General features: G+C 42.7%; 1 protein-coding gene and 1 long non-coding RNA gene across 4 annotated transcripts in view; one reads left to right on the top strand and one right to left on the bottom strand.

Moving 5' to 3' along the window:
- The first annotated feature begins 23168 nt into the window (after positions 1 to 23168).
- Positions 23169 to 44211, top strand: Gm33365. Its single transcript, XR_387544.2, has 4 exons — positions 23169 to 23550; positions 24183 to 24320; positions 29569 to 29729; positions 43904 to 44211. It is a non-coding gene; the product is annotated as a predicted gene, 33365 (long non-coding RNA).
- Positions 44212 to 70893: 26682 nt separating this feature from the next.
- Fabp5 (fatty acid binding protein 5, epidermal) overlaps positions 70894 to 72089 on the bottom strand; it is a 4026-nt gene continuing 2830 nt past the window's right edge. For 2 of the 3 annotated variants that reach the window (NM_010634.3, NM_001272098.1), the window contains 2 exons: positions 71931 to 72032; positions 70894 to 71437 (listed from right to left, as the gene is read on the bottom strand). In NM_010634.3, coding sequence (NP_034764.1) covers positions 71384 to 71437; positions 71931 to 72032 — 156 coding nt within the window. In that variant the 3' untranslated portion in view covers positions 70894 to 71383. The remainder of the gene's footprint in view (positions 71438 to 71930; positions 72033 to 72089) is intronic. The other variant, NM_001272097.1, reaches the window with a different exon arrangement.

Below are 72089 nucleotides of genomic sequence, written 5' to 3'. Positions count from 1 at the left end.
TGGGAATTGATTAAAAAGTCCCTTATATTTAGATACTCTGGGAAACATGGACCAAATTAAACTTTGCTCAAACTTTTTCCTTCCTTGTTTTTACAATTTTAAAAGTCCAACTTGCATTGCAAACATACTCACTGGGCATAGCCAAACTCCCTGGCCCAGCCCCTTAAAGAAAACTGAGTGTTGTCCCCAGCCTCCAGTATCCCCCAAGCCATCCACTGTGGAGAGCTACACTTTAACATCCTTATCACAGGGTTTAAAAGTTCCCTCTGATGGATTCCTGTCTAGCTGTAGCTGTGTCTGTGTGTGTGTGTGTGTGGGGGGGGGGGCCTGTCACCAGAAGCCTTCTATGTCCCTATTTCTCAACTGTGAAATTTCAGTCACCAATACCATGGTGAAAGTAGCTTCTTTGCCCTTTACAGTCAGCAAGAACATGGACCATGGACTTGAGACATCTGTGTGCTCCCTGGTATCAGCATGCTGCTGACCTCACCATGGTCTCCTGTGGCAACGCAGAACATGGACATCAACATGGCTTCAGGTGACAGTCGAGACCACACGGGCCACGGACATAAGCACAAGCTCTAACTACAGTAGGACCACACACCCAGACATGGCTCTTGGCAGCAGCACGCACCTGGACATCACCATGGTCACAGGAAGCTGCCAAGGCCACTTACAACAACGTGGTCCTTGGCTATCACAGAATAGCCTCAGGTGTTGATGGAGACCAAGGATATTCATATGGCCTTCTCGGGACAGAGACATAAGCAAGGTTCATGGCTGCTGTAGGACCATGGATATCCACTTGAACCTGGGGCTTCAACATGGTCTGGGCAGCTGACTACAGATACCAAAGTGGCCGCCAGAGGCAGCACTGACCATAGAGACCTTTGGAGGTAGTCTAATCCAGAAAACGAACTGCTCTTCATCTCAGACATCCTATTATTGCTCAGAACAGGGGGATCACGAGGCTGGGCTGCATGCTCCAGGCTGCTGCACACTACCCCTACAGCCCTGCTCAGCAATGACATTTTCCTGGTCCACCATAGCCTTCTCTCACACCTATTGTTGCCCTGATGCTCAGGTGAGAGTCTGACATAACTGGAAAGCCCTGAGCTCAGTACAAAACTCAGACTCCCTTTGTCAGCGAGGCTTCCTTTTCTCAGCCTGGGGGATTCCAGACACCACACCCTGTATTTGCAGAATATCACATAGCTTCGGTTAAGATTACAGGTTCAGCTTCCTTTCTTCCAATAAGAACGCATTCAGCTAGAACCTAAGATTCCTGAAATATCTCCCCATGTTAATGAGATACCTCCAGCCTTCAATTCAGCCAACGACCTTTGCCTACCCTGGATATTCCTACCGCTTCACTAGGCAGAGGCAGGTGGATTTCTGAATTTGAGGCCAGCCTGGACTACAAAGTGAGTTCCAGGACAGCCAGGGCTATACAGAGAAACCTTGAGAAAACAGAAAAAAAAAATATAACCCTTGATTGACCCCAAGTAAAGTTGGTGTGTCTCCCCAAAGCTGGTCCTGGGGTGTCCTGGGGTGTTGCTGTACTCACAGGACTTCTGAACCTCCTGTCTGTGCATTTGCCCTTGTGGACCGATGTTGCCTGACAGTGCCTGGGAGCACGGAGGGTCACAGCCTAGCCTCTGTTGCATTTTCAGTGCTAACTTACTGCACCATTCATCTACCTCAACTCTGCATTGAGTATTCATTTGTTGTGTAGCATTGGAAAATTAGACAGCTTTGCATGCAAATATTCATTGCAGCTAGTCAGAGTTCAGGGTTGCTGGATCTGAAACACCATGAGTCCTGGACCATTGCCAAGATGCTGCTGCCCAGATGTCGCAAGACGGCAGGGCTTCCAGAGGCAGGTTCTGTGTGAGCTCCTGGCTGCCACTCACCTCCCTGCCTGTCCTTCATGTCTGCCACACCGAGGCCCACTAGGCTTTGCCTTTGGCCTTGTTGCATGATACACTGAACTCTTTGTCTCGTAGCAAGGCAAGCAGCACTGGAGGTGCAGGGCTCCATGCTGGGTGCCAGGGCCGCTAAGGCTGACCCTAGTCAACAGTGACCTGCTTCTGTGTGCACTCCAGGAGCCAGATCGTCTCCCTGTGGTTGGTGTTGGCAGCCCCATTACTCATAGGAGTGACTTTTGTGCTTGCGGGTGGCTGAGATTCAGCAGCTAAGGGTACAGGGATTCATCACTGCCCAAGCAGGGCTCTGTTTTGCTATCTTTCTTACCAATTTTGTGCTTTTAAAATCATCTTCCCATAAAACTTGCCTTTGGTTGGTTGGTTGGTTGGTTGGTTGGTTGGCTGGCTGTTTGGTTATTTGGTTTGGTTTGGTTTGGTTTGGTTTGGTTTGGTTTGGTTTGGTTTGGAGCTATTGTGGGCCTTACACTTGCATTTTCTACCAATATGTCACCCAGGACTGGTGATGGCCACAACCTTTCTCCTCAGGTTCCTGGATGCTGGGATTATAGGTGTGTGTGAGCATACTACTGCCACTTCTAACATCTCACCCAATTTCCCAAATAGCTAATCTAAATAAATGTTCAGTATCCATGAGTTCAGGGCTTATATGGCATCTTATAAAAATATAATTTATTCTGATTTTTTGTACAGATATGTTGGTTCACCAACCCGGGTGGAATACTAAGAACTGCATCAAGTGCACCTCCTGGGAGCAAGCTCCAGGAAGGCCCCCGGTCTCTGCCCACTGCCTAGGCTCACGGCCACTCTGTTGTGGCAGGACAGCCATCTGCAGCAGGGCATACTTCTAGAGGCTCTTCTCAGAGGAGAGAGTGGAGTTGGGGATGGGCAAAGGGGCTCAGGAAGCAGGGGAGGGATGAAGAGGAAGCACAAAGGCAAACTCTTACCTTTGACAGGACGCTTAAAAACTAGCCCCCGAGTGCCCTGCCAGGGAAGGGGGCTCAACTTCACAATGACAACATTATGAATTTCTCAGCTAGCTCTGCAGGAGTTTCAAAAGAACACTCTGGAAACACTCTTATGGTTATTCCCATGTGTCTTTCTACCTTTTAATGAGGTACTTACCTCTGATCCCCTGAGTGAGAAAGTACATGGGTCCCTATTTTATCTGTGTGGCATTTTTCCAAGCCATTATCAATATTCCTGTCCCCAGTGTGCCCAAGGCACACTGTGTTAAGTAATGTGTACCAAAGGCTGTGGCATAAGATTGCTCACTGGTGCTGCACATACCCTCTGGAAGCAATTTCCCAATAACCAGGAAGTACCTCCATGCAAAGAGGCCAGAAACCGGCGAGATCATTAGAAACCCTTGCTTAGAGAATGAAAGATCAGAGTGCCTGTTCTCTGATACTTACACAAAGAATTTGAATACGCTTGTGTCTAAGATGCCACATGTAAATTGTTATGGCAGAAACACTTTGTGGGGCAGATAGAAAAAGTGGTCTAATTGCTTTACATGTTTTTAAAGTATTTATTTATTTGTGTGTGTGTGTGTGTGTGTGTGTGTGTGTGTGTGTGTGTACATGTGTATGTATGTACGTGTGTACAGAGGCCTGTAAAGGCCAAAAGAAGGCTTCAGATCCCTGAAACTAGAGTTTCAGGCTGTTGTGAGCTGCCCAGCATGAGAACCAAGCTTGGTCTTCTGAAGAGCAGCAAGAAGCACTATTAACCAGTGAGCCATCTTTTTTATTTAACTTTTAAAAGAAAGGAGAGAGAGAGAGTGAGAGAGAGAGAGAGAGACAGAGACAGAGAGACAGAGAGACAGAGAGACAGAGAGACAGAGAGACAGAGAGACAGAGAGACAGAGAGACAGAGAGACAGAGAGACAGAGAGAGACAGAGACTCTGGGAGCCCTGTGGCTTTGCAACCTGAGTAGAAACTTAGGTAAAGCCGAGAGGGAACAGTAGAAGAGCTGCCTCTCTGAGATGTTCAAAGTATTCTCATTTCCCAGAGAAAGGGAACTTGGTCGTGTACATTCTAATCTGTGAAGATCATTTCTGTCTGACTGGTTTCCAGAATGACTTCAGTGTATCTCTGACCTGTGTGGTCTAAATGTCCCTTTCCAAGTGACGGTCCACTGAGGATGACCTTGTCTAGCTAACACAATTCACAGCACAGGTCATTGCTCCGATACAACAGTGACTTGATTGTTTGGAGGTTTGTCTTTGTCTTTTCTTTATTGTTCTTTCTGGAATTGAGATCAATTCATAAAATAAAATTAGCAAAAAGCAATTCATTGAAAAAGTTAATAGACATTGTTGAATATAAGTTTGTGACACCTTTGACTCCAAAGCTCCAAAATACTTCCTTTTGGCTGCCACAACATAAATGTATAACAAACACTGCTCTGCTAACCTAACAGAATAGGAATTTACGACTAAAAAAAAAAAATGACAATTTGTAAGAAATACTCTGCTCTACAGAGATATGTGCCTATATACCCAGCATCCCTGAGTGAGGCTGAGGCAGGAGGATTGTGAGCTTCATTCCAGCTTGAGCTACATAGTGAGATCCTATCCAAAATCAAGCAAGATGCAGGGGGTGGGGAGCCAGAAATGCTCCCTTGGTCGATTATCTTGGGTTACACTGTGATGTAACTTGCCCTGCAGACTTGCAACAGGCCAGTGGCTGGTCATGAGTGGGGCATGCCATTCCAGCATGTGAATGTTCATCCATCACACATCCATCCCCAGCATGTCTATTGCTCCCATCCCCGTTCTCTTCAATACTGTAATGGATGCTTCCTGCTAACCGGGTTAGTAGATAAGTATGACTCATGTAAATACATGGAGCTATTTCAACAAACACTGCAGAAGAGCAGAGAATGTTTCCTGCTATGACATTTACCTTACATGAAACAGAGTGGACAAAGATGAGGATGTAGGCAGAGGAGCACATTTACATTCCCATCTCTTCCTCTGTTGTTCCCAAGGCCCATTAAACTCATTTTATCCGTGGGGGCAGAGTGCCCGGTGTCCAGGGATAACAAGCAGTGCTTTGTGAGAAGTGTTAGCTCTACAGCTTCAGCAAGGAGAACGCCTGCCTCCTGCCTAAGAGGCCAGGCAGAGCAGAGCAGAGCAGAGCAGAGCAGAGCAGAGCAGAGCAGAGCAGAGCAGAGCAGAGCAGAGCAGGGGCATGGTCAAAACTGACTCTGCATCAGATCATTTCTCAGCCTTGCTATTGGCTCACAGAGCAACCATCTGCTACCATGGAACAAACCAGTGCCTTGTTGGCTGGCCAGTACCTAGGGTCCAGCATCCTCCCTTCACCATGCAGTGAGACCACATCGCACCACTTTTACAGTCTGACACTGCATGTAGCTGTGGACCAGTCAGCACATTCCTGGAAGAAGTGACTGGGCTTCAAAGGTGATGGATCTGTTTTTATAGCTCTCAAGCCATACAAAACATTGCTAACAGCAACAGTGTTTGCAGAACTGCAGACGGATCATATTAGCTCCCCTCACAGACAGGATGGGAATTAGCCAGTCCTTGCCAGCTCCCAAATGTTCCTTGCTTGCAGCCATTTCTTCCCGTTTGCATCGGTAGCCAAATACCATGCAGTGCAGAAACAGGTGGAGACAAATTTGTCACTTAGCACCGAGTGTCTTGTAGGAAATTACACAGAAGACACCAGCCTGCTCCAAGGAAATGTGATTCTATAATAAAAAGGTGGTGGCTTCACACACACACACACACACACACACACACACACACACACACACACACACACACACACACTGATAGGTTTCTCTAGAAGACACACAGCACAGTTGTATGCAGTGATGCTGTTATCCCCAGAAAACATTTTAGCCAAGTTATAGTCACGTATTTTGAAAGGTCCTGGATTGGAAGCCAGGTGCCAAGAGATAAATTTTTAGCCCAAATCTCGGTGTGCTGGAGCTGTTTGCCAAGCTGTTCTGCGCATTCAGCCCCTGATTCCAACTTTAGCCTAACTGAAATGGCCAGTGGGTGGGAACTGGCCTATGTGCAGCCAGGTTCTTGTCTTACCCTCCCCCACACGAGTGGGGAAGTGCACCATGTATACAATGGGGAGACACTTTCATTCCAGGGTGGGCTTAACAACGTTTTGCTGATCAAGTCAGCCCAGATTACTTCTGGTGTCCTGGAGGAGCCCAGAGCTTTTCTAGTTTTCCTCTACTAATTGTGGCACCTTCTAGGATGGTCAGGCTCCTGCTGACCATGTGACTTCTCCGAGGAGTCTAGGAAACATTTCCGTCCCAGCTGACTTTCTTCTAAGCTAGGTGTACACTAGTTGGGGTTCTGTGGTCAACACGGCAGGGAAAACTTACTAGAGGAGTAGATGTCCTTCAGAGGAGTCTCAGTAGCCATTGGGTACATGTTGCCTGATCTTTCTGTCCCTCTGACCTCATTGGTATAAGTCTCCAAGCTTTGATGCTTGAACATCCAAAAGGGTGATTTCTTTTCTTTCTTTCTTTTTTTTTTTTTTTTATACATTGAGCATAAACTTTATTTTCTAGACTTTGGGGAAGATAGTATATCTCGAGGTAATTTTTTAAAATTAGGTGTTTTCTTATTTTACATTTCAAATTCTATCCCAAAAGTCCCCCATACCCACCCCCTACTCCCCTACCCACCTGCTCCCACTTCTTGACCCTGGTGTTCCCCTGTACTGAGCCATATAAAGTTTGCAAGACAAAGGGGCCTCTCCTCCCAATGATGGCCAACTAGGCCATCTTCTGCTACATATGCAGATAGAGACATGAGCTATGGGGGTACTGGTTAGTTCATATTGTTGTTCCTCCTATAGGGTTGAAGACCCCTTTAGCTCCTTGGGTACTTTCTCTAGCTCCTCCATTGCAGGCCCTGTGTTCCATTCAATAGATGACTGTGAGCATCCACTTCTGTGTTTGCCAGGCACTGGCATAGCCAAACAAGAGACAACTATATCAGGGTCCTTTCAGCAAAATCTTGCTGGTGTATGCAATGGTGTCTGCGTTTGGAGGCTGATTATGGGATGGATCCCCCTGGTGCGGCAGTCTTTGATCCTTTCGTCTCAGCTCCAAACTTTGTCTCTGTAACTCCTTCCATGGGTATTTTGTTCCCAGTTCTAAGAAGGGGCGAAGTGTCCACACTTTGGTATTCATTCTTCTTGAGTTTTATGTGTTTTGCAACTTGTATCTTGGTTATTCTAAGTTTCTGGGCTAATATCCACTTATCAGTGAGTACATATCATGTGAGTTTATTCGTGATTGGGTTACCTCACTCAGGGTGATACCCTCCAGATCCATCCATTTGCCTAGGAATTTCATAAATTCATTCTTTTTAATAGCTGAGTAGTACTCCATTGTGTAAATGTACCACATTTTCTGTATCCATTCTTCTGTTGAGGGGCATTTGGCTTCTTTCCAGCTTCTGGCTATTATAAATAAGGCTGCTATAAACATAGTGGAGCATGTGTCTTTCTTACCAGTTGGAACATCTTCTGGATATATGCCCAGGAGAGGTATTGCAGGATCCTCCAGTAGTACTATATCCAATTTTCTAAGGAACCGCCAGACTGATTTCCAGAGTGGTTGTACAAGCTTTGCAATCCCACCAACAATGGAGGAGTGTTCCTCTTTCTCCACATCCTCACCAGCATCTGCTGTCACCTGAATTTTTGATCTTATCCATTCTGACTGGTGTGAGGTGGAATCTCAGGGTTGTTTTGATTTGCATTTCCCTGATGATTAAGGATGCTGAACATTTTTTCAGGTGCTTCTCAGCCATTCAGTATTCCTCAGGTGAGAATTCTTTGTTTAGCTCTGTACCCCATTTTTAATGGGGTTATTTGATTTTCTGGAGTCCACCTTCTTGAGTTCTTTATATATATTGGATATTAGTCCCCTATCTGATTTAGGATAGGTAAAGATCCTTTCCCAATCTGTTGGTGGCCTTTTTGTCTTATTGACAGTGTCTTTTGCCTTACAGAAGCTTTGCAATTTTATGAGGTCCCATTTGTCGATTCTTGATCTTTCAGCACAAGCCATTGCTGTTCTATTCAGGAATTTTTCCCTTGTGCCCATATCTTCGAGGCTTTACCCCACTTTCTCCTCTATAAGTTTCAGTGTCTCTGGTTTTATGTGGAGTTCCTTGATCCACTTAGATTTGACCTTAGTACAAGGAGATAGGAATGGATCAATTCGAAATCTTCTACATGATAACCACCAGTTGTACCAGCACCATTTGTTGAAAATGCTGCCAAAAGGGCAATTTCAATAGTCTTCCATATTTCACTTCTCAAAACATTTAACAGAGTGTATAAAAAAATAAATAATGAAATATGATTTTCCTAAAACTTGGTTTGCCATATACATGAAAGCTGACAACTTTTTATCACATGAGAATTGAATTTAAATTGTGCTCACAACATAACAGTGACAATTAGCTTACCTGTCCACCTGTCTTCAAACCCAAGCCCTCATCTGCTGCAGCTGCCGTTACTGCTGCTCAGCTTCCCTCAATGTCAGTTCAGTTGGGAGAGTTTTAGTTCTTTTATTACGTGTTTGACTTCTTCATACACGTCTGGGAGAAAATTCCAAGAGCAATTTTAAAACATCAAACATATAAGCCTTAAACTAGAACTTGGGATAAATGGTCGGATCACTTTAAAGCCATGGAATCTTCTACAGACTAAGCTTTCTCAGACATAAAATGAGAATTTTGAGAATTAAGGCAGAGATTCTGTATAAACATCGTGTTCCTGGCACAAAATAATTGCCCTTTTAGTGTTAGTTATTGCTAAATTCTAAACCTATCTCATGCCCCTACTAGCAATGGCCTATATACGAGTAAAAATTCATTATTACAGCAAAATCTTGACAAATTTTAAAAACCTAAGTTTTAAGAGAAGAAATGAAAACTAAAGAAAAATACCAAGTTGAGAAGCACATGGAACAACCAATATTCTCCTAAGGAAGGGGCTTATATCTGACATGGACAAGAAATTAGGGTTTATCAGAAAGGAAGCTAGACATTGGGACAAAATATCTATAGCCTTGTTATTGGCCTACTAAAACTATTGACAGTCTCATAAGCCAATTGGGGCAGGGCATGCAGATAAAGACACGCTTGGTAAAGTATGACCCTTGTCTAGTAAGTTCACTTTTCTTTATAGGTGGAAGTGCATAATTTGGTTGAAATCTACTCTCCAGTACTGGCAATTATGTCGTCCTTTGGAAACAGGGCCTTGGCAGAGATAGCTAAAATGCAATCATCCTGTTGGGCCCTAATCATGTATGACTTTTGCTCTTACACAGAGAGAACAGTGTGTGAGCATGAAGGCAGGAGTCAGGGTCATAAATCTGCAAACCAAGGACAACCAAAATTACCACCAAGGGTAGGCATGGTACCAGAAGCAAGGAGGGGGATACCAGAACAGATTCCCCCAAAGTATTTAGACTAGAAACCAATCCTGTTGACCCTCTGATTTTAAACTTACCAACTTCCAGGGTTTCAGAAGAATAAGGTCTTTGCCATGACCACCTAAGCAATTTAATGGTCTTAGAAAAGGTGCTTGCCACCAAGGCTGACAATCTGTGTTCAATTCCAGCGTCCTACATGGCAGAAAATGATTCCACACTGCTGTTCTCTCTCTCTTGCCCTCTCCCTCTCCCTCTCTCTTCCTCTCTCTCCCTCTTTCTTCCTTTTCTCCCTCTCCCTCTCCCTCTCCCTCTCCTTCCCCCTCACATGCACAGAGTGCAAACAAACATTTTAAAGATCTTCCTGTTTTTCTAACCTATTCCCACAGCCTCGCTGTAGCTTCTGACCTCTCTGGTCACTACCCTTGCCAGTAAGATAGTCTTCTAGATGCACAGTCTGCTTTGTTTGGAAAGCAAGTATGGGGCCTGCTTCCAAACAGCACAGCTGCCAACATCCAGGAGAGTTGCCAGAGCATCAGGAACACCAGGTTTCTGAGCCTTGAGTGGAACTCAGAGGCCAAGCTCATGAGCAGGTTAGAGAGGAGAGGCCGCAGACTCACCATGTGCAGCCCTCCAGCAGCTAACAAGAGAGCTCTCTGCAGTGAGGGGGGCTGCATTTGAGAAGTTACTAGGTTATAGGGCTTCAATATTCAACAATTCACTCAAAATGGTGCCATAACTGCTCTTTGAGGAAGTCCCTGATTCTACTATACCTTTGGGGGAATTTCCCTAATCTACCACGTTAGTTGAGCAATGAAAAGATCTTCTTAAGTAACTGGAGACATGGCTCGGCAGCTAAGAGAACTTCCTGCTCTTGTAAGCACCCACATTGGGCAGCTTGCAACTGCCTATAACTCCAGTTCCAGGTAATCAACCACTTCTTCTGGTCTCCAAGGTACCCTGGGGTATACATAGTGCACGTACAGACAAGCAGGCATACACGTATACACATAAATACAATTTAAAAATTAAAGACCCTCACACTCTACGTTCCTTGGTACAGCCAGGGAGTGGGAAGCCACTCCGATTCCAGCCATCAGGCTTCCTCCCAGGCCTTGTAATTCCGAGTCAGGAAAACATCCTTGTTTCACTTAGGGAGTGATCCCGAAGGAGCCTCTGCGACTGACTACAGCAGCTCGTTGTCTAAGATGTGTGTGCCAACTCCTTGTCAATGCCGAGCTGCTACTGCGCTTTCAATGGCTCTGCTCTGCTCTCATCTCACACTTCCTTGCATCCTTCCAGACCTTAGGACGGACAACTCATTTTCTGAGACTTGCAACCAAGAAGCCTGGAAAGGACACTGCAAATAGTGTAAGACTAAGATGCAAGCCTGCTTCACGTGAACTGTGAGGCTGAGGAAAACGGTTTGTTCATTCAGGATGTGAGGCTGCTATTTCCTGTTCAGGAGAAAGCAAGTGTCTTAGTCAGGATTTCTATTCCTGCACAAACATCATAACTAAGAAACAAGTTGGGGAGGAAAGGGTTTATTCAGCTTACACTTCCATACTGCTGTTCATCACCAAGGAAGTCAGGACTGGAACTCAAGCAGGTCAGGAAGCAGGAGCTGATGCAGAGGCCATGGAGGGATGTTTCTTACTGGCTTGCTTCCCCTGGCTTGCTCAGCCTGCTCTCTTATAGAACCAAGACTACCAGCCCAGAGATGGTCCTACCCACAAGGGGCCCTTCCCCCTTGATCACTAATTGAGAAAATGCCCCACAGCTGGATCTCATGGAGGCATTTCCCCCACTGAAGCTCCTTTCTTTGTGATAACTTCAGCCTGTGTCAAGTTGACACAAAACTAGCCAGTACAGCAAGAAGGGGGAGGGGACTTAGCAGAGTAGTTGAACAAGGAAAAAAGATTCTAAAATCAAACAGTATTTCAGCCAAAAGGTGTTCAAGATGACAGCCACATCCAGAAGTGCCCTACTCCATAGCCAGAGAAAAGAGATGATAACAGAAATAACCTGACTTGCTACAACTGGAATTTGTCCCTTGTGGTCATGTTTTGGCAGCTGCTATGATTGACTGAGACACAGTTACAAAGGTCTAATCTTAGGATAGGTTACAACTTACTTACACATCAAGCCAGGTTACAGTTCACAATGTACAGAGGCTGCATGGGACCAAACCAACAAGGAGACATATTTAAACCAAATGTAGCTTAATGGTTCACCTTTAAAAAGAAAACTACTTTATTTATGTGGATATGGGAAGTGTGCTCATGAGTTCACTGCCTGTAGAGATCATAAGAGAGTGTTAAAGCAGGAGCAACTGGCTGTGGTGACCCACTGGAGTGAGGTCTAGAAGCTCAATTCAGGTCCAACACTCTTCCTCTTTATTCCTAAGAATTTTAGTTTAGTCACTTAGAAAGCTCTCTCTGTTGCTGTCAACCCACTACAAAGCCCAATGCAAGAAAAATATTCAGGGAATGGGATACAGAGAGAGGCGGAGGTAGAACAGTTACCTGCTTTAAAATCACAAAGGATATTTCTTCATGAGTATTGCAATAAAATGTTTGAAAGGCATATACTATAATGCAGAAAGACAACTATAGGATGCACCTAGTGGTATATGAAGAGACCCTGCCTTATAAATACCAATGGTACCAAGAAACTGAACATCACCAGGAAGCAGCAGCCAACATTTCTGTGTCCTCTCTCTCTTCTCTAAGATAACAATTGACCTGAATGTGTGCAAGCACTCGTGTGTGTGTGTGTGTGTGTGTGTGTGCTCGAGCATGTGCACTCACATGCATGCCTGTATGTGTGCTCATGAAAGCCAAAGGCCTATAAATAGACAAGTAGGCTAGAAAGGTTGGCCAGTGGGATCCCCTCATCTCCACCTTCCCAGAGCTGGGATGACAATCACACACCACCATACCTGACGGCTTTTATCTGTGGGTTCTAGGGAGCAAAAGCAGGTCCATGTGTTTCCAAGGTACTTACTTACTGAGTACCCAGTACCAAATATCGTACATGTGTCTGTGTTCATGTGTGTGTGCATGTCCACATGTGTGTATGTGGAGACCCAATAATCTAATAATGTAAGATGTGGTCTTCAGTCAGCATGGAACTCCCAGATGGGCTAGGCCGGCTAACCAGCAAGCTCCGGGCATTCTCCTGTCTCTCCCCAGTCAGCACTGGAATCGTGGGGGCCTGTCACTTTTTTATGTGGTATTAATGACTTCAGATTGTTGTGCTTGTTCAGCATGAACTTTACAAACTGAGCAATCGTCTCGTCCAAGAAAACTGCAACCTACGCTCACATCACACTCACAATCCTCCTGTGCCTACTGGCAGCCCCTCCACAACTGAAGTGTTTGTTTGTTTGCTTGCTTGCTTGCTTATTCATTTATTTAGAGACATGTTCTTTCTGTGTAGCCCACATATTAGCACAGAACTCATAATCCTCCTGCCTCGACCTCCTGAGTTCTCATCAGCTGTGCTATTTTACTCAGCTAATTTATTTTTCCTATATTTGAATTTTACACAAGTGTGACTATATACTATGCAAATGATTTCTATAGCCCCCCTTGTGATTCCCTTGGCTCCATTGCCATGGTAGTTCACTTTATATGCACCACAATTTGTCTATTTACTCAACTGTGTGCTCCATAAAAGCTACATACATTCCCTATTATTTTTCAACCAACTATATATTTTTGAAGATGTTGGGAGTTGCAAATTAAATTTATTTTGTAAGACCAACATATAGATGTTATGTTTAATGAACCAGAATTAGAAATTAAAGTTTACCCTACAGTGTGGTAGCACTTATAGCCCCAACTTAGCACTGAGGCAAGAGGATCTCAAATTTAAGGCCAGCCTCAGAAACAAAAGAAGGACCTTGGCTCTGGGGTTAGGGAGAGAGCTCAGTGAAAGACCATTAGCTGTGTGTACTGGCTGGTTTTGTGTCAACTTGACACAGCTGGAATTATCACAGAGAAAGGAGCTTCAGTTGAGGAAATGCCTCCATGAGATCCAACTGTAAGGCATTTTCTCAATTAGTGATCAAGGGAGAAAGGCCCCTTGTGATTGGTGCCATCTCTGGGCTGGTAGTCTTGGGTTCTATAAGAGAGCAGGCTGAGCAAGCCAGGGGAGGCAAGCCAGTAAAGAACATCCCTCCATGGCCTCTGCATCAGCTCCTGCTTTCTGACCTGCTTGAGTTCCAGTTCTGACTTCCTTTGGTGATGAACAGCAGTATGGAAGTGTAAGCCGAATAAACCCTTTCCTCCCCAACTTGCTTCTTGGTCATGATGTTTGTGCAGGAATAGAAACCCTGACTAAGACAAATTGGTGCCAGCATAGTGGGGTATTCCTGTGACAACCTGACCATGTTTTGGAGAGGACTGTGGAAGGATTTTGGAACTTTGGGCTAGAAGAGCCATTCCGTGTTAAGAACTCTGGCAGATGTGTAGGAGCTTGGAAGATAATGTTGAGAACAGTGCAGAAGATGGAGGCCTGGCTTGTGAAATTTCAGAGGGAAAATTAAAGACTCTTTTCAGGGCCATTGCTATTTTGGAGTTTGATTATTCTGTGGTTCTGGTTAGCTGGGGCTGAAGAATCAGTTGTGATCAACAAAATACCAGAACTACCAAAGCAAAACCTTTGCATTACTGGGATTATTGATGCTGGTTAGCTAGAGCTAAGAAATTAGCGGTGATTAAGAAGAGACCAGCATCGTTGAGGTGACATCTTCTGGGAAGTGTTTTCTGAAAGCACAAAGAGGCTGTGTTCCAGAGATAGCCAAGGTTGTACTCCTGCTGCAGCGGTACTTGGTAATGTGTAAGGGTCACCCAGGTGGTACTGGTTTTGAAGGCATGAAGGGGTCACACAGAGCAGCTGAGGCTCGGCACAGTGAGTGGCCATGGAAGGCCATTGGTGAAGGTGCAGCCTCAGTTGCAATTGACGCCCAGGACTAAAGGGGTCATGCAGTGTTTTGGAGATGCCAGTACCACGAGACGACCACCAAGAGCAGCAGCAGTGTAGTACAGGCATCTGGAGCCTAGAGGACGATGCGTGTGCTACAAGGGCATGCTGGAGAAGTGACCCAAGCCTTTGGAGGAGCCCAGAAGATCGTGAGTTGGATCCCAGACATTGGATGGTTGGAGATTGAATTTTGCTTTTGATTGTGACTGTGCCCTGATATTTTTCCCTCCTGAAGGAAGTTTTTTAGTGAAGCCCACAGTTAAGAGACTTTGAATTTTAAAGTACTTTGTATTTTAAAAGAAACTGGATAATTTAAAGGGATTGAACTTTTAATATGTAAAGACTGTGGGACTTTTAAAGTTGCTTAGATCTTGGGGATGAATAAGAAAGTAAGGGTTGAGAATAACTAGTGATGTGTTTGTGTGTCAAGTTGACAAGGGGTCAAATGTACTGGCTAGTTTTGTGTCAACTTAACACAGCTGGAGTTATCACAGAGAAAGGAGCTTCAGTTGAGGAAATGCCTCCATGAGATCCAACTGTAAGGCATTTTCTCAATTAGTGATCAAGGGGAAAGGCCCCTTGTGATTGGTGCCATCTCTGGGCTGGTAGTCTTGGGTTCTATAAGAGAGCAGGCTGAGCAAACCAGGGGAAGCAAGCCAGTAAAGAACATCCCTCCATGGCCTCTGCATCAGCTCCTGCTTTCTGACCTGCTTGAGTTCCAGTCCTGACTTCCTTAGTGATGAACATCAGTATGGAAGTGTAAGCTGAATAAACCCTTTCCTCCCCAACTTGCTTCTTGGTCATGATGTTTGTGCAGGAATAGAAACCCTGACTAAGACACTGTGCAAGCATGTGGACCTGGATTCAAATCTCCAGAACCACATAAAAACAACTACAACAAAACAAGCGTGACTGTGCCTATAATCTCAGCATTGGAGTCCAGAGACAAGAGGGTCCTGAGCTTGCTGACCGTGGTAAATCAACAGGCTAGGGTTAGTCAGGGACTCTGCCTCAAGCGGGTAAGATGGAGAGCTATAGAAAAAGGCAAGGATCTTGCCAATAAATAACAAAGTAAATGACAGTAAAGTAAAATTAAGGTTAATTCTGCAATCTTAGATTACCTAAAAATAGATTTTTTTCCAGAAAGCCAAGGAACAAAATAGTAGAGGCATTATTTCCAACTGTCTAGCCAAGCCCTCACTTGCAGATCGAAATGTGTGTTGTTGTTTTCACAGTTCTTGCGAGAAAACATTGGAGGGTTTTCCTTTGTGATCTTCTCTTCTATCAAACACAAAGTCTCCTCTCTCATTGCCTACATCAAGTCCTCACTAAAGAAAGAAGTTACCCATTTGTTTAACTAAAGTAGCAGAGGTCATTGCTCCATTCCCTCTATGATTATGCAAACCATCTAAGGAAGGGGTACCTTTGTGATCATCATATGATGTAGGTGAGTAACTATTTTAGAGTTGCTTATCTTCTTATTTGTTAATTTATTCTTCATATCTCCTCATATTTGATTGACATTCAAGGAAATCAAATGTTTTAGAATAACATCGGAAGCATAGTGTTGGTGCTAGAATGTTCGTTCCACAGGCAACTGAGTGCCCCACAGTTATGGTGCTGGTGCTGGGAGAGACTCTATTCACTAAGCTCAAGTGGCCTCAATGGGACAGAATACATCGTGGGTGTACATTGTTTCTAAATGTTTGTTTGTTTGTTTGTTGACACAAAGTAGAGTTGCTTAGGAAGAGGGAACCTACACTGATGGACTGTGCCCATCAGATTGGTCTGTGGACATGTCTGTAGGGCATTTTCTTGATTGGCAAATGATGTGGGAGGGTTCAGCTTGCTGTGGGCCCTGCCATATCTGGGCAGGAAGTCTTATATCTTACAAAAAAAGCAGTCTCAGCAAGCCAGCTGCAGCACTCCTCTGTGATTTCTGCTCACATCCCACCTTCAGGTTCCACCTTCATTATGGCCTGTTTCCCTCAAGGATGGACTGCAAAGAGTACAACAACAGAAACCCTCCTGAGTTGTTTTTGATTGATGTGATACCATAGCAACAGAAAAAGAAACTAGTATACAGGGAGTGAATTGTTTTTTAAGATATTCGACGGTTTACCGCTTTCAAGAATATCTGGGGTATTAAATTTGCTTAGGGTTCCCTTACAAATATACAGGAGGAAAAGATTAAATGGTTATCAAGTAGGGTTAGAAGTGAAAAGAGCAGACAGCTGAGAAACCCTAGGGCTTGCCAGAGTCCAATGCTGCTAGTGAACTCGCACATCATCTGGATGTCTACTGCTGATTTAAATCTGAATAATCAAATATTTAACACTTAAAAAATTAAAATCATTTTCATCAAAGGATTCAGAATGTCTAATTACTCATGGAACGCTGGGCTGCCTGGGGCCATAGGTGATTTTCTCAGGTATTATGCTATTTACCCTACTCTCAAGAGGAAGGAGACAAAGGATAATATCAGAATCTGTGGGTCCTGTGAGCTCCCATCCCCAGGAAACCTGGGTTCCAGAATTGTTGGATAAGATCCTCACCACTGGGTACATCAAACTGTTTTCTCAGTGAAATCAAAGTCAGGATCCATCCAGGATGCTAACAGAAAGCCTAAAGTGTTTTCACATCGGAGAGCTTGCTTTGAGGTTCACTCTTACTATTCTCAGTGAAACCAGGGCAGGAACAAAGGTGTGACATCTGTAAGGCAGTTTTAGTCTCACTCACTGTTTCTCCAAGGCCATTTGAAGAGCTCAAAATTAACTTAGTGATATGCTCCCCAACCCTGCCTGGACCATGTGTTTGTTTCCTGAGGTTTGGGGCAGCATGCACATGCATGCCTTTGGGGCAGTGATGTGGGCCAGCAATGACTCAGCTGCAGAGATGGTGTCCAGGTTTCACCATGGTACTTTGAAGTTTTCACATTCTTTTCTTTTCTCTTAGCCATAGCATTAAATATATTTTTTTCTCTTTTATCCAGCATATGTATGTAATGACTGTTTAAAATCTAGAAGGCTTTCAGGATAGCTAGCATATCATATTATTAATGGGCAAGTTCAAAATCCTTGTTTGGGGATCACTTTTTACGAGGGACAACATGACACTGCGGTGGCAGGATTCAGAACACAGCGTTGCCTAAGGCAAGAGCGGCGTGGGTTTTAACTTCTGCTCTAGTGCTAAAAGCAAAGCCACTTCTATATTCTCCATGGAATCCACTTCCCATGGGGACTATGATGCACTTGCTCTAACCTAGTCACAAGATTGTATCCACCCTTCTGAGTTATTCTAGTCTTCATTTAACCATAGTGTTTTCTGAACTAAAATCAAAAAAGCTTGTGTATGATGGGGCTGAGCCCACCACTCCTATTGGACATATTATATGTAATATATTGTCTCTGTGAAATGTGACACATATGTTGTACATACAGGGATGATTGACATGGCAGTACAATAAGACATACACACTAAGTGGATCATATGTACTTCTTCCGTTTCCAGAGCATAGGAAGCGCATTCCCCTGAAAACAGATGTCTAGAATCATCTGCGCCTTGCATCCTCCCATCAGTCTAGCCCATCTCACTAGTGCCAGGGTCTGAGGGTCCATTCTGAGTAACAGGAGTATTGGGGTCCACTGGATTTCATCATGTGTTCATATCTACTGCAAACATGGCCACAGAGCTGTGCCTTACTCTTGAAATCAAGCATAATTTCCCACTTCTGTCTGGAAGACAAACGTCAAACTGAATGATCACTGATAAACCAGATAAATGCACAGTTCTGTAGGTACTGGCTAGATGTACATGGTTTTATTTTATTTTAAGTTTAGTCAAATAAATCTTAGGAATTGTTCTTCTATCTCAGTCTACTGGTCAAAAGTATGCCAGATCAAAAAGTCTAATTTGCCCCAAAGTGACAGTCTTTTGGATACTGTCATAATCTGATATTTCAAAAGATTTTAAAGAAACAATATTGAAGTTTTCAGGGCTAAAAATTCTCTAATTATCTGTCATTGTGTCCACAAACTATGCTTAAAAGAGAGTCACACTCTTCATAATGTCCAAGACAATGGATCATGTTTTAATTATGTCTCATATGTAGGACTAGGGATACAGAAGTTGCAGAAATCTAATGGATATTGTTTTCTTATGGCTTGGTGCTGCAAATAAGTCCAACATGTATATGACATGAGCTTCAAGGAGATAGCTGAGAGGGGAATCACTTTCCAGGATGAGGAAGAAGGGAGGTAGCGGAGCAGCTTGGTGTTACAGCACTGGCTATGGTCTTGGTGCTCTTCCAGCTGCTGTTTGGTTTAAGTCATGCTTTGTTGTTGCTCTGCCAAAATGCCTAAGGTGGGCAAGGTAGGGAGGGAGGACTGATTTAGCCTTGTGGTTTCAGTCCATTGTGGTAAGGAGGGACAGCACCCACAAAGCAGACTGAGCGACGATGTCTGTAGTAGGCTTTCCCCTTCTCTTCCATCCCATCACATACACCCCCAAGATGGCACCACACACACAAAACACAGGTATTCTCCTTTTATTAATGCTTTCCAAAACAGCCCTCACAGACTCACTTAAAATAATTAGAGTCTTAATAATTAGACCTCAATCTACACCATTTCCCATTTGACCACTCATCAACCCTGTTCCCAGGTGTGGCTTCTCATATAAGCCAGTGATCTGTTACAAGGTCCAACAGCCTCTAAGATCAAATTGTTAATTATGTGGTTGTAAGTGCAAAGGAGTACATTGTTAATAAAGGAACATTTGAAAGCCATAACAATACAAAATCTAAAACTTTTAACATTGATATTCTGTACAAATGAAAGACTCTATCCCTGACCAGCTATGGCCTGTCCCAGTCAAGACTCGGACACAACACACAGCTTCCTGAGCATCCAAAAACATACCAATATGCTTTCCCTAGGATTTAGTTTTTTCTGTAAGCCTTAGATCTCATGCACAGGAAATCTCAGTATACTTATAAAAACATTCCCGACCACCAAAAACCAAAGTATTAGAATTTGAAACCACTGTAACTGAATGCCACTGTAGTCAACTTAAAAGAGAGAAAGGCAATTGGTACTAACTACAGCTTTATGCTTTCTTCAGAACTGTCGTTGTCTGTCGGTGCTGTGTTTGGATTACAACAAAAACATAATCACATAACTTAACTGGGTTTTAAACGAAACCAAAATTCTCACTACACCAATGATGCAATTTTAATTGCTAGCACTTCACTCCTCTTCCTCCAGTTTATCCACAGGCCCTCTCACATTTGCTTTTGTTAAACACGTCAGGAGGAGACTTCTGTAAAGCAGTATATGGATCTTGCATCATATGGACATTCTTTGGTCTTGATTCTACATCATGGCTTTCAGGAAAATCCCAGGACGTGTTGAAGAGAAAGGTAAACTGAAAGGGAGCTTTGCAACCAAATGAAACACTATGAATTTTTCTTGGTGTAACTGTCATGATAAGTCATCTTTCCACTCCTGAAGTTATGGAAATATTCTGATGTCTGGCCTTTAGAATAAAATCTTAGAACATCTTAGAAGTTCAATTCATTGTCCTTTTGATAAAATACTATCTCTTAATAGGTCTTTGCTTTCATAGCTTTGGTATTTTTTCCTACCTAGAAAATCTTTGCTCTTTCTTTTGCCAATAGCAGTTTATATGTTTCTTTGGAGAAGCAAACAACAACCTCTCTACTGATAAGCTTATTTAAGCACCTGCCCCAGCTAAGGTTTTGAGCATGTATGATTCACGATTAGCCAGGCAGAGGGCTTCTTCAAACGAGCAGCAGGGGAAAAACACAAGCCAATCAGCCAGTCACTGTCTCTGGGATTTTTATGTCTAGCACACATTCTCAGATTCCTTTGAATTCAGTAAATCCTGATACTGAGTCAGGGGCTTCCACTGTGTCTGCTATCTTCTGCAACAGGAAAAGAGAAAATTAACAACCTGTTAATTAATAAAAGATTGTCATGTAGCAGTTTGTCTCCAGGTCTCCACATCTGAAAGTCCTCAGTGACCCCAACTCTAGAGTTTTTGTTTTGATGTCACAGAACTGCCTGAAACTAAAACAACATATTCTGAGTGATGAAAGAAGGCAGGAGGGAAAGTTCATGGGCAGACAAGCATTTGCAAAACCTACACTCAGAACGATCTTTGAGGATTTTGAGAATGAACAAAATAGATTTTTCTAAGACAATATCTTAGGTAGGGTTTTATTGCTGTGAAGAGGCACCATGACCAAGGCAACTCTTAAGAAGGACAACATTTAATTGGAGCTGGCTTACAGTTTCAGAGGTTCAGTCCATAATCATCATGGTGGGAAGCACTGCATTGTGTTCTTAGACCTGGTGCTACAGAAGCTAAGAGTGCTTACATCTTGATCTGAAGGCAGCCAGAAGGAGACTCTATTTGCAGTCATCTAGGAGGAGAGTCTCCCTTCTGTACTGGGAGGAGCCTGAGGATAGGAAGCCTCAATGCCCCCCTATCTAGTGACACACTTCCTCCAAAAAGGCCATACTTACTTCAGTAAGGCCATACATCCTAATAGTGTCCCTCCCTGTGGCCAAGTATTCACACTACCACAGACAAGAAAATAAAAATTTCCCAAATTACTTTTTTATTTAGCTTTCTTAATTTGGATTAATGTCATCTGAAAGCATTAGATTATTAATTATGGCAAACATAGCAATCATCCCAAAATATATGTATTTTCTTTCACAGTAAGAATTGTCACCAGAAAACTAGTCAGGTTAGAAACTACAAGTCTCAGGAAAGATGGCTAGATGGCCGTGAAAATGATTGAAAATCTGCAACTGATTGGAGTAAAGAGGTGGGGGACATCTCTAGGCTGAGACAAAAACATGGGATAAGGGAGGTGCCCAAGAATCAATAAGGATGACCTTAGCTGTGACTCATAACATTGGAGATATGGAACCTGAAGAGGCCACCTCCTGTAGCCAGGCAGGAACTCCAGGGGAGCAATAGGGACACCAACCCATCCACAAAACTTTCAATCCAAACTTTATCCTGTCTACAAGAAATGCAGACATCGGGGATGAAGCAGAGACTGGGGAATGCAAGCAGCAATCCCTGACACTATTAACGATACCGTTATGCCTGCAGGCAGGAGCATGTTGTCCTCTGAGAGGATCCACCCAGCAGCTGACTCGGATACAGACACCCACAGCAAATCAGTGGATGGAGCTTGGGGACTCTTAAGGAAGAATAGAAAGAAGGATTGAAGGCCCTGAATGGGATAGGAACTCCACAGAAATATCAACAGAGTCAACAAAACTGGACCCTTGGAGCTCTCAGAGATTGAACCACCAACAAAAGAACATAAATGGCTGGACCTAGGCCTCCCTGCACATATGTAGCAGATGTGCAGCTTGGTCTTCATGTGGGTCCTGAACAACTGGAGTATGAGTGGGGAATATCCCAAAAGCTGTTGCCTGTATGTGGGATATATTCTTTTAGCTGGGCTGCTTTGTCTGGCCTCAGTAGGAGAGGAAGCTCCCAACCTTGCAGAGACCTGAAGTGCTAGGGTAGGGGATCCCCAGGGGGGACCCCACCCACTCAGAAGAAAAGGGGAAGGGGATAGGAAAAGGATTGTGTGAGAGGGTGACCACAAGGGGGGTAGTGAAGGGGATAGAAGGTGAATAAGTAAAAAATAAAATAAAATTAAATTAAATTAAAGTCAATAAAAGAATATAAAGACAGAGAGATAGAGAGAGAGAGAGAGAGAGAGAGAGAGAGAGAGAGAGAGAGAGAGAACATCTCAAACTTAATGTACTCCAAAGTAGGCCATACATAAATTCTTATTTCTAATGGAAATAAGGGTATACATATATACATGTGTGTTTTTTTTATGTGTAGTGGAATTTCCCCCTAATAAATAAAGATTACAAGAAACCAATCACTGGGCGAGGAGGCGGGGCTTCCAGGTCAGGAAGAGGAAGAGAGAATGCAGGAGAAAGAAACTTGGTTTTTGAACTGTGGGAGCAAGGCAGACACAATGTGGGAAGCCAGAGGCTGTTAGGCAGATCCTAGCGGGTCTGTCACCAGAGGATTTCTAGCATAGAATAGTTTATAAAATTAGGATGCTAGGTTCTGTGCTCAGAGATTGTATTATCTGTTGATTCTAAACTAAGATTGTGCGTTTTTTCCTTCATGTGGCGACTCAGCTGGGTTCCAGAGAAAGATAATTGCAGCCGCAGGAATTGGGAACTGCAGGACGGGCATTGCAGCAGCCAGCCAAGAAGTATAGAGAGTGATTTCGGAGCTCTGAGTCAGAGAGCCAGACTTAGTGGGACAGGTTTTGGCTACAAGGAATAATGCAGTCTTAGCCTGTCTCCTGGGCTGGAAACAGACCAAGACCACCAGCCGGTGCCTAGTCAGCATTAGCACAGATTTAATATTTCACACAAATATATATATATATATATATATATATATATGTGTGTGTGTGTGTGTGTGTGTGAAGTTGCTTTCTTTGTGATATATATATATTCCATATCAAAACTGTCGAGAAGTACTCTATTGTCTTTATACTCTTCTCCTCACATACAAGCAGTAGTAGGAAGCTGAATCCACAAGATAGGGAATGTCAAGACTTTGTCTTTGAGGAGAGTTATTCATGGATCTAAAATCTCTCCTTAGGATTTACATAACTGACTAGTAAACTATCACATCCAAACAATTATATTTGAGGTACAATATGTCGTAATGTCCACTCTTACCCAAATTAGCATACTATTATAATCTCTTATAATGCTTTTCATTTTTGTGAGCTTCAGAATGTACATGAAAGATATCCTAAGAATGATAATTGTTAAACCCAATTTATATGAGAGTAATTTGAATGGACAACAAAGAAGAAGTCTGGAAACACAGTGATTCGTTTACTTTCTATGAGGAAAAATTGATGGGTTGAGATAGTGCAAAGGAGGCAAATCACAAAGAAAGCAACTTCTGTTGTGTTATCTTTTGAGGATAGGAAAAACATATTCTTTCTAGGTTATTTTGTTTTGTCTGATTTTTGTTTTTTTTTTGACATGTGACAGGAGATATATGTCTTCATGATTGACAGAGTTCGGGATTAGGCAAGTTTCAAATGCACAAGGCTCCACATTGCATCTGAGCTTAAAGGTATGTTAAGCTAACAGCCTATGTATGAACTTTAGATAAAACTTTGCCCCATAAAATTTTTTCATATGGGATGGTGGCATTTTAGTCAAAAGGAACCACTGTTCATAGGGAGAGTAATCGCTTAAGCTTAAGCTACATCAGAAACCGAGTAAATAGTTACAGCTATCCACAAGCTTTATGGATAGTCCAGTTGTTTAAGTAGCCTCATAATCGGTCACTTTACAGTGTGAAATGGTGTCCTAGGCTACCGTTCTGTCTGATGTTGCTTTCCTTTGTAAACACCTATTGCCAGCAGGTCTGTAGGTGTACCGCTTCCATGCCACCTTAGAAACAAACACACCCAACCTTTTATATCATGCTCAATAGTATTTTATCTTGATGTATTAACCGCTCCTACCACCTGGTAACAACCATAATGCCAACATCCAGGAAATGGGGTCATTGCCTTTCTAGTCTGGCTTTATTTGGCCTTGGACTCTGTAACACTGAAAATTTTTACAGTAACCAAAGAAAACAAATGGTTGGAGAAAATCAGCTGAAAATACTGTTTTACAACACACATAAATGTTACATTTTTAAATGGTCCAGCTGTCAAGACTTGATGGTTAAGAAGTCATGTTGAAATTTTTCAGATATCATGTCTCTGATGATGAAGTCAGAAATCTTGCTGTTGGTCAGTGGCTCTGCAGGCCGAGAGGACATAACTAAGGTGTTGACCGTATAGGAGCTAAACTCCCCAACAGGAGAGTCACATCCTGCTGACATACACAGTGAGTGCCTTCCATCACTTTGGCGATCAAGATTTCACAATCTGCTTTCCACCAGATCTTATTTGTGGTTTTACAGTTTCTGGTCAACTGTACTTAGAAAGCTTAAGTACTTGTTAAGTACTTGTTGTAGCTTAACTTCAACTGGTCAAGTTTATTAACCACAGGGTTTTTAGTCTGCAGCTTTCTCAACAACAATTAAACATGGACTAGATTTTAAGCATCCAACCAACCCTGTCTCTCTAACTTACTTGATTTTACAACTTTGCTTACTTGTGTTTGTCTGACAGTGGAACATCTCAAATAGTTTACCCACCTTCCAAGTCCCAACAAATTAGTTTCCAATTTAGTCTTTCAGCAGCTGAGTGACAGCCTGAACTCTAATTCTAATGAGCCAAGTGGCTTTATGAAGCTAATATTCCTAAAATATCAAGCATGATCTTATGAGATTCTGTTTGGAACTACCTTTGCAAAGTTCCAGAATAGAACTAATGCTAATAACAAGTGTAGACAGGCCATACTGTGTCTAGAGCCCAGGAGATATTTGGTCTGTTTCTGCATGCACTTGAACAATGAGTAAGCCATGCCAAGCCTCATTTCCCTAACATGAAAGAGGGGAAATTGATCATGCCTAGAATCCATAACGGAGAAATATTTTAACACCTCAGCACCTTTACTTGGAAAACAAAACTGTAGAATGAGAGTGGAGTCTGTTTCCTTATCACAGCTAGTGCGCAGGTGCCTGATGATCTTTCTGTGGGCTCCTCCAGCGCCCCGGCTGACAGGAGAAGCTGCCTGGCACCTGTGCAGTGAGGAGGCAGAGGAGATGGTGCTTCCAGGGCCAGACTGGATGCTGTCTCAGAGCCTCCAGTTGCTCAAACGCAATGCTTCCACTTGGGCGTTTCCTTGATTTTAAGATTTCTTTTTTGTTCCGTTTTTTTGTTTGTTTGTTTGTTTTGTTTTGTTTTGTTTTGTTTTTGTCTTGTTTTTGTTTGTTTGGTGTTTCTATTCTGAGACAGACTCCTATGTTAAGGTGAGCTAAAATGTAAGTACATTCAATATAAGATTTTGTACAGTAAGCCATGATAACCAGAGCATATTTTATTTCATTTTTTCCTTTTAGTGAAAACAATAAAAGCTTATTCTCACATAATATAGCATGATCATGGTTTTCCTCTACCCCTCCCAATCTCTCCGGACCTCCAACCCCCACATCCAGATCGACTCCCTTTCTGATTAGAGAAGAACTGGCTTCTAAAACATAATATTGAAAAACTATCACATCAAAGTTGTACAGGACAAACCAACCGAAGGAAAAAAAACCCAAAAGAAGGCACAAGAAATGGAGACCCACTCATTCACACACTCAGGAATCTTTTTTTTTCTTTTCCATTTTTTATTAGGTATTTAGCTCATTTACATTTCCAATGCTATACCAAAAGTCCCCCATAGCCACCCACCCCCACTCCCCTACCCACCCACTCTCCCTTTTTGGCCCTGGCGTTCCCCTGTACTGGGGCAGATAAAGTTTGCATGTCCAATGGGCCTCTCTTTCCAGTGATGGCCGACTAGGCCATCTTTTGATACATATGCAGCTAGAGTCAAGAGCTCCAGAGTACTGGTTAGTTCATAATGTTGTTCCACCTATAGGGTTGCAGATCCCTTTAGCTCCTTGGGTACTTTCTCTAGCTCCTCCATTGGGGGCCATGTGATCCATCCATTAGCTGACTGTGAGCATCCACTTATGTATTTGCTAGGCCCCTGCATAGTCTCACAAGAGACAGCTATGTCAGGGTCCTTTCAGCAAAATCTTGCTAGTGTATGCAATGGTGTCAGCATTTGGATGCTGATTATGGGGTGGATCCTTTCATCTCAGCTCCAAACTTTGTCTCTGTAACTCCTTCCAAGGGTGTTTTGTTCCCACTTCTAAGGAGGGGCATAGTGTCCACACTTCAGTCTTCATTTTTCTTGAGTTTCATGTGTTTAGGAAATTGTATCTTATATCTTGGGTATCCTAGGTTTGGGGCTAATATCCACTTATCAGTGAGTACATATTGTGTGAGTTCCTTTGTGAATATGTTACCTCACTCAGGATGATGCCCTCCAGGTCCATCCATTTGGCTAGGAATTTCATAAATTCATTCTTTTTAATAGCTGAGTAGTACTCCATTGTGTAGTACAGCGTCTGCCCCAATCCAATCGCGCGGAACCTGAGACTGTGGTAAATAGGGAAGCGGACTACCCGGGCCTGACCTGGGGCACAAACCCCTTCTGCTCCACTTGAGCCCCAAGGTACCTTGCTAGCGGAGTCTCACCCAACACCCGCAAGGGCCCACACAGGATTCCCCATGGGATCCTAAGACCTCAGGTGAGTGGAACACAGTGTCTGCCCCAATCCAATCGCGCAGAACCTGAGACTGCGGTAAATAGGGAAGCAGACTACCCGGGCCTGACCTGGGGCACAAGCCCCTTCCGCTCCACTCGAGCCCCGGGGTACCTTGCCAGCGGAGTCGCCCGACACCCGCAAGGGCCCACACAGGATTCCACACGGGATCCTAAGACCTCTAGTGAGTGGAACACAACTCCTGCCAGGAGTCCAGTTTGAACACCAGATATCTGGGTACCCTCCCTGCAAGAAGAGAGCTTGCCTGCAGAGAATACTCTGCCCACTCATACTAAGGAGAGAGCTACCCTCCCAGGTCTGCTTATAGAGGCTAACAGAGTCACCTGAAGAACAAGCTCTTAAGAGAGACTCAGGAATCTTATAAAAACACGAAACTGGAAGCTGTAATATATACACACTGGACTGGGGAAGACCTGCGCAGGCCCATGCTGAATGCTTCAGTCTCTATGCTGGAGGCTTCAGTCTCTGTGCTGGATGCTTCAGTCTCTGTGAGTTCATATGAGCTGTATTCATGCTGATTTAGAAGACCTTGTGTTCTTAGAATCCTCCATCCCCTTTGGCTTTTACACTCTTTGAACTAAAGATCAGATAGTCCAGAGACCTAGGGTAGGCAAGACCAAATACTACGGGTTAATAATGATAATAATGATAATAATGATAATAATAATAATATTAGTAATAATAATGTAGTGATAAAATGAGTCCTAAAGACATTCTCCTACACAAACATAGAGAACAAATACAGGGAGCAAATACAGCCAGACCCACAGCCAGGCATTACACAGAGAGTGAGAGACCTTGGAACACTCGGCCAAAGGCAGGATGTCATCACACCCCTGCCCACCAAGCTCACGGAACCAGAGCATGCATGCTTACTTTTACACCCTTGAGGCATTTGTGTGAATACATATGACACCTAGTGGTGGGAGACCAGGCAATGGAATACTCAAGGAAAGAGAAATAGGCCTGGCCTGCTGGAGAACAAGCTACAGAGAAGGAAGTGCATTGTAGAATAACACTCATCCGCACAGGTGTGTTCCTCTCAGAGCCGTCATGGAAAAAGAAACAATTAGAAAAAGAACATACAAGAAATCAAATGAATCTGGAAACTTGCCACCTACAGAGAAGGAAGAAATTCATCCACATATATTTTGCCCACTTAACTAAAGGGTGGAGACTGTGCTGACCCAGCACAGCCCAGAGATGCACAGAACTAAGGCCTTCTCCACCAGGGCCATCAGCATCTTTCAATTCCTTGGGTACAAACATAGTTTTAGGAAATGTTTTAGGAACAACAGTGCCACGGGCATTCCTTGCCAGAAGCATGTAGACATGTTTTGTGTCTTTCAATAATGTCAGAACTACTGGATAATAATAAATTCATAATTTCATTGGCTGCATTTGCCAAGTCGTCCCGATTCTGAGAGCTAGCCGCTGGCAAACATTATATTTTATTCCAAATTACATTATTGACATTAACCCTATGATCACATATTACACATCACCCAGTAATTGTGTCTACCTATAGACATTGATATATGTATGTGTATATGCGTCTGTGTGGGCTAGAAAATGGCTACCAAGAGACTACAGCAGAGCTCACAGAGGCCTTACTGAGAAGCTGGGAGAGGAGGCTGAGATACAGATGCAAAAATCATAAATCTCTGTTCTTGGGGGAGGAGAGTAAGCCACAAGGTCAGAGTAAAGCTGAGGTGAAGAACTGATGCACAGTGCTAAGTCAGTGAGGGCAGTCACAGGTGTCTGTCTGTCCACCCCTTGCACCCACAAGACAGTCCCAGGGCAGGTTGTTGGGAGCTGCTGATATCAGCGTGTTAGGTGGCCTCCTCTTGATAGAGTCAGGTGAAAGTGTCATACAATTTCCTTGGTCTGGTGTGTTCAATATATTCTCAAGCCTGGTCTTTCTCATACGGTGTTAATATGCCCATCAGTCCCAAATTGTTACTTTTACAAAATCACAAGATGGAAAATGTCAACCGGTGCCACATGGGCAGTGCTGGATAAATCGTACATTTTCATGTGCAAGGTCCAGGGACACCCTGCCTCTGAATCTGCAGTTGAAAGATAGTCAAATGCTGGTTGTAACATGCAATCTCCCAGCGTGGTTGGAAAAGTCTCTCTTACACAGCCTTATCTCCTTACGGAGAAGGCTGTAGGCAGGGCTTCTTAGAACAACAGAGAGACACTAAAATGACCTGTGGCTCAAGCGATATCACTTTAAAGATAAAACTCCTCACTGTTTATGGTAATGATGTGCATGTGAGCGCATGTGTGTGCATGTGTGGGGGTCCTTTTAAATAAAAACACTATCTCATCTCTACAAAAATGGTGAAAATCAGAAAGTTACTTAAATTTAAAAGGGATACACAGTGATCAAATGGATCTTTAAAACAATAGGTTGGGGTGAGCGAGGAGCAGCCTGGGAACTAGGGAGTAGCTTTAACAATATTCCCAGAGGATCAGGGAGCCTTCCTTCAGCTCATCCCCAGCTTCTTCGCATGTTGAAGATCATTGTAGAAAAATATTAAATAACAGATCTACTTGCTCTGTCATCTGCTTCCCTGCATGGATTGAATGTTCCATCCTTTGAAACAAACCATGATCTACTGATTAGACTTCCACCTAATGACTATTACTAGGTGGAATTAGGTAAGTCGCCTTTGGAAATATACTTACAGATGCCAGCACAAGTCTTTTATATGAAAGGTGGTCTTGTTGCCATGGGAAGTTATTACTAATCTCTGTAGTTGGACGGGTTTAGAAGCTCTCCAGAACTGTTTCCTGTCCATCTCAGATTACTCATGCTGTTGCTCTTCTTCACTGATGTAGACAGACAAGACCTGGGAGACTCGCTAATCCACTCCAGACATTGAGGACCGTCTGAGAATTGAACTGGCTCAATGCAGACGCAAAGCCACTCTCAGGACTCTGGAGCTACTCCATCAACAAACAAACACTCTAAAATCGAGTTCTTAGACCCCAGAGGCCTGGTAAGCAAGCTTCCATAAGCAGGCAGAAGAAACCTTTCTACATGAAGGCTTTTCTTGAAATCTGTGCAGAACATGAGATTCTGTGCAGACTCCGCCATTGGCCCTCCATGTGCCATTGGGCAACCACATGGCTCATTATGTCTTTCGATCTTCCTCTTATAAAATGAAGGTACTTCTGGATATGATCACAGTCAGCTATTGGATGGGTCACACGGCCCCCAATGGAGGAGCTAGAGAAATTACCCAAGGAGCTAAAGGGAACTGCAACCCTATAGGTGGAACAACAATAGGAACTAACCAGTACCCCGGAGCTCTTGTCTCTAGCTGCATATGTATCAAAAGATGGCCTAGTTGGCCATCACTGGAAAGAGAGGCCCATTGGACTTGCAAACTGTATATGCCCCAGTACAGGGGAACGCCAGGGCCAAAAAGGGGGAGTGGGTGGGTAGGGGATGGGGGGTGGGGATGGGGGACTTTTGGGATAGCATTGAAAATGTAAACGAGGAAAATACCTAATTAAAAAAAAATGAAGGTACTTTGCTCTCAAGAGTGGGAAGCTTTAGTTTTTCCTGTATATTTTTATGGAAGGTGCATCGGCACACCTCCATCTCACCTGTGGAGGTCAGAGGACAGCCCATAGGAGCTCATGCTCTCCTTCCCCGTGAGTCCCAGGAGTCAGGCTCAGCTCTTCTTTACCTTCTGAGTTGCCTTGCCAGACCTGAAATTCCTTGTTTTTAAAGTGGCTACTTTTTCTTGTTTTCCTTGTTTCCAAGGACACAAGAAGACAGTGGCTAACCAGAGATGACATTTGTTTGCCCTCAGATATGAGAGCCCAGCAAACAGAAAGACATAGCTGTGGGTTATTAAAACAAACAAACAAACAAACAAACAAATGTATTATTTTAATTTAAAAAATCATGGTTAGCATCATATGGAGCTATGATCACTATTTTATCACATTTTAATGTCTTAAAAGTTAGCAACCAAAGGCTGAAGGGGAACAGGCTTATAGACTTAAGAATTCTTAAAATATAATAATAATAATAACTGTTATATTTTATATTTATAATATAAATACATTATTATTTATAATATAAATATATTAATGTTCAAAATATATAAATAAGATGTAATGATCATTATTATTAAATTTGTTTATTTAGTGATTGATTTTTCTCTGGACAGGGTTACTCTATGTAACCCTGTCTGTCCTGAAACTGTCTTTCTCTGTACCCTAGGCTGGCCTCAAACTCACAAATCCATCTGCCTCTGCCTCAGAGCACTGGGATTAAAGGTGAGCACCACCACTGCCTGGTGCAAAAAAATTATTTTTAATAGTGCTAGATATTTCAAGAGTAATTCAAATATGTTATTTATATGAATGTGCTTTATTTAAGGTTCTTTCCAGCTCGTAAAACCCAATATTCTATATTTATCTCACCAGATGATGGAAACCATGAGGATATGACAGCTCCTAGGTATGGTGGAGGAGAGGTTTATTGTAGTAAGGGGATAATACAGTACGAGAGGAATCTGAAAGGGTCCAGACTGAACCACACGATGAAAGATGGGGGCTAGGGGGTAGCAAGAGAGGAAGAGGAGAGAGAAGGAGCAAAGAGAGCAACTGGAAACCCAGAGACCTAGTGAACCAAAATGGCTAGCCGTAGTTCTCAGCCTGTGGGTCACAACCCACTTGGGGTTTCCAAACAACCTTTCACGGGGATCACATATCAGACATTCCAAACACCAGACATTTACAATACAATCTGTAACCGTAGAAAAAGCACAGTTAAGACATACAACAAAAAATAATGTTATGGTTGGGGTTACCCAACGCGCGGTCACAGCATTAGGAAGGTTGAGAGCCACTGGTAAGGTTTGTAGTGACCCAAGGCTGTGGGGAGGGAATTCCAGCCTAGCCCCTGAGCTAGAGGGTTTAGGGGTAGAGCGTAGGGCAAGTCAGCCAGGATGACTCTGTCTGTAATAGGTACTACTGAGTAGGGACTAAGGCAAACTCACAGCCAGAGTCACTTTGATCTGTTAAATCGGCACCACAGTTAGCCGTGTGAGACAGATTTCTTTTCTACTATTTGATTCCATGATCCATGAGATGCAAGCAACAGTAATGAAGATGAGGAAGCAAAGAAATTTAAGAACAACAACAACAACAAAGTTCATTATTTTTACCCTTTTAAATTTCTAAAATTTACTTGATGAGGAAATACTAAAGAGCAGGTAACCTGGAAACAGCAGTTAACCAGGAGACAGGAGCCTTGAGCAAGGTAGTTACCAGGGGCTAGCGAATGTGTCTCTACTACTGGTTTCTAGAAGCATGGCCCTTTCTCATAATCTGGCCTGCCTCCATTCAGGAGGCTCCCTTGCTGGGCATCAAGCACTGTGGCTGGATGACCAAGCCTGTGTGTTTACAGTGCACTTCTCAAGGACAAGGACATGTTGAAGTAAATGCTGCTGAGAGACACTTTGTGCACTTGGGGGACAAAGTGGTTCCTGTTGTTTGTTTAGCTTCTGTACTGACGGTGAGAGCATGCGTGCCCTGCACACAATTCAGAGGAGCTGCTGCTCTCCACCAGTGGGCATTTCAGCCCCGGGGCCTGAAGATGCCAGTGGAGAACTCAGGCGCCTCCACTGCCCAAGTACCAGGAAACTCAATTTAAAGGGCTGCACACTCATCTAATGCTTCAAAGTTCCTTCTCCCTACGCCTTAAAGCTGCTTTAAGGCAGTGAAAAACTACGAGAAGTGAGCAGCGCAGAACGTGCAGCAATTAACGCTCTGTGGCCATCCTTGCTATAGCTCAGTTTGTAACCCCAGTCTGCCTCTGCCAACTTGTGACTAGCAGAGAATTACAGACCTTTTTAAAGATCTAAGGCACATATAATAGACAGGTACTATAGACGCTAACATGTGTTATACTCACAATTTTTCCTGTTTGTCCTGATAATGTGTTTCTATGCCACTCTTTTGTATTATTTGGGAAAGAAACCATGTCATCTAGTAAACATAACCTTAAATAAATAGCTATGACAATGTTTTCATGGAGACCACACCCAACCGCCTGTGGTTCTTCCCATCTTCTTAGGCAGCAAGAGCATCCTTCGGCCTCACCCCATGATAAACTAGATACATTTGTTAATCTTCCATATTCACCAAACATGTCTGAAGAGAAAAAGGGCTAAAGATGGGGCCATCAAGATGTCGCAGTGGGCAAAGGTACTTATTCCATAATTAGAATGGAATAGAATAGAAAGAGTACAGTCTATCACATAGAATATAGAATATAGGCCTAATGACCTATGCTCCATCCCAGAACCACATAAAGGTAGAAGGAGAAAACCAACTCCATAAAGTTATCCTCTATGCTCAAAGATGTCCTCTGACCTCTGTATGTGTATCATGGTACATGTCACACACACACACACACACACACACACACACACACACATTAAATAATTCTTTAAAATAAAAACAAATGAATATACCTTAACCTTCAGGCCATAATAATTTGGAGCTTGGCTCATGAATCCTATACTACAATCTTGGACCTAACTCTTAACTTGTACCCTAACAAGTGGCAAGTCTCAAGAAAAACAACAGACACTGTAAAATGTATTATCAATAAGATAACCAGACGTCAGTCTGTCTACCCAGATACAGGGCTCTACAGGAGTTCCATGTTGAGACAACCAAGTTTTTTCTCCAACATTGGCTGCAAAAGCCCTCCCACCTCTCTGGACATGGAGAGAAAGGATGCAGGAACTCCCACACCCTAACTCCCTTGCTTTGTATGAGCTTTTAGTAAATTTTTCTTAGAGTGTTTTTTGCAAGTGGCATGGGGTGGCAGAAAGGACGATATTCTAGAGATGCTGTGTCTCTGAATCTGACTGTCACCCGATTGAAACAGTGGACCAAAGGAACAGTGGACCAAAGGAACAGTGGACCAAAGGAACAGTGGACCAAAGGAACAGTGGACCTAAAGAACAGTGGACCAAAGGAACAGTGGACCAAAGGAACAGTGGACCAAAGGAACAGTGGACCTAAGGAACAGTGGACCAAATTTCCCAGAGCTTCCCCTGCTGAGAGAAGGCAGGAGGGGAAATTTGTCTCCAGGAAATATATTTCACAGAGTTCTACAGGCTGAGCTGAAACCCAGAAAATGACATCTCAGTGAAGGCAGGACCTCACGTTGGCCAGGACTGCTAAGATGCGGACATCCGTGGCCCTCTTTTAAAACTTTGATCTTACCTCAGGACCCTGAAGACCACACTTGAAGGGTTTGCTGGTTCTCTTTAATCTCTCCTCCACTGTGGGAAAACTGAATAAATCCCCTCTTCTGATTTCCACTATTGGTTTGTCTCTCATCATTAGCCTATTGAGGATGACTGGCTGGACCTGAGTTGAGGCACGGGCTGTGGACCTCAAGATCAACAACCGTGCTACTGGCTATTTCCATATGCCATTTTTCATGGTGTTTTAATGGCCCACACAAGGAAACACTTCACCTCATCTCTCTTGACTATCTACTCTGATGCTTGTGTTGGTTAGCTGAGATATTCAGAGACAGCTGAGGGTCTCTGGCTTAGAAAATACCCTGCCATGGCATGAAGGCCACTGGACAATGACTCCTATTTTCTGATGCCCATCTGGATACAAGCCAAGTTCTTTTGACCTTGGGAAGTTTACTTACTGTTTGTGACTACCCAAGGCAGCTCTCGGGTGGTAGCTGAAGGCAATGGATAAAGAATAGTCTCTTATCCTCCATGAGAATAAGGGGCTACTTTGTTCCTTCTGGAACAAATTCCCTCATACACTGCGACAAATTGGGCTAGATCTACACATGCTATGAGCACCTCACGTTTCTTGCCACTATTTTGTCTCTCTAGAATTGGCTCTCCTTGGAGCAAGAGGGAGCAGAGCACATGGGGCGGGCATTTGCATACCTGCCTCCCAACCACCATGCACCTCTCCTGCACAGACTGTCCAATCTCAGAGACTTATAGGTGGCTAGACTTACCTTTCTCCAGGAAAGTGAGTCCCTGTTCCCCTCAAAACCAATCCATGGCCAAGTTGCTCTGGACTTAGCACCATAGATAGTGCCAAAGTGTAATTAGGCCTCACTTTCAGGCGATACACACACACACACACACACACACACACACACACACACACGCATGCATGCATGGGGGGGAGAGAGATACATAGATAAATGAATATAATTTTTAAAAAGGGGGGGGGCAACCTCCTAGTTCATAGGGAAATTAAGATCCCATTCCCCTGTGGGAACTGTAGAGAGAGAACTTTCAAAACTCAGCCTTCCCTCTGCCAGCTGTTCCTTCCTTCTCACTAAAGATTCCTCAAAGGAGAAAGCAGACAATTAAGCAGATGCTAAGTCTAAGAGCAACATTAGAGGACCTTCACATTTAATCCAGGACCAGGAAAAATGGGACCAACAGAATTGTTGAGATCCACAGGCTCATAGGCAATAGGTTACTCTTGGCTAGAACTCTGATGAAAAGAGAATACAAAATTCTCTCTGGGTCTGGCCTGCCTCTGCTGCACTAACAGCAAGTCCCCAGCCGCCTCCAGGAAAAGTCATTCACTATCTCCACAGATATTCAAGGAAATAGGTGCATTTTGTATCCAAAACTATAGTTACAAGGTCGACGTGATGATCTTTGTGACCGTGAATGTTATCTTCCCCTCCTGCCCTTCCTTGCAAAGATAATTTCACAAGTTCTCTGTTGTTTGCTTAGAGGTTTTGTTTCCTTGATCAGCTCTCGCTGATCTGTAATGCTCTGTAACTCTCACACTCATTTGAGACCAAGGGGAAAACACAGAAAAAAGAACTTTTTAAAAGTCTCCTGACAAGTCTGTGTAATGCCTGCATCGGAGGAAACTCTCCACAGCTTAGCAATGTACACGTGGGCAATCTTCCTTGGCTGCATTAGCTCTGCCACCACACTGAACAATCTATGTTCCACTTTGTTAAGATGATAATTTATTTCTGTGTCTTAGTGAGGAAAAACAAAATAGGAATGGAAATGACAAACAGTGAAAGTATGGTCTTTTAGATTTTTTTTAAAGGACTTTACATGGTAAAATAAAATTTCATCCTAAGATAAAATGACCAGATTTTTCCAAAATAAAAAGGAGAAACTAAGGGTAGGCATGGTGACCCACTCCTTTGATGACAGTACACTGGAGACAGAGACATGTGGATCCCTGAGTTTGAGACCAGCCTGGTCTACATTGCAAGTTCTAGGCCAGCCAAAGCTACACAGTGAGATCCCATCTAAAAAAGGGAAGGGAAGGGAAGGGAAGGGAAGGGAAGGGAAGGGAAGGGAAGGGAAGGGAAGGGAAGGGAAGGGAAGGGAAGGGAAGGGAAGGGAAGGGAAGGGAAGGGAAGGGAAAATTAGGATAAAACCAAAACCAGAAAGCTTAAGCAATCATAAAAGATCCAAGTAAGATAAGAGAAAGTTACAGATGAACCTTAAAGATAACACATTTATGATAACCAAATGCTATTGAAACGTCTAAGGTAAAAGTTCAAAACACTGATGTGAAATCAAACCTAGTTCTGTGTTTAAGACAATTAAATTCCCTTAGGCTGCTAAACTATTCTTGGAATGCTCATTTAAAAAACAAAAACAAAAAAAAAGCTGTCTTTCGAAACAAGACATATGGGTCGATGGAGATGGCTTGAGATTACTTGCTGGGCAAGGATGAGGACCCAACTTCAAATTCGCAGCTCTGGTTAAAAGGCTAGCCATGGCCTTATCTTGTGCATCTGTAACTCCACCTTTGGAGGGTGGAGGCAGGAGAGTACTAGGAGTTCACTGGCTATCCTGTAAACACTGAATGGCTGAAACACTGAACTTCAAGTTAGCTGACAGACCCTGTCCCTTGAGAATGAGGCAGAGAGTAATAGTGAAAGCCATCTAACATCCTCTGGCTTCCGCATATGTCGCTATACACTCGTGCACACACCACACACACATATACATACAACACATACGTGCAAATTCACATATACATATACATATAACACACACATACAAACACTGGCATAGATACATCCAATGCACACATGCACATATACAAACAAATGTACACACATGGACGCATATATATACAACACATGCCTGCACATATGCACAGGTGTACATAGGACACACAATTTTCTGTTTAGCAAAAGAAGTTGTGTCTAAGATACATTTTTGGACTTTTCCTTACTTGAATAACTGAGTTTTATTTAAGAATGTGCCTGTTCTTTTTCTAAGCTCTGTCCAGAGGTTACAAAGAAGTTAGAACTAAACTCCATTACTTCCTCTCCAAGACCAATGACACTACTTTTTCTGGCTAGTCATCAATCAAAATTTGAGGATGAGAGAGAGAGAGAGAGAGAGAGAGATAAAGGTGTTATTGTAGCCATTGCCCTTCATGATCAGCCAGGACCCTAAGAATGACAGGACTCCTGTAAAAGAGCCTTACACCACCAGCATTAGGTCACTTATCCTGTGGATCAGAGAGGTCACAGAGACCTTGCTGATTCCATTCTTACTGGTGCACTTCCTGCAAAGGGGCAAGACATTAAGTAGAAAATGCTGTTCTCCCCCTCCCCTGCCACCTGAGGAGTCCAGGGAAAGTCTTGGGGCACAACAGGTTCTTGGCTTCCTGCTGTCTTCCTTGTTGGGTAGAAATTCCCCTTCATGCCAGGTCTGTTGCTCTTTGCCAGTGTTTCTAGTTATTGTTTGAACAGTCTAGAAGTGTCGGCTCTGCTTATCTCAAGAGTAGAAGTTCTTTTTTTAAAATATTTTTATTAGGTATTTTCCTCAATTACATTTTCTATGCTATCCCAAAAGTCCCCCATACCCTCCCCCTCAGACCTCTACCAACCCACTCCCACTTTTTGGCCCTAGCGTTCCCCCGTACTAGGGTATATAAAGTTTGCATGTCCAATGGGCCTCTCTTTCCACTGATGGCCAACTAGGCCATCTTTTGATACATATGCAGCTAGAGTCAAGAGCTCCGGGGTACTGGTTAGTTCATATTGTTATTCCACCTATAGGGTTGCAGATCCCTTTAGCTCCTTGGGTAATTTCTCTAGCTCCTGCATTGGGGGCCGTGTGACCCATCCAATAGCTGACTGTGAGCACATCCACTTATGTATTTCCTAGGCCCTGGCATAGTCTCACAAGAGACAGCTATATCAGGGTCCTTTCAGTAAAATCTTGCTAGTGTATATGCAATGGTGTCAGCGTTTGGAGGCTGATTATGGGATGGATCTCTGGATATGGCAGTCTCTAGATGGTCCATCCTTTTGTCTCAGCTCCAAACTTTGTCTCTGTAACTCCTTCCATGGGTGTTTTGTTCCCAATTCTAAGAAGGGGCAAAGTGTCCACACTTTGGTCTTCGTTCTTCTTCAGTTTCATGTGTTTTGCAAATTGTATCTTATGTCTCAGGTATTCTAAGTTTCTGGGCTAATATCCACTTATCAGTGAGTACATATTGTGTGAGTTCCTTTGTGATTGGGTTACCACACTCAGGATGATGCCCTCCAGGTCCATCCATTTACTTAGGAATTTCATAAATTCATTCTTTTTAATAGCTGAGTAGTACTCCATTGTGTAAATGTACCACATTTTCTGTATCCATTCCTCTGTTGAGGGGCATCTGGGTTCTTTCCAGCTTCTGGCTATTATAAATAAGGCTGCTATGAACATAGTGGAGCATGTGTCCTTCTTACCGGTTGGAACATCGTGTGGATATATGCCCAGGAGAGGTATTGCGGTATCCTCCGGTAGTACTATGTCCAATTTTCTGAGGAACCACCAGACTGATTTCCAGAGTGGTTGTACAAGCTTGCAATCCCACCAGCAATGAAGGAGTGTTCCTCTTTCTCCACATCCTCGCCAGCATCTGCTGTCACCTGAATTTTTGATCTTAGCCATTTTGACTGGTGTAAGGTGGAATCTCAGGGTTGTTTTGATTTGCATTTCCCTGATGATTAAGGATGCTAAACATTTTTTCAGGTGCTTCTCAGCCATTCAGTATTCTTCAGGTGAGAATTCTTTGTTTAGCTCTGAGCCCCAGTTTTTAATGGGGTTATTTGGTTTTCTGGAGTCCACCTTCTTGAGTTCTTTATATATATTGGATATTAGTCCCCTATCTGATTTAGGATAGATAAAGATCCTTTCCCAATCTGTTGGTGGCATTTTTGTCTTATTGACGTTGTCTTTTGCCTTAAAGAAGCTTTGCAGTTTCATGAGGTCCCATTTGTCAATTCTCGATCTTACAGCACAAGCCATTGCTGCTCTATTCAGGAACTTTTCCCCTGTGCCCATATCTTCGAGGCTTTTCCCCACTTTCTCCTCTATAAGTTTCAGTGTCTCTGGTTTTATGTGGAGTTCCTTGATCCACTTAGATTTGACCTTAGTACAAGGAGATAGGAATGGATCAATTCAAAATCTTCTACATGATAACCACCAGTTGTGCCAGCACCATTTGTTGAAAATGCTGTCTTTCTTCCACTGGATGGTTTTAGCTCCCTTGTCAAAGATCATAGGTGTGTGGGTTCATTTCTGGGTCTGCAATTCTATTCCATTGGTCTACTTGTCTGGCAATGTACCAGTACCATGCAGATTTTATCACAATTGCTTTGTAGTAAATCTTTAGGTCAGGCATGGTGATTCCACCAGAGGTTCTTTTATCCTTGAGAAGAGTTTTTGCTATCCTAGGTTTTTTGTTATTCCAGATGAATTTGCAGATTGCTCTTTCTAATTCGTTGAAGAATTGAGTTGAAATTTTGATGGGAATTGCATTGAATCTGTAAATTGCTTTTGACAAGCTAGCCATTTTTATAATGTTGATCCTGCCAATCCATGAGCGTGGGAGATCTTTCCATCTTCTGAGATCTTCTTTAATTTCTTTCTTCAGAGACTTGAAGTTCTTATCATACAGATCTTTCACTTCCTTTGTTAGAGTCACAACAAGGTATTTTATATTATGTGTGACTATTGAGAAGGGTGTTTTTTCCCTAATTTCTTTCTCAGCCTGTTTATTCTTTGTGTAGAGAAAGGCCATTGACTTGTTTGAGTTAATTTTATATCCGGCTACTTCATTGAAGCTGTTTATCAGGCTTAGGAGTTCTCTGGTGGAATTTTTAGGGTCACTTATATATACTATCATATCATCTGCAAAAAGTGATATTTTGACTTCATCTTTTCCAATTTGTATCCCCTTGATCTCCTTTTGTTGTCGAATTGCTCTGGCTAGGACTTCAAGTACAATGTTGAATAGGTAGGGAGAAAGTGGGCAGCCTTGTCTAGTCCCTGATTTTAGTGGGATTGCTTCCAGCTTCTCACTGTTTACTTTGATGTTGGCTACTGGATTGCTGTAGATTGCTTTTATCATGTTTAGGTATGGGCCTTGAATTCCTGACCTTTCCAAGACTTTTATCATGAATGGGTGTTGGATTTTGTCGAATGCTTTCACCGTGTCTAAAGAGATGATCATGTCATTTTTGTCTTTGAGTTTGTTTATATAATGGATTATGTTGATGGATTTCCATATATTAAACCTTCCCTGCATCCCTGGAATAAAACCTACTTGGTCAGGATGGATGATTGTTTTTAATGTGTTCTTGGATTCGGTTAGCGAGAATTTTATTGAGTATTTTTGCATCGATATTCATAAGGGAAATTGGTCTGAAGTTCTCTATCTTTGTTGGGTCTTTCTGTGGTTTAGGTATCAGAGTAATTTTGGCTTCATAGAATGAGTTGGGTAGAGTTCCCTCTACTTCTATTTTGTGGAATAGTTTGTGCAGAACTGGAATTAGATCTTCTTTGAAACTCTGATAGAACTCTGCACTAAACCCATCTGGTCCTGGGCTTTTTTTGGTTGGGAGACTATTAATGACTGCTTCTATTTCTTTAGGGGATATGAGACTGTTTAGATCGTTAACTTGATCCTGATTTAACTTTGGTATCTGGTATCTATCTAGAAATTTGTCCATTTCGTCCTGGTTTTCCAGTTTTGTTGAGTATAGCCTTTTGTAGAAGGATCTGATGGTGTTTTGGATTTCTTCAGGATCTGTTGTTATGTCTCCCTTTTCATTTCTGATTTTGTTAATTAGGATGCTGTCCCTGTGCCCTCTAGTGAGTCTAGCTAAGGGTTTATCTATCTTGTTGATTTTCTCAAAGAACCAGCTCCTCGTTTGGTTGATTCTTTCAATAGTTCTTCTTGTTTCCACTTGGTTGATTTCACCCCTGAGTTTGATTATTTCCTGCCGTCTACTCCTCTTGGGTGAATTTGCTTCCTTTTTTTCTAGAGCTTTTAGGTGTGTTGTCAAGCTGCTAGTGTGTGCTCTCTCTAGTTTCTTTTTGGAGGCACTCAGAGCTATGAGTTTCCCTCTTAGAAATGCTTTCATTGTGTCCCATAAGTTTGGGTATGTTGTGGCTTCATTTTCATTAAACTCTAAAACGTGTTTAATTTCTTTCTTTATTCCTTCCTTGACCAAGGTATCATTGAGAAGAGTATTGTTCATTTTCCATGTGAATGTTGGCTTTCCATTATTTATGTTGTTATTGAAGATCAGCCTTAGTCCATGGTGGCCTGATAGGATGCATGGGACAATTTCAATATTTTTGTATGTGTTGAGGCCTGTTTTGTGACCAATTATATGGTCAATTTTCGAGATGGTCCCATGAGGTGCTGAGAAGAACGTATATTCTTTTGTTTTAGGATAAAATGTTCTGTAGATATCTGTTAAGTCCATTTGTTTCACACCTTCTGTTAGTTTCACTGTGTCCCTGTTTAGTTTCTGTTTCCAGAATCTGTCCATTGATGAAAGTGGTGTGTTGAAGTCTCCCACTATTATTGTGTGAGGTGCAAGGTGTGCTTTGAGCTTTACTAAAGTTTCTTTAATGAATGTGGCTGCCCTTGTTTTGAAGCATAGATATTCAGAATTGAGAGTTCCTCTTGGAGGATTTTACCTTTGATGAGTATGAAGTGTCCCTCCTTGTCTTTTTTGATGACTTTGGGTTGGAAGTCAATTTTATTCGATATTAGAATGGCTACTCCAGCTTGTTTCTTCAGACCATTTGCTTGGAAAATTGTTTACCAGCCTTTCACTCTGAGGTAGTATCTGTCTTTTTATCTGAGATGGGTTTCCTGTAAGCAGCAGAATGTTGGGTCCTGTTAGTGTAGCCAGTTTGTTAGTCTATGTCTTTTTATTGGGGAATTGAGTCCATTGATATTAAGAGATACTAAGGAAAAGTAATTGTTGCTTCCTATTATTTTTGTTGTTAGAGTTGGCATTCTGTTCTTGTGGCTGTCTTCTTTTTGGTTTGTTGAGGGATTACTTTCTTGCTTTTTCTAGGGCGTGGTTTCCGTCCTTGTATTGGTTTTTTTCTGTTATTATCCATTGAAGGGCTGGATTCGTGGAAAGATAATGTGTGAATTTGGTTTTGTTGTGGAATACTTTGGTTTCTCCATCTATGTTAATTGAGAGTTTGGCTGGGTATAGTAGCCTAGACTGGCATTTGTTTTCTCTTATTGTCTGTAGAGTAGAATTTCTTATTCTCTATTTTCCAACTCAGTCTCTTCAATAGCTATTCAAATTTATTTATTTTTAGTTTTTGTGAAATTAAACAGACTTTTTGGCTGGACTAACTCTTAAATAACTTCTCTGGATGAACTATGCCCTCCTGACTTCCATAACCCCTTGCTTGATTTGTTTTTAATTTTAATTTGCTTTGTGTTTTCAGCTCTTATTTTCTTAACCCACTCTAAAATGTCCCTCAAGCCTTGTATATCTTATGGTACTATAGCCCTTGGCAGATGACCAATGTCAAGTACCCTTCCAAACTCTGAAGCAGCTCCAGAAGGAAAAAAGCCTTATCTTTGTCAATACTTTGCCTTGCAGTCTGTCATGGGGAAATATAACACCCAAATATAAAAGACCCAAAATAAAAAACAAAAATATCAATTCTTTAATCATCAGGCCCCAGTCATGTGGAGCCTAACCCAGAATGTCTTACTTGGTCATCTATTGGCACACCCAACAGCCCACTGTGCCTCAGAGAATGGCCAGTTTTCACAAAAACAACTTCCGTGTAAAATTTACTACTTGGCAAAATACAAAATGTCTGCCTGTCCTCTGAGGTAAAAGTCCACATAGGATGCACAAAACGATAAGGCCAAACAAGCTCCCTCAGCTGCTATAAATTGGCCTTTCTCTGATGCACAGACAACTCACTGAGACTCTATATACTGCTTTCTTTCTGACGATGCGTTATGTGAAACTCTCTCTTTGTTAGTTTATGCTGTTGGTTAATTAATTTTATCTTCTTTGTCACCAACACATTCCACAAAAGCACTATCATCTAAACTATCCCACATCACTATCCTGAGAAGGGTAGCAACGCATCCTTTGTGTATCAAATCTCCCCTACAACTACCAACTGGCCAACTAAACTTCCAGGAACCCACCCGGCCATCCTACTTCCTCTGAAATAGGAAGTGGTGTTGATTTATGACCTTTCTGCTGATCTGAGTACCAGCCCTTTCAGAACACACTCTTCTTTGTGAATTTTAGCAGTAAGCTTGCTTATAGAAAGCATACCAACTCCAGACACATTAGCTAGCACTTCCTCAGTTCCCACGCTAATGTCTTTCTTGGTAAAATGTTATTAGTTTCCTGGGAGGGAGGAGTCTTCTTGTAAAGAATTAGGTTTAGGGAACTCCCAGATACTTGTCTGGGGGACAGAGCCATTTTAAATGTCAAATAGTATTGTGTGGCTCTTCCTGGAGGGAGGTAAGCAAATACCTATTCACCCCAGATAGAGAACTGATGACAGAAAAAGAACTAATCCCATCCCAGTCTACGTTGGTGAACCAGTGAGTTTGGGGGCTTCCTTAAATGGTGGGTGGTTACTTACAGGAGTGCAGATGACTCACAACCAACTATATCACTGAAAAGCCCCAGCCCCAGTGACTCACAGAAGCCACATGTGTGGAATCCCTCCATCATTAACCTTCCAAGTCCTCTAAGCACTGACTGCTCCTAGGACCACTATGCAGCTGGAGCCAGGAGGGAGCAGGTAACTAGAATTCCAGGTAGAATTCCTGTAATGATTTTATTCTTCTTTTGCTCCAGAGTGCTAACAGTTCCACTGCAATGACTCAACTACCACTGAACTCTCTGCCCATCTCATTGCCATGCCAGTGAGGCCCAGGATTCTGCAGTCACCACAGCCATCTCTGATCCATGATGGCCCATGGTCACATCAGACCAACAGGAAATTGCTGGCAACAGATGGCATCAGTCGAACCCTGCCTTGCATTGCCTTCAATCCACCCCCCACTTCTCTCCTTGACATCAGCAGTGTCTAGCACGTCCCCCCCCCCACCACCACTTCTTTCCTTGACATCAGCAGTGTCTAGCACGTCCATCTCCCAGGAAGTCTGCAGCACTCCAGGATCTCTTTCAACTCAAGTGGCATGGACTGGAATTTGGTTGTTGAAAAGAAGAAATGATTGATGGCTGAGTGAGCCATTTTCAGGGAATGTGCAATCATTAAAAAACAAATAAGTAAAAACCACAAAGCATCAGCAAGTCCTAGGGTGGCATAAAAGAGACATCAAGCTGGCACACCTGTGTGTGGGACTAAAGCTAGAGAGCAAATAAGAACCTGGATGGTCATCTCTGAAAGGAACCTTGAGCAGCCAAGTGCAGGGGTGGTCAGGGGACCTGCCCTTTACCACATCAACTTTGGTATTTGCATTGAAGTTACAGGTGTAAACTGGTTTGTTAACTTTAGTGTTGACCACATAATTAGTCATAACTAGATACACTCCATCAGTGTCCTGAGTGGTGCTATCAGCCAGCGAGGCCATGGGAACTCGGCTTATCAATGAATAAGGTCAAATGGAACTTCATCTCAAGAATTGGCTTTAACAGACTTACAATAAAAACTTTTGTTTATCTAAAATTTGTGTTTAATCAGGAATCTCTTATTTGGTCCAAATAATAAAACTCTTTATTGTTCCTTCTTTTTCTTCTGTTTGTGGCCCAGGGAGAATGAGAAAAAGTCAGATTCTGAAGTAGAAAGGAGAGGAAGCCAGAGAGAGAGGAAAGCACACGCCTGGCCAGGCCCCCCAGGAACACCAGGAAGTCTAGACTCAGACTGTCTACAGGCAGGAGGCTGTTTATACTGACAGGTGGCACCAGGCAGCCCTGGAGAGGTGAACATGAGAATGTGGTATCTCAAAGTGCCAGGCTTCTAGTAGTTCAAGGGTGGCCTTCCTAAGATGGTCTGTTGAGAGCTTTTGGTGCCTCTTCTAGGAATTTGGCATTTGTCAGTAGGCTCAGATAAGAATATCAGAAACAGGGACCAAGGGGCTTTGCTGTATTACTAGCTTGTGTGATCTCTTTGCTTGCTACTTGACTTAACTATTACCTTGTGTCATGCTTCTGCTTGCTACTTTGCTTGCTTACTCTCTTGTGTGATCTGGTTTGCCACTCACTTGATGACTTTGTCTTTGACCTAAGAACTGACCATGTGTTTTGGATGCACTTAGAATGATATAAAAGCAGGCTGGAGAGACATGAAGCTGCTTCAGCCGCAGCACTGGCTGGAGTCAGGTTATAGTGTTGTCTAACTGTCTTTTTCTTTTCAATCCTCACTTTCTCCCTTGATGTCGCGTCCGCTCTCGACCAGCAAGAACGACACGACCACCAGTTCTTCTAACAGCAGTTTATTCAGCAAGCTTCAGTTTTCATCTCTCTCACTTCATCTTTTTCTCCCCCGAACCCCGGGCCTCTCACTCTTATATACTCTCAGCCCCCATCCACTCACGGCAGGCCACGTCACCTCACCAGGCACGCAGCTTCAGCCAATCAGGGCGGCAGGGACATGTCTCCACCAAATATGGACTTGTTTACACGGCCAGCATCATGGTGCACCTGCACAGCTCTCACGATGGTCGCGGCTTATTTTCAGGTGTATGAGGAAATCAGGTGCAAGTCATAAGACTTAGCTGCAGTCCCAGGCGCCATCTTGGGACTGCTGTCACACCCGCTCCTCACACCTTGAGACCCTGTTGGCTGACTGAGCTGGCTTGGTCAATGGTCCACACCAGGAGGCCACTGGAGAACTGAGGAGGCCTCTGGTTCTTGAGCCTATCTAAAATTCCTATTTAGTGACCTAACCATTTTGTGATGCTTGCTCTGTCCTAAAAGACTGCACCCCAGCCCAGCTTTACCTACAAGCTAAGAATGTTTCCATAGTCTGTCAGCCAGACACTTTGAGTCAGATAGTCAGCATTAGGACCAGACACTCCTTTCAGGCTCTTTTTGCCATCCATACTCCATTTATCATAAAGCAGACTCTCTGGTCTGGCATTCTACTGTGTCCATATCTAGACACTCTGGAGAACAGGCTGTTGTTGTCTATGGAAGTACAGAAGGAGAGAAAAGTTCCTATGTGGGATGCATCAACATGACCAGGATATGTTGAGGTGTAGATCCCTCTGACATAGGTAACAAGCTGGAGAGAATCTTGCTGTATACAGCCACACAGTCTTCTGGGACTGCCTACCTGCTGCTGTACCACAGTCACCCCATACTGTGGGTAAACAGCAATCATGTCCTTATCTCTCTAAAGGTTTCTGTGGGTCAGGAGTTTCCAAGTGTTCAGGAGCAAACTCTGACGCAAGAATTTTTTGTGCAAGTGATTTGCTTTAGGGAGTGCTCTGAGAGATAGGAATAGCAAACAGGCAGGGGCAAAAGAAGAAACCTACAGAGCTCTGCAGGACCCCAGGCTATTCAGATGGCCAGCTTTGTGTCAGCTATCCGAGCTGGAAATGAAGATAGGCCATTTCCACTCATCCACTTTGTCTGGTTCTTTGCCAGCAGGGCCATGGGAGTGCTACAGCGTGGGGAATCCCAGCAAGCTGACTCTGTGCAGCTCCTCAGCCTACTGTGCTCCTCAGCCTACACTTCTTGGTTTGCAAAAAGGAAGCCACATTTGTATATGGCTTGTTTTTTAAGGATTTAGTAAAATTATGTATATAAAGATTTTACCTTAGCACCTGGTATGAACAGTACTGTAATCATTCTTTGGAGCAGAAAGTATCCAAAATATGCTGTTATTTTTATGTCTTCTAAATCTTATCCTGCAAATACTTAAAAGAGCGATAAAGCCCCCTTAATAATCAAAAGCAAATGTGAGTTTTAGAAACTTCTAAGAGGGCTTGTTCAATATCAACACAAAGAGCTTGGGGGAAGCCTGTGGTAGGAGCCAGCAACTCCCTGCCATCTTACTAAAAACCTGATAGTGGGAACTTCTAAGTCAGCTATGTCTCAGAATGCTTCCTGCTAGTCTATTAGGATCGACTCTTGTTTTTCTGTTTGTTGTTTCTAATGCTATGTTTTTATTTGTTATTTTATTATCATGGTAGCAATAATCACATCTCATAACATGAGCAAGCTTACATAAATATATATTTTCATACCATCCCCTTAAATACTTATCTGCTGTAATGCAAAAGTTAATTTGCTTGATTTAGTCATTTCATCATGACTAAAAATATCAATAGTTCAATGTTGCCCATTATAAAAATGTACAACTTTTATTAACGTAAATATAAAAGATGCTTGGAACATAGCTAAGTGACTGAGTACTGCCCTAGTGTAAGGCCTGAGATCTTTCCCCAGCAGCACAGAACAAAAATCAAATAAACAAAATAAGCAAACAACTAAAGAGTAAGGTATGGGGGGGTGCAAAGAGGAAAAGAGAAAGATTTAAAACAGAAGTATCAGCTATATTCATGTCTAATCCATTTCTAAACTTTAGACACTATCTGGAACACAGGTGAATTTTTAAAATTATTTATTAAATCAATGAATTAATGTTATTCTTATGTGCCTTGGTTTGATGTGAATATTTACATATTTCACTGCAGGCATGTGAATGCTTGATTTCAGGAACGGCTGGGTAGGTTATGTAAGATACATATGCATATGTGGATGTAAGTATGTAGTTACAGGCAAGTTATTCCTAGTCTGAAATGTTGGGAACTAAATTATCTAGAACTCTGAGCTGAGGGGAATGAAGGCTTTGGAATTTTTTTCATAAATGTAATGAGATATCTTGCGGTAGAACTGAAATCTAAACACACAGTTTTCTTTATGTTTCTTACTCCCCATCTACACACAGCCTGAAGGTAATGATGATTTTAGGATCGCTGTGTTTCCATTGCAGCACAGATATAGAAGCCTCTTCTTGTGACTGTCAAGAAATTTTCAGCTGGGCTTGGTGGCTCACACCTTTAGTCAGGGATAAAGACAGACACTACCTCAGAGTAAAATGCTGGAAAACAATTTTCTAAGCAAATGATCCTATGAAACAAGCTGGGGTAGCCATTCTAATATTGAATAAAATCAACTTTCAACCAAAAGTTATCAAAAAGGATAAGGAAGGACACTTGATACTGGTCAAAGGAAAAGTCTAGCAAGATAAACTCTCAATTCTGAACATCTACACTCCAAATGCAAGGGCACCCACATTCATAAAAGAAACTTTACTAAAGCTCAAACCACATATCACACTCCACACAATAATAGTGGGAGACTTCAGCACCCCACTCTCATCAATGGACAGATCATGGAAACAAAAAGTGAACAGAGACACAGTGAAACTAACAGAAGTTATGAACTGAATGGATTTAACAGACATTTATAGAACATTTCATCCTAAAGCAAAAGAATATACCTTCTTCTCAGAACCTTATGATACTTTGTACAAAATTGACCATATAATTGGTTATAAAACAAGCCTCAACAGATACAAGAAGGTTGAAATAATCCCATGCACCCTGTCAGATCACCACGGACTAAGGAAGAAATTAAAGACTTTTAGAATTTAATGAAAATGAAGTCCTAAAACTTATGGGACACAATGAAAGCAGTGGTAAGAGGAAAACTCATAGCTATTAAGTGTCTCCAAAAAGAAATTGGAGAGAGCTTACACTAGCAGCTTGACAGCACACCTGAAAGCTCTTGAACAAAGAGAAGCAAATTCACCCAAGAGGAGTAAACAGCAGGAAATAATCAAACTCAAGGCTAAAATCAACCAAATAGACACAATAAGAACTATACAAAGAATCAACAAAATCAGGAGCTGGTTCTTTGAGAAAATCAACAAGATAAATAAATACTTAGCCAGACTAACCAGAGGGCACAGAGACAATATCCAAATTAACAAAATCAGAAATGAAAAGGGAGACATAGTACTACCGGAGGATCCCGCAATACCTCTCCTGGGCATATATCCAGAAGATGTTACAACCGATAAGAAGGACACATGCTCCACTATGTTCATAGCAGCCTTATTTATAATAGCCAGAAGCTGGAAAGAACCCAGATGCCCCTCAACAGAGGAATGGATACAGAAAATATGGTACATTTACACAATGGAGTACTAATCAGCTATTAAAAAGAATGAATTTAAGAAATTCCTAGGCAAATGAATGGACCTGGAGGGCATTATCCTGAGTGAGGTAACCCAATCACAAAAGAACTCACTGATAAGTGGATATTAGCCCAGAAACTTAGAATTCCTAAGATATAAGATACAATTTGCTAAATGCATGAAACTCAAGAAGAATGAAGACCAAAGTGTGGACACTTTGCCCCTTCTTAGAATTGGGAACAAAACACCCATGGAAGGAGTTACAAAGTTTGGAGCTGAGACAAAAGGATGGACCATCTAGAGACTGCCATATCCAGGGATCCATCCCATAATCAGCTTCCAAATGCTGACACCATTGCATACACTAGCAAGATTTTGCTGAAAGGACCCAGATATGGCTGTCTCTTGTGAGACTATCCAGGGCCTGGCAAACACAGAAGTGGATGCTCACAGTCAGCTATTGGATGGAACACAGGGCCCCCAATGGAGGAGCTAGAGAAAGTACCCAAGGAGCTGAAGGGATCTGCACTCCTATAGGTGGAACAACAATATGAACTAACCAATACCCCCCCACCCCCACCCAGCTTGTGTCTCTAGCTGCATATGAATCAGAAGATGGCCTAGTCGGCCATCAGTGGAAAGAGAGGTTCATTGGTCGTGCAAACTTTATATGCCTCAGTACAGGGGAACGCCAAGGCCAAGAAGTGGGAGTGGGAGGGTGGGGGAGCATGTGGGGGACTTTTGGGATAGCATTGGAAATGTAAATGAAATAAATACCCAATTAAAAAATGATGAATTCATGAAATTCTTAGGTAAATGGATAGAACTAGAAAATATCATCCTGAGTAAGGTAACCCAATTGCAAAAGAACACACATGATATGCACTCACTGATAAGTGGATACTAGCCCAAAAGCTCCAAATAACCTAGATACAATTCACAGACCACTTGAAGCTCAAGAAGGAAGACGAAAGTATGCGTGCTTCGGTCCTTCTTAGAAAGAGAGTAAAATACTCACAGGAGCAAATATGGAGATAAAGTGTAGAGCAGAGACTGAAGGAAAGACCATCCAGAGTCTGTCCCACCTGGGGATTCATATACAGTTACCAAACCCAGACACTATTGTTGATGCCAAGAAGTGAATGCTGAAAGGAGCCTGATATGGCTGTCTCCTGAGAGGTCCTGCCAGAGCCTTACAAATACAGAGACTGATGTTCACAGCCAACCATTGTACTGAGTGAGGGGTCCATAATAGAGTAGTTAAAGAAGGAACTACAGGAGTTGAAGGGTTTGCAGCCCCATAGGAAGAACAACAATATCAACCCACCAGTCCTCCAAGAGCTTCCAGGGACTAAGCCATCAACAAAGGAGTACACATGGCTCCAGATGCAGAGAATGGCCTTGTCATACATCAATGGGAGATGTCCTTGGTCCCATGAAGGCTCAATAGATGCACCAGTGTAAGGGAACTAAGGGTGGGGAGGTGGGAGTGGGTGGGTGGGTGAGGGAACACCCTCATAGAAGTAGGGAGGGGGAGGGAGGATGGGATAGAGAGTTTGGGGGCGTGGACCAGGAAAGGGGATAACATTTAAAATGTAAATAAGGAAAATATCCAATTAAAAAAAGAAGAAGAAGCAGAGACAGTGAGTGCTTGTGCTCATCTGGCTTTCTCTGTATATGATCCAGATCCCAGTGGAGAGAAGCATTGCCGCCCAGGCCCACCTGATGACAGAGTGGTCACCAGTGCTAGGTCTCTTCACTTCAGTCACCCTGACCAGCATGATCTCTCAGAGGCCTTCCCAGAGGCCCTCTCCCTGGTCGTTCTAGACTTTATGAAGTGGACAGTTGATTCTATCACAATGATGTTTTAGAAGCTGCCTCCATATGACTGTATGAATGAGAAGAGGCAAAGCCATGAAGACTTCATTGCAAAGAAAGAGATGATATATGACAACTTAAGAGTGTGAGGAGACAGAAAACAGAGACAAGCAGGAAAAAGCCTGTAGCTCCCCTTCCCACTCCTGAAGAGGGAGAGGGAGATAAAGCCGAGAGATCCTTTGAAATTGACTGACCGTCCTCGTGACCAGTGAGTAAGTAAAGCCCTTGCAAGCTTTACATCGACTTGGGAGATTTGATGGAACAGAGTCTTTCTGTGTCCCAGGCCAGCAGTAGAGAATACATCCATTTTGTTGCTTCTCATATCTCCAAGTGAGACAGACAGACAGACAGACAGACAGACAGAGTGTTGGGAGGGGACTGATTGTTTAAGACTGAGCTACTGTGAGGATGAGAAGACAAAGATTAGTCATAAGATGAGGAGTCTGGAAACGCCCTGGCACTCCATCTAGGTAAAAGACTTCCATAAGAGGAGAGAGGGAGTTGTGGAGAGAGGGAAGACTAGGCATGCACAGGCTGAGGTAATACAGTTGGGGGGGGGGTGCTCAGGCACACACAGTGGTCTCAGGCTGAGGTAATACAGTTGGGGGGGGTGCTCAGGCACACACAGTGGTCTCAGGCTGAGGTAATACAGTTGGGGGGTGCTCAGGCACACACAGTGGTCTCAGGCTGAGGTAATACAGTTGGGGGGGGGTGCTCAGGCACACACAGTGGTCTCAGGCTGAGGTAATACAGTTGGGGGGGGGGTGCTCAGGCACACACAGTGGTCTCAGGCTGAGGTAATACAGTTGGGGGGTGCTCAGGCACACACAGTGGTCTCAGGCTGAGGTAATACAGTTGGGGGGGGTGCTCAGTCAGTGATCCCACATTAGTCTCAATCCATCCCTGTCTATTGCAGACACTGATAGACCCAACGGTATAGCCAGAGACTGCTAACTTCCAGCACTCCCTACCCATCGTGTGATTTCAAAACCTGACAAGAACGTGAACAGGATAGGTAAGAAATTCAGCATAGAGACTGAAATGGATTTCTTTTTATAGAAATAGTGTAAACAATCCAACGGATCAGATGAAAACAGAGTTGAAGCCTTATGAATAGAAGATCAAGCAGAAGATCAAGATTGCTACATCAGTTAACAATGAAGGAGAAGATGGAGCAAACAGAATACAACCTTCAACAGACCAAAGGTAAGAATCTAGATGCAGCTGAGATAGAAACTAAAGGCTTGGAATATCCAATAGATGAGATTTTAACTGAAAATGAATGTTCAAATCTGGGGAAAGATATGGGCATTCAAGGACCGGAAGCATTTAAAACGTAAGCAAATATGGCGAGGAAAAGTAGTCTCCATGGCACATTATAGTTAACCTGTTAATACTGCAGAACAATGGGAGGTATGAAAGCTGCAGGCGACAACTGCCAGCTCACAGAGCTAGATCCCTTAGAATGCCATTGGTTTTCTCAGAAGAAGTGATAAAAGCCCTAAGAGTAAAGAACCATCAGCGAACAGTACTATATCCAGGAAACCTGGCCGTCTCTGGAAACGAATGGAAAATAACAATGTTCTAAGGTAAAGATGTTTAAAGCAATTCATGACTAATAAGCCAGGGTTGAAGAAGATACTTTCAAAAATACCACACACGTGCAAAACTGGGGAAATGGCTGTAGTAAAACGACTTTGTTGTTCTTGCAGATGGCCCAATTTTGGTTTCCAGCACCCAGCCAGCTGCATGACAACCACCTGTAAGTCCAGCTCCAAAGACATCCATATGCTTACACACACACACCACATACACACACACCACACAAACACACATACATACCCCACATACATACCCCACATACACACACCACATACACACACACACACACACACACACACCACATACACACACATACATATACACACAAACACACCCCACATACACACATACACACACATACACACACACATATAGACACATACACACATACATACCCCACATACACACATACACACACATACATACACACATTACACCCCACATACACACATATACACCCCACATACACACATACACACCCCACAAACACACATACACATACACACACACATCACATACACACACATACACACACACACATCACATACGCGCATACACACACACACCCCACATATACACATACACACACACATCACAAACACACACACACCCCACATACACACATACACACCCACATACACATACATACACACATACACACACACAACGCACATACACACATACACTTACATACACATACACACACATACATACACACACACACTACACACATACACACACATACACACCCCACATACATACACACAAATGTACACACACACACACACACACACATCACATGTGAGAGAGATGGGCAGACTAGAGAGAGAAATTAATTTTTTCTAAACAGTAAAAAAATAAAAAATAATAATCCAACACACAGAAGAAGAAGAAAGTCTGTACAGATATGAGTGCTCAAAACAGGATGGATTTCATGAAAGGAACAGACAAACAAGGAGAATCAGGAGAGGCTCTGAGAAACCCAACTCAGTAAACCCAGCAAACCCCTTACAATGGACTAGGGAATAGAGGAAAAGAAGAAACAGTATTGTAACCAATGAGAAAACCAAAGAAGGAAATTACAAAAATCAACAAATGCCTGTTAATTACAATCCTAAGTACAAATGGCCTTACCTCACCAATAAAAAAAATGCAGACTAATTGGTTGGATTAAAAAACAAAATCCAAACGCATGCTCTTTACAGGATCTCACCTCAGTGGGGACTGTGGGAGGGATGAAGGAAAGAAAATGATGCACTGAGCAAGTGAAGGCATTTATCCACACCTGACTCTCAAAAATAAACCACCAGTTTAGGTTGCCTTAGGTCATTAATCAAGTATCAAAAAATCATACCAAACAACAATAGAATAAAAGCATAAAATAGCATAAAGACACAAAGTTGAGCAGTGAACACTTCAGTGATCAGAGCATCCACAACGAATCAGACAGGAAATTTAATAACTCCTAGAACCTTTATAGAAAAGCAGCTCAAAGATAGATGTCTATAGCTATGAATGACTACACTTAAAAAATGAAAGCGAGCACTCCAGCCAGAAGAAAGCAGTGGACACACCTGGCAGGATCCCGGAAGAATTCTCTACCATGAACACAGAGACCACACCTTCCTAAAGACCAGAGAGGGCAAGAGAAACCAAGGAACAAAGCACACAAACAACAGAGACAAGAGCAGGTAGCAGCAGCTAGAATTACAACCATCTCAAACTTAGACGCCAGCATAAAAACTCAGTCAACAACAGCAGGGCAATATATGTTCAGCAGCACCCAGCAACCCTACTGCTGCAGGCCCTGAGAATTGCAACATCACTGAAACACAAGAAGCACAAGAAAAAAAACTTAAGGTAGCTTTTAATAATATGACAGAGGTCCTTAAAGAGGAAATGGATGAATCCCTTAAATCTATAAAAACACAGTGGACAGAAATGAATAAGACGTGAAAATAGAAATGGAACCACACACACACACACACACACACACACACACACACACACACTGAGAGAATCTGTGTAGGGGGGTGGGTCTGATGCTAAGGTACTGTTCCCCAATTGGTTTTTGATCTATCAGTAAAGATGCCAGGGGCCAATTGCTGGGCAGAAGGAAAGAGGCAGAACGTCCAGGTAACTGCAGGGGAGGCAAGGAGATGACAAAGAAGAAGGACTTTTTGCCATGCTTCAGAGGGACAAAAGGTGACCAGTCATGTGAATCTCCGGTAGAATGACCGTAGGCTGCTTCTCCAAGTGGGAGGTTAGGGTGTTGAGCTGGGACTAAAGGTAACTGAGCAACTGAAGCTGAAGACATGTTAAGAGATGCTGAGCTAGGAGAACTGGGAAAGGAAGCTGTGGGAGATTAGTAGCGCCCAGCAACTGAGCCAAGAAGACTTCTAAAAGTATCCAAACAAGGACTGATTGGAATTAAGGTCTACTCCACAAGATACCATACCATACCTATAACATACCCATACCATATACTGCTTAGTGCCCACGAACCTGAGACTAAATAGCCCAGGGACCCAGAGTAGCCAAATATTACTGTTATCATCATCATCTAGTAATAAAATATCCAAGAGAGAGACAGAGAGAGAACTAAAATAAACAATTTAGTGATGTACCTCAAGGTCTAAGAAAAACTATTCATCCATAAAGTAAGTACACAGAAAAATATAATAAGAGAAGGTGCACCCAACCCTTGAGAGACTTGAGGACCCACGGAGTAGGGAGGTCATGGTTCAATCACCAGCAGACTTTCCTATCATTAACACACGTTTCAACCTAAATAAATATCAAAGTGGAAATTAATGAAAACTAAAAGCACACTTAAAGAATCAATGAAGCAAATAATCAGTTCTTTTAAATGATAAGCAAAATTGACAAACTCTTAGCCAAACTGAGAAAGAGAGAAAGCACACTACAAAGACAAAGGCAGCCTGAGTCCGGATGCTCACAATCTCCTCTTAAGGACTTAAGTGCCTGAAGCAAGAGCATGGCTGGTAAGAAGACTGTCTCAAACAACAAACAAACATCTCTGGAACTGTTTTAAGTTTTGAACCACCAACCAAAGAACATACAGGAGCTGGACCTAGGCCTCCCTGCACATATGTAGTAGATGTGCAGCTTGATCTTCATGTGAGTCCCAAATGACTGGAGTGGGGATATCCCAAAAGCTGCTGCCTGTCCATGGGATATGTTGTTCTAGCTGGGCTTCCTTGTCTGTCCTTGGTGGGAAAGGATGTGCCTAGCCTCTCAGAGACATGGGGTGCCAGGGTGCAGGAATACCCAGGGACACCCCTACACACTCAGAGGAGAAGAGGATGGAGGGGATGGGGGAAGGGTTGTGGGAGGGGTGACTGGGAGGGGAGCCGTGAGCAGGATGTAAGGTGAATAAGTAAAAAAAAAAACAATAAATTTAAAAAAGAAAAATCCACATGAAGTAATACACATAAATACATAAAGTATATAATCTTATTATTGAGATTATCCCAATACCCTCAACACAAACTGCAAATTAACAAAAGTAGAATTTGAACAGGAGCATTATTACAAATAACAATGAAATCCAGAGAATAACTATGAAATGTTTTATAAATTTATATTCTGATAAACTGAATTTTTACACAAAATAAATAAGTTTATTGACATTATTAAAAAGCTTGAGGTTGGGAACAAATCTCTGATGGGTATAGATGCAAAAATTCTCAGTAAAATTCTTGCAAATAGAGTGATGCAATGCACCAAATACACATTGTCACAAATTATTGGAATACAAATTCCACAATCAAGTTGGAATCATCTTATAGATGTACCCACATATGTAAATCAATAAATGTAACCTGCTATATAAATAAATCAAAGGATAGAAAGCTCATCTCATCAGATGCAGAAAAGCCTTTGACAACATCCAGCATCTTGAAGAGACTAAAGATGGCAGGAACATACATCTCAAAACAACAAAGGAAAGATGCACAGACTCACAGTCAACATTATGTCAAATGGAAAAATAAACTCCAAATATTTCTACTACAATCAGGAATAAGACAATGATGTCCACTCTTTCCACTCCTGTTTAACTTGGTGCTTAAAGTCTTAGCAGGGCAATTAGACAAGAGGAGATAAAGGGAATAGAAATAGGAAAGGAAAACGTTAAAATGTACATATTTAAAGACAATGTAATTCTGCACATAAAGCCAGAAAATGGAAACAACCTAGATCTGATAAATGGATAATGAATATTATTCAGCTGTAAAGAAAAATGAAATTACAAAGTTCATATGTAAACAAATGGAGCTAGAAAAAAATAATTTTGAGTGAGGTAATCAAGACCCAGAAAGACAAGCACATGTCTTCTCTAGCGTGTGGACAATCTATTTGAATGTTCAGATATTTGAGTGTTTAAATTGAAGTATACATGGAGGCTAGAAAACTAGTAAGAAACCAGGGAGGGAAGGCAGATAAACCACAGGGGTTCAGAGTGGGAAAAGGAGGAAAATGGAACAAAAGGGTTAACAGGGAATGGGGTGGAGGATGGGAGACCAGGGTAGGGGAGAGTCTAGAGAAAGATAGCTGACATTAAAGATGTGTGTATGAGAGAGAGGGAGGAGAAGAGAGGAGAGGAGAGGAGGAGAGGGGAGTGTGAGGGGAGAGAGGAGAGAGAGACAGAGACAGAGACAGAGACAGAGAGACAGAGAGAGACAGAGAGAGACAGAGATTAAATGAAATTACTGTATATCAGAGGGACAAATGTCTCCCCTATACTTTATGCGTGTTGCTGGATGAGAAAGTAATGAACAGTCATAGCAGCTGTGAACCCTGTGAGCTACAATAGTGACTGGCATGGCGAGATGATATGCTCACTGGTACCATAGTGTCGAGTGTTATGGGAGCAACCAAACTCTTTTTAGTTGGATTCAAACCCTGTGCTTGGAGGAGATGGACCTCATCTCGTCACTGTAACAGGGCCAGAACCTGAGACTGGTTAGGTCATAGAAGATTCTGAAACTATATTGTTCTGCCACATGAGTACCAACCTGCTCCTATGTTCTGATCTTTGTGCCAACAGATAAGTGCCTTTCTGACCCCTCATCAGTGTGAAGCCTCTTCTTGCAGTACAGGTGATTAATACAGAGAGCCCTAGTTAGTCAACTTGCAGAGAATAAGAGAGTTTGGAATGCTCAGTTCTAAGCAGAACATCTGTATCATGGAACTGCTCACCCCAAGGCTCAAGGATCATTGCAGAAGAGAGGAATAGAAAGACTGTAAGGGACAGAAGTAGCAGACATCTACAGTGAAACCTTTGTTGACTATGACAGGGCTGCTGCACATAAGAGCTCACAGCAGCTGTGACTGCGTGCACACATCCTGTATGCACACAGACAAGATGAAGCCAACCATGGGCAGAGGAGGGGCATACAAAGTTCCAGCAGTAGGTGTGAGACTGTTGGCAAGTACTTGCTGTTGGGGTGCAGGGGTAAGTTTTCTTTGTAGATGTGGCTCTTAAAAGGCTATCTCTGACCTAGGAAATGGCTGTTCACCCATGTGTATATGCACAGCACTAAGTAGCCTCAGTGGATTTTTAAAAGAGAACACATAAAACTGGAAAGAACAAGTGATGGCGGTGGGGAGCAATTGGAGGAGAAAGGATGGAATGTAGACTTTATCAAAACACATTACATGCATGCCTGAAATTCTCAATAAAATATTTTTGAAAAAAGCTTCATAGCTGAGGGGTGGGGGCATTGGAAGCAGAATGCTATGGTTTGGAGTTCAAGTGTAACCTCCAGAGGCTCCTGTGTTGTGAGCCTTGTACCCCGCTGCTGGAGCTATTTGGGGAAGACCTGGAAATTTTAAGAAGTTGGAGGAAGCAGGCCATAAAGGTGGACCTTTGGCTTATGTTTTGCTATTCTCACCCCACACACTCCCTGTTGCTCCCCTTCCCCCTTCCCCTCCCCCTCCTCGTCACTCTTCTTTTCTTTGATATTTGCAATGAGGGAATAAACAAACAAACAAACAAACAAACCAGTATCTCCTTCTATGACACTGTTGTTCCGATGTAGGCTCCAAGCAACTGACCTGACTGTTCTGAAACAGAGAACCAAATTCATCATCCTCCATACTGAGTTATCCTATTAAGTATTTCTGGTCACAGCAACACAAAAGTAACTAATACAAGTATCAAAAATGTGTAGGCAGAAAGCTAAACAAAAAGGAGTGAATCTATGCAAGCAAATGTACAAAGCCTCAAAGAAAGAAGGTGAAGCAGACACCAGAGATGTAGACCTCTGACCATAGGCTAGCCAAACTGATGCTGTGAGCGTGGCCTTATTGCCAAAGCCAGTGCCATTCTCATCAAAATCCCAACAGCATTCTCCATAAAGAGAAAACAATCCTAAAACTTGTATGGAAACACAATATACTCTGACTAGCCAACGCAATCCTAAACAGAAAGAGTAAGGCTGGAAAGAAACATCATGATATCTGACCTCAAACCAGATTGTACAGCCACAGTGACAAAATAGCATTGTATTGTCACAAAAATAGACATGGAGATCAATACAATAGAATAGAGGAGTCAGAAATAAGTCCAGACTACACACCAACCTGAGTCTCAACAGAGGAGCCAAAAACATGTGTTGGAGAAGGGACAGCATCTTCAACAAATAGTGCTAGAAAGTATCATTTATATCTAGATAGGCAGGATAGCCACGGAAGAATGAAATCAGATCTCATCACTCGATCAAAAAGCTTAATGTAAGAGCTGAGACTCCAAAATTGCTAGAGTCAAACTATTAAATTAAGACTTAGACAATGACCACCCTTTAAGTTTCTATTTGCTTTTGCATTTTTCTAAGATTTACTTTATTTTTATTAAATTTAATTAAGATTTAATTGGATCATTTCTCCTCACACTCTTCCCATCTACTCCTTTCAAATTCATAGTCTCTTTAATTAAAATTGTTACACACACATACAGAGGGGGAGGGAGGGGGAGGGGAGAAGGAGGGGGAGGGAGGAGAGAGAGAACAACTTGCTGAGTCTGCTTAGTATTACTTGTAAGTACATAATTTAGAACTGGTCACTTGGTGCTGTATAGCCAATTACAGCACTCATCTCTGGAAAGGAGTAATTCTTCCCCTCTCTCAGCAGTTGATAGCTGCTTGAAGCTCTTCATCTAGGAGTTGGGCCCAGAGAGAATTCGTCTTCTATATCAGGACGGGCAGGAGTATCCATGTATGTATGTAAGTATGAGCCCATGAGTACAGGTGTCCAAAAAGTCCAAAAGCATTGGATCCGCCTTGGAGCGAGAGGTATAGTCAATTGTGAGCTGCCCAGTGTAGGTGTTGGGAGTTGAACTTGAGTCCTCTGCAAGAGCAGTGCATGTTCTTAACTTCTGAGGTTCTTAACCTCTACAACCCTCTAGCTTTTGTTTTTTGAGATAGTCTCAGTATTTATCCCAGGTAGATCTTGAACTTGTGAACTTCCTGCATCAGCCTCCTAAGTGCTGTTATCACAGGCATATTCCATCAGCTTAGATGGCAATGACTTTCTCATAAGGACACCAGGATCTCATGAAATAATATTAATCATTTATTAATAGAACTGCATGAAATTAAATATCCCTGCCTAGCAAAGGAAGCAAAGGAGAGAAGAGACAAGAACCTTGGTGACCAGAAAGATACAAGTCAAGAGTACAATGAGATTCCACCTTGTCCCCACCAGAGCATCATGAAAATAGCAAATGCTGCTGAGGCCGTGGAAGGCCACTCTTTATACCCTTCTGAGGGATGTACATTACAATAGACAGTATGAAACCACTATGGAAGCTCCTCCAAAACCAAATATTGAACTGCCATGTAATCCAGCTATACCACTTCTGGATTGATACATGAAACAATCCACATCAGTTAGCTGCAGAGACATTTGCATGGTCCTATTCATCACAATGCTACTCACAATAGCTAAATTGTGGCCTCAGCCTGGGTGCTCATCAAGACGAATGAATAAAAGAAGTGTATATACACAGCTGAGTGTGATTCATCCATACAGAAGAATAAAATCACATTCCCCCCCCCCCCAAAAAATGGATGAAATTAGGGATCATCATATTGAGTGAAATAAGATAAACCAGAAAGATAAATACTGCTAGTTTCCAAAATCTGGTTTTGGAAAAAAGAGGCATAAAAGGTAAAGGGGGAGAGAGGAGATCAGGACGGGAAGGGGTGGGATAGGAAGGAGAATGGGAGGTGGATATAATCCCAAAATGATATAACACAGAGACGACAATGTCAGAATGGAATCCATTGTTTTGCACAACTGATTTCTGTAACAATAGAGAACGAATTTGAGGGTGAACAACATTAGGCCTGAGTAAGAGGGTACATGATGGCTTGTAGTCAGTGGGAGGGTAATTTAAGCGTGCAGAGTTGTGCTGATTTATTATAGCTCCTGGTTTAATAAAAAGTCTCTTCAGTTTCTTTACAGTCATTCTTAGATATGAGGACAGAAAGAAAATAAATAAGACATTGTAAAACAAGAGTAAAGCACTCAATTCCCATAAGGATCTTTCCCTGGCACATGGAATCATTTCCACACAATATAAAGTTTTGAAATGACCTCATTTCTACCACAGTAGTCTCTCCAAGGTGTCTGGGTGGGCCTCTCATCTGGTAAAATGGCATACTACACAGGGCAGTTTCCAGAACTGGTCATTTTCCAGCAGGCTGCCTGTTCTAGAAAAGGCAGCATTTGCAGGTCCTGTGTGTTTGCCCTGCATAGCTAAGGGAGGAACTGAGTGCAATAGACTGAGTTAGCAAGCTTCACTTCTGTATTTGGCTGTGTAACTTACTGAAATTGTGGTCACACCAGCAGTCTGTCATAAAAGGAGTCTTTGTTCTTCTGTGGAGCTTTCCCAAACTTCTATGTGAATGTCATTTTCATTGCTACTAGTTTGAAGCTCTGAAATCCATCTCTGGGAATTTCCTTTCTTGTATTTTTGTTTTCTTTCAGTAATAGTCTAGATAAAAAAGTCAAGAAGCTAAGAAACAGGATATAAAACAAACAATAACAACAACAAAAAAGTGCCAGGGCTTCAGAGACCTTCACACATGGGTACCCACAACCTGGTATGGCCATGCACATGGAAGACGGAGAAGAAGGCACTGGCTTTGTGCCTAAGCAAATTCAAGGCTTTACGTAATCATCGGTGACAAAGAAAGAAGACCTCCACTATAAAACAGACATCAATTCTTTAACTGTAGAATAAATGATTCCCCGATCCAGATGTTTGATGTGCAAACAGGGAAAGATGTGATCCCTGCTAGTAAACTGCCTGCTGGGGAAACCATTGTGCAACATAGAAGCTTCCCTAACTAGGTGACCAACACATCCATTGTCACAAGGCTACCTCTGTCGCTGCCCTCCATGTGAGCTGCTGTGTGTTGAAAACACTGGGTAAGCATTTTAGGGGGTCTAACTGAAAAGCAAAAAACTTGAAATGTCTTAGAATGATTTCTTTGCAATGTTGTTTAAGGATGTTCTTCAAACCAGTTAAAAATCTGCATCAATTTCAGAATCTTAACTATCCATCAGTAGGAAACTGAGCAAGCACAGAGTGGGCATGAGTTAAGTGGTCTGAAGGGAGAGGGGCAGTGCTCGTCGCGTCTACAGCTACTTCTGTGAGTTTAAAAGAGAGCATGCAACGTCAAGAAAATGACATGATAATCTCAGTAGAAATGTGTAGCTGTGCTTTCATATTAATGCGTAGAGAAGTGTTTTGGAACATCAGAGGAAGGGATTAATGTGACTATTCTATTGGTACAAGACTTCCAAGGGTGTTTATTCAGTCTCTGTAGTTTCCTGCACTATTTCCTATAAATAATGTATTATTAAAATATGAATCAAGCTATTTGTGTGCTAAGTACATAAGAAAAGCAAAATATTCAGTATCACCCCATCCTCAAGAGATAAGCAACATCAGTCTTGTTCTATAGTCTTCTGCATATATGTTTATAGTCTTCTGCATATGTTTATAGTCTTCTACATATATGTTTATAGTCTTCTACATATATGTTTATAGTCTACCTATATGTTTATAGTCTTCTACATATGTTTATAGTCTTCTACATATATGTTTATAGTCTTCTACATATATGTTTATAGTCTTCTGCATATGTTCTATAGTCGTCTACATATATGTTTATAGTCTTCTACATATATGTTTATAGTCTTCTGCATATATGTTTATAGTCTTCTACATATATATTTATAGTCTTCTACATATGTTTCTAGTCTTCTGCATATATGTTTATAGTCTTCTACATATATGTTTATAGTCTTCTACATATATGTTTATAGTCTACCTATATGTTTATAGTCTTCTACATATGTTTATAGTCTTCTACATATATGTTTATAGTCTTCTGCATATGTTCTATAGTCTTCTACATATATGTTTATAGTCTTCTACATATATGTTTATAGTCTTCTGCATATATGTTTATAGTCTTCTACATATATATTTATAGTCTTCTACATATGTTTCTAGTCTTCTGCATATATGTTTATAGTCTTCTACATATATGTTTATAGTCTTCTACATATATGTTTATAGTCTTCTGCATATATGTTTATAGTCTTCTGCATATATGTTCTATAGTCTTCTACATACATGATATTTGGTAGCAAAGTTTTTTGTTTTTGTTTTACTTTGTAACATAGTCCTTCAGGGGTAATTTTCCCACGACTATTAGTATTTTAATATTTTTAATGCCTGCTGGAGTTTTACTATATAGATATAGCCTTATTATGCTGGAGTTTTACTGTATAGACATAGCCTTACTATACAGCTAATCCCTTTCTGGGACCTTGTGTTTTCCAATTCTTTGTTAGCAGAAGCAGCCTCCCCAGCAAGTTTTCGCCTGCTGGAGATCTGTCTCTGAGACAAATATAGAGGATGGAGACGTTTGTCGGCTTGTCTGCCATCAAAGACCCAATTGCTTCCTGCGTTGCAGGAAATGAAGTGCAGCCTCTCAGCCCCGTCCACCTCCACAAGTGACTGTCAGTGGAGAACAAGCTGAAGCAGTTGGACTTGCTCTGAGTTCCCAGATCTGAGCCAATTCAAAGCTCACAATGTCATTAAACCACCAGTACTTGGAGGAGAGCTTAAACACTGCTTTGTCCAGTTACTTTCAAAGAGAGTTTCTAGGAAGAGCTATTCCAAATATCAGTCTGTCATTTTCACCACCGAAGGTAAAATCGGGGTTTGTTTTGTTTTGTTTTGTTTTGTTTTGTTTTGCTTTATTTGAACAGGCACCTCTCACTTCCTAGCTGATACCCTTGGTGGTGTCAGTGACCTTCAGATTCATCCACGTTTCTCCTGAACAAGTACAGAGCCACGTGCTGTGCTCCCTGCTCAAGTCTTAGACAGTTTGCCCTGCATTGCTTTCTCTTTTTTCCCCATTGATTAATTTATTTACTACTTTACATCTGGATGAATCATATCCTCCCTTCTCTCTCTCCTCCCAGTCCCTCCCTTTCCCCTTGCCCCCAGCCCCTCCCTCCACACCTCCTCCAAGCTTATCATCTGTGGCTCCCTGTCCCCATCTGGGGCTCCTGCCCTGCCCGTCTTGTCACTTACAATACACTAGACTCAGATATTTGCCTGACTACCCCTGTTCATCACTCAGAGCTGGCTCAAATATGACCTTTGAGAGAGCCTTCCCTACCATCTCATCGTGTAGTTTCCTCCCTATGCCCTCTGGGTCAATCACATGGTTTGGGTTTGCTTGTTCCCAGCTGTGTGCATCCCTCTAGGCTGAGCCTTTGACCTGTGTATGTTCTATCTCCTCACTCTAGTGTCAGCTCCAGGAGAAAGACCCTGCCCCTATCCTGCCCTGCTTCTGGGCTGCTTTAAATTGCTCTTTGTGTTATACACTGCTGTGACTTAAAAAAAAAAAATCATTTCCAAAGACACTTTCTGTTTCCCAGAAATTTTTAAAGTGTGCAGTGCAGGAAGAGACAGGAAGAAGAAGGGACTGGATTGAAAGAAAATGGTCCCTTGTGATCTGGTGACAGAGCCGGACAGAGCAGATGTCATAAGACTCCAGTTATTTTCCAGCTCTGGTGTGACAGTGGTGTGACCAGCAGCCAGTCATACCACCCTGCCTTTCACAACCTTGAAGAGACACGTCACTCAGCTCTCTAAACCAGTTTGTCAGCTTCATCAGTCCAGCACACAAGAGCGTCTAAGCAGCAGTCAACAGAGCTGAGAGAAATCAAAAAGGGGAAAAAAAACAACAAAAAACTAGGAGAAAGCTGTAATTCTTCTCCTAAGTCAACAGACAATGCAATAGACGTTCACTGACTTTAAAACAGTAAGCACTGGGGTTTTGAGAAAACAGCTGATGACCTTAAGAATCAAGAAAGCATGTCAGCAATAGACGAAATAGAACCACTGTGTATATGGCATAGAGCAATGTTTCCAATCACCCACAAGGGTCTCACTGTCGTGATTTGCCATGTCTCTGCCTCCGTGAGCACTTACATTCACTTTCCGATGGATGCTATCAGTGCTCAAAGACATAATCCAATCTGCAGGGGAAGGGTGGGACTGGAGGGCATCCTGTGAGTTATACAAAATAAGCCAGATGGAGAAAGTTATCACCAAGGGGTGGTGTGTGTGTGTGTGTATGTGTGTGTGTGGGGGGGGGGGCGTGTGTGGTGTGTCTGTGTGTAGTGTGTCTGTGTGGTATGTCTGTGGTCTGTGTATGTGTGGTGTGTGCATGTGTATGTGGTGTGTGTGTATTGTGTCTCTGTGTGTGTGCATGTGTGTGTGTTCATGTGTGTGTGTGATGTGTGTGTCTTTGTATATGTGTGTCTATGTATATGTGTGTGTATTGTGTGTGTGTTGTGTGTTGTATGCCTGTGTGTCTGTGTGTGTGTGATGTGTGGTGTGTGTATGTGTGTGAGTATTGTGTCTGTGTAGTTGTATAGAGGGGTATGGTGTGTGTGTCTGTGTGTGACACAAAAGTAAATGAGGGACTGTGTGTGAGGACAAAGGGGTTCAAAGGTATGGAAGGGGAGGGCAGGAGCAAAGCAAGGTGATAGAAGGTTAAAGGGAAAACAAATATTGCATGTTTTCTCTCCTGTGTGGAATCTATAGTTAAACACAGACATAAAAGCAAAAAGGGAGAGAATGAAGGGGACCAGAAAGCAGAGGCAACAGAGAGGGAGAGCGGTGAACATCACAAAGAGTAACGGTATGCACCAATGAGGAATCGTAACGAAGCCACCAGTTCAGCAAGCTCTCTATTATTAACTAAAAATGTCAATAATGAGGCAGAACCAGAAAGAGCTAAGGGTGTAGCCTCACGGACACAGTACCTGCCTGGCTTGCAGGAAGCCCTGGTCCCACTGTGTACGGTGGTGCACATCTTGTAACTGTGGCACTTGAGAGATGGAGCAGGAGGCCAACGTCATGCTCAAGGGAAGAAAGCAACCATCCAAATGTTGTGCTGGTTACATAATCTCTTCCACAGTCCCTTCGGTAGGTGAAGGGTTTGCACGCCATGCCATCTCCCTGGTGGTGATCCATATCTAAGCTGCACTGTGCCCCACAAAGAACCTGGGTTCCATTCATTTTGAGAAGACATTGCATTTGAGTGCTCACCTTTCACACAGGCCCAGAAGGACAGCCCATTTCTACATAGGGCAGGCTACCAATGATAGCCTGCACTGGCGGCTGCCACACACCAGCTCAAGAATAAAGGCCAAGGCCAAGTTCCTCGCTTTCTGTTTCAGATATTTGTACCCAAGTCATCAAGCACACTTCTTCTGGGTAGGTAAACGACCTGAGAAAATGTACATAAAGGTACAAAATCTGATTTTTAAAAAGGAATTAAACAAAATCATGAATGGTCATCCATCACACTAAAATATGTTAAATAAGCATTTAATAGATGAGAAGCAATTGGCTTATTAATGAACTGGGTTTTTTAGCAATAACTTGGATATCTTCTCAGTGCAGACTTCTCTGGCATTAAGTGTGAGGAAGGTATGCTATAAAAACAAGCTCCTTCTCTGGGGAGCTTCCTTTGCACCGTTGGGGACACAGATAATAGCAAAGACAATCCTATAACTAACCCAGAAAATATATAGTATGTCAGGAAAGGCAGTGGGCATAAACGTCCAGTGATACAAAGGCCCTGAGTCAGAGACATAGCTGTATCCATTGGTGGCCAGAAAGCTCAGAAGGGCGTTTGAAATGTGTAAATCAGGAAGTTGCCACAGCAACTCAGATGTGACGCTATAAAGATCTCAGATTGATGCCTGAGTGAAATTCAAGGTCAGAACTCGTTCAAGAAAGAAGTGGTGTTGGGTAGTCCCTTGAGATACCTGACCTTATTTTTTTTTTTTATGTAATGACAGTATTATTATCATTCATCTTCAATAGACACCATATTCACATTAGAATTATGACTTTCTCCCTATTCTCACGATGCTGGGCAGGGCAGCAAGCGAAATCTCCTGGTCAGCCTTAGGATCCAAAGAGAAACAAAGGCCACCTGCAGTGTGTGCCCTGCTCTCTGTGTGGCTGACCTGCAGTGTGTGCCCTGCTCTCTGTGTGGCCAACCTGCAGTGTGTACCCTGCTCTCTGTGTGGCAGACCTGCAGTGTGTGCCCTGCTCTCTGTGTGGCCGACCTGCAGTGTGTACCCTGCTCTCTGTGTGGCTGACCTGCAGTGTGTGCCCTGCTCTCTTTGTGGCCGACCTGCAGTGTGTACCCTGCTCCCTGTGTGGCAGACCTGCAGTGTGTGCCCTGCTCTCTGTGGGGTAGACTTTGCAGTGCTCTGTGCTATTCCCATATAGGGTCCATAGCTCAAGCATATTCTATGCATTTTTAAATTCTTTCCTTTTATCTGTGTGAGTATGGTGTATATATGTGTTTTACCCATATGTTTGCCCATACAGAGTCCAGAGCAAGACATTGAATGTCTTACTCAATCATTCTTTGCCTTTTTTCTTTGAGACAGGATGTCTTTCACTGAGTCTGAAGCTAGGCTGGTAGTTAGAAAACCCCAGTAATTCTCCTGCACCTACTGCCCACTGGGATCCCCACGACAGGGGCATGACAAGCACATGTGTGAGCAGGCTCAACCTTTATAAAGTTGCTGGGGATTTGAACTCAGGTACTCATGCTTGCACTATAAGTACTTTTATGCACTGAACAATCTCCACAGTCCTCACGGTAGAGTGTGTGTGTGTGTGTGTGTGTGTGTGTGTGTGTGTGTGTGTGTGCATGTATACATGACTGCATGTATGTACATGCACATGGTTCACAAAGATGATTGGTGGATGCATATGACCATGCAAAGGCCAAAGCTAACCATCAGGTGTCTTCTACTGTTCTCCACCTTAATGTCTCTAGACACAGTCTCTCACTGAGCCAGAAGACCACGCTTTGGATAGATATGCATTCGCCCATCTCTGATCCTGGTGTTGGAGTTACAGGCATGTTCAGCCATATCTGGCTCTTTGCATAGTGCTGGGAATTCCAACGCAGGCCCTTACAGAGCAAACAGTCTCACACACTGGACTGTCTCTTCAGGCCATCAAATCGGTTCTCACCAATGACTTGTTCTGGGCTCATGGAGATACAGGCCTGGTACAGCCGGTGAACATCTGAATTGTAACCTATTTTTCCAATGGTGACTGGAAGGACAAAGACAAGCAAGCAGAAAGAGAAGTAGAGAGATGCAAGTAGGGTCTATGAGAACCCTTGGAGGAGTATGTAGGAACACTGAGAAGTAACAGAAGTCTAGTTATATGTTGAAGGTGAAACAAATAAGATTATTAGATAGGCAATTTTAAAGACAAAAATAAAGAGAACCTCAAAGAGTTCTACCCGGGGAACTCTAAAGGTTGCATTCCTATAAATTTGATGGAGAGCAGTACAAGAAAAATGAGTTTGGAATAAATATAAATTTGACTTTAGAAATATATCAGCCTAGCATCCTGTGCTGTCCAAATCAGAACCACTAGCTTCATGCAGGCATTTACAACTGCATGTCATTATTAAGGTTAAATTGCTCAGTTTCACTGTGCTTACTTTTCAAGTATGTGGTATGTACCTGCCATCACAGCTAGAAAAGACATTAGAGAGCATTTTTCCATCACCACTATAGGAAATTCTATTCAGAAGTATAGTTAGGGCCTTAAGCCTTTATCATTATTCCAGACCCCGTGCTTTAATGTGTTTTAATGTTTAAGAACGATCCATGAGTCAGGCAGGGCAGTGTTTCCTCCCTTGATGCAAAATATTAAGATTCACATGAGTTAAGTCACAAGTATGTCACAAGATTGCTAAGGGGTAAACCAAAGAGCTGGACTCCAGGACTACCTGCCCAAACACTTATCCCACCACACTGTAGTTGAGAAATGGAATGACACAATATTTATACAATCACCGTCAATGCAGCATTGAAGGTAGCAAGGAAATCAGATCTGCTGGACCTAGTGTAGAAGCCCGTCTCCCAAGAGAATCCACATGCTCCGAGACTAACCTCATGTAGTGAGCATCCAGTCATTTAAGAGAATGCAAAGTCACCAGTGAGCCTTTGGTTCTCAGTTTCCAGAACTGAAACAGAACAGAGGTGCCCTACAGCTGAGATATGTTTATCTCTGTGATCTTCAGCTTGGTATATGGAGCCTTAGAAGGCATCTGGAAAACATATGGAGTGCTCAGGACACATTGGTGCCTGGGCAATCTGTAGCTGTGCCTGAAACTGCTAAGAATCCTGAGATGCTTGCCACAGTCTAAAACGAAGTTCCTCACCCCAGACATGAAATGTGGCCTGGGGTGACATGGACACACTCATCAACACTCTGCCTTGTACTTGCTTACAGAGCTTGGGAGCACGTCTCGGGCTCTGCGCCGTCCTGAACACTGAAAACCGATTCATACAGCTCAGCTCAACTGCTTCTGAGAATCACAAACGCTTCAAGTGTCAGGGAGAATGTCAAATGTCTAGTTATCAGAAAACAGGAAAATGGAGGGACACGGGCACAGAGATCTAAAAATGCACGATACATCAGACAAAACATTGCCCAATCAGAAACAAATACCTGTGCTCTGGATATGGTAGCACACTGCGATCCCAGTGTCAGAGTGGGGCAGAGCTGTGGGTTGGTTCCCGGGTGAGCCATTGACATGGCCTCCTTTTCGTTGCAAAGTTCTGAAGTCCCATTATGTACAGCTCAAGCGAGTTGCCACATTTCTAAAGCTCACCTATGGCTCATGGGCCCACACTGACGGGCATGGGGCTAGGTGACCAAGAATCACTTGCACTGCCGACTAACTCCAAGGAATTCTTTTCTATTTTCTTTCTTTCTTCCTTTTTTTTAAAAGATTATTTGTTTATTTATTTATTAAATTTATTTTTTAATTAGGTATTTTCTTCATTTTCATTTCAAATGCTATCCCGAAAGTCCCCCAGACCCTCCCCCCACCCCCCGCCCCCCAGGAATTCTCTTTTCGAAATAGGGTCATGTTATGTAGCCAGGCTAACCTGAAGCTCGTGGTCCAACTGCTTGAGCACTGGAAATACAGGACTGACTAACTATAGGTAATTTCTGAGACGCCAGCATGTGGGAGGTGGTCATAGAAAAATCCAAGTTGACTAAGAGACTTTAAGGTCAGGGTCCCTGTCCACTCCAGGAAGAGACCATGCTGAGAGTGACCAAATACAGTAAGTGCACATAGCAAAGTGGGTTTTGCAACCCAGCTCTACTTCCTGTGTCCTTGAATAAGTTAGCTAGTCAAACACCCTTTCCCATATTTGCAGAATGCAGATAACAGAGTCAGCCCCTCTGACGCTGTTCTGGGGAATGTGTACCTAGTTCTCAAATGTCGACTGTGGGTATTTGTGTTTGAGACCAAGAAATGCAAGAGAGTTTCACTAAAACTCAACTCTTTACATGGTAGTACATCACATACTTCTGGGTGGAAATGCACACAGAAAGACCCGAGAGCTGTAGAGCTTTGATAACTTGTGACCAGCATTAAAGCTGGGATTGTCCTTGCACGTGTCCAGGGTTCAGATTTTCTCAGCGGATCTCAGTACATGGCAGGTCCTCCATACTCTAAAGGAGTTCCGTTGGCGTTCGCAGATGTTATAATCACACCATTTGTAAGCTTGGATCTCCCTTTATTCTATAAAATTTATGTAGCTATCATTCGATAGGAATAGTCTCAATTATTGAGTTGACAAAGTTCAAACGATTTAAGGCAAGCTTAAATGACGGGGCATGTATTCACTGCAAAAGAAGCTGGCCACGTCTACAAGTTGCTAGGATATATCAGTCATAAGGGATCCTGAAGAATACCAGAGAGCTTTTCAATTTCTAAGTGTTATAATGTATCACCAATTTTCAATTCCTTGAAGAACCCACACACATATCATAAATTAGCACTAACACGTTTATTTACTAACCAAAGGAATGATCCTGGGTAAACCAAGTTTGACATGAAGGTCCATGTAAAGTGTTTGTGATAAAGAGAACTCAACAGTCATGAAAAATAAAACCAAAGAAGTGAAGCTGTTTGTTGCATTTGACCGCTCACTGAATTGAGCATATTCACTCTGGCAGCTAACTCCTGTCCAGGATGACGAGGAAGCCCTCATTGCACCTTCTCATAGACCCGAGTGCAGGTGGCATTGTTCATGACACACTCCTAGGAGAAGAAAGATAGAGTCTCAGGCCAACTGTACATTTCAGAGCATGTGTTGTGGGCAGAATCCTATAAACGCTTGTAACCAACCTAACAGAAAAACCACATCTCAGGATTCAAACTCAAGAAGACCTAGAGCTGCTGTTTTGTTTATATGTATATTTGCTGCCCTGCAGACTAAAGCACTGGATATGATCTCTAAATTATTCATGTGTTTTGGCAAATATCCCTTACTTAAATCAATGTACCAGGAGAGGGCTGCTCGGTGGCCTGCCAGCTCTCAGGGCTCTGCTGCAGCCACATCCTGGGAATCCCATCACTTCTCCGTCCCCACAAGGGCTGCCTCAGCAATGAGGACTCTCGTTTCTAACTTGTTATTTTCAGTATTGTCCTCCTAAGTTTCCTTCTCTTGTTAAAGAACCAATGACCCGAGATGGTTATGACAACTGTGGCTGCAGGCCCAATCCCAGCATGGTGCCAGTGCTTTGATGCTCACCACGATCATCTTCCCATCCTTCAGTTTTCTTGTTATCGTGCTCTCCTTCCCGTCCCATTGCTGGTGCTGGACCAGGGCACCGTCTTGGAAGGTGCAGACCGTCTGCAAAAATACAGGGTAGTTAGTTCATCATCTTCCAAAGTGAAGGAACCCCCACGA

This window comes from Mus musculus, chromosome 3 (genome assembly GCF_000001635.26).
Source record: "Mus musculus strain C57BL/6J chromosome 3, GRCm38.p6 C57BL/6J".
Classification (NCBI taxonomy): Eukaryota; Metazoa; Chordata; class Mammalia; order Rodentia; family Muridae; genus Mus; species Mus musculus.
The sequence above is the reverse complement of the archived record's forward strand: the minus strand, read 5'-3'. Positions and strand labels throughout refer to the sequence as shown.